This window comes from Neofelis nebulosa, chromosome 8, assembly GCF_028018385.1.
Source record: "Neofelis nebulosa isolate mNeoNeb1 chromosome 8, mNeoNeb1.pri, whole genome shotgun sequence".
Classification (NCBI taxonomy): domain Eukaryota; kingdom Metazoa; phylum Chordata; class Mammalia; order Carnivora; family Felidae; genus Neofelis; species Neofelis nebulosa.
Window position 1 is genome coordinate 117,727,051 of NC_080789.1, and position 72,089 is coordinate 117,799,139.

Sequence of the window (72,089 nt, forward strand, 5' to 3'; positions counted from 1 at the left end):
ATATAAAAAATGCCTTCACTGGAATCCAGCTCCATCACTGATTAAGCTATGTGATCTTTGGGGAGCTACCTAACATATCTAGGTTTCACTATCCTCATTTTTAAAATGGGCATAACAGGTGTACCAACCAATCTCTTAAGGTTGCTGTGAGGCTTAAGGAATTAATCCAGCACTAAGAACAGCACTTTGCACCAAGGAAGCTTTCAGTAAATGTTAACTATTACTCTAAACATAAATTAAATATTTATTTATTTGCTTAGATCTGTGTCAGCACTCCTAGAATCCCAAACACTGTATTCCAACTGTTCTAATTTGCACCATCTGCAAAAGGTACTTCTAAACTACTTCCAATGATGTGAAAATGAAGAACTGACAAAATCCTCAGCTATTTAAGTGGCCAATTTTAGATGCTATAACTACTTCACTTAGAAAATCTCCACCACTGGGGCGCCTAGGTGGCTCAGTCAGTTAAGCATTTGACTCTCGGTTTCAGCTCATGATCTCACAGCTCCTGAGATCAAGCCCTGCATCCGACTCTGCACTGACAGCACAGAGGCTGCTTAGGATTCTTTTTTTCTCCCTCTCCCTCTCTCTCTCTATGCCCCTCCCCACTCACTCACTCTCAAAATAAATAAAACACTGGAAAAAAAGAAAAAGAAAGCCTCCACTATGAAACAATAAACTTGCAACAAAATAGTAAAGTGAAAGCCATATGACAGAATAGAATCTGAGTCAGACTACATTCAGATGTTCCTCAGCCAATGAAAGTAACAGGGAGATGTAGAATACTTCCTTCGCAAATGCATCTAGGGAAAGCAGGCTATATTTATTTCAAAAACTACAAAAGGTTACAATATAATTCTATCAAACAAAATTAGTGTTTAAAAGTAAGTGACTCATATGTATCCAAATTTTGACCAAATCAACAGGACAATCCAATACACAAAAAGATTATTATATAGCTCAAAGAGCAAAAAGCACAAAGAAATAAATGTCTTGTCAATACAAACACTACATAAATACACAAATCTACAGCTGTAATGTGACACAAACAAATCATAAGTATGTGTTAGCTACCTTTCTCCAACAGTAAAGGAGTAAATATTTTATATTTAGTAAATACACATATAACGTATAAAACCTTTAATCACATGTAATGTAGTCTAAGAAGTGTGAACCAAGTAGAATGTAAGATTCTCTTATGTGAAGATGTACATTTTAGAACCCAACTTGAAGTAAATCCACTATCACGAGTATTGCAAAAGTGACCCCCAAAAAGTATCACCTGCAACTCTATACAATTAGTATTTGTACCCAGAAATTAGTATCAGAAATCTTACTGAGGGGGTATCATGGTAACCTGCCTGAAAGGACAAATAACTTATTCAGGGGCATAAAACAGCAGATATCAATGTAAGTTAAATAACATACGAGTGAAAAAAAATATGCAATGTATAATAGCAAGAGGTTAGAAAACTGTATACTGTGGAAAAGATTTATTAGTCTGGACAAGTTGGTTTTGATAAACTATTGGCTACTTGTTACAGTAAATTACCAAGATTTTCATTGCAACAGTATTTTCCCACACACATCAAAATCTGGAAGCAATATGTCTTTCTCAAATGGTCATTTAGTGTTCTTTTTTTCCCAACCCTCAACACACAGAAATACGTTTTTGAATCAACTAGCCATTTAGGGGAGTCGTAAGATACAGATGTTCATAAACATTACACGAGCTACAATTGAGGTACCTGGACAAACACCATCAACGTTTATGGAAAAAGGTGTTGGTTTTAAAAGTGGTTAAGTACTACATGAGTTACATAAACACACTATCCTCATCCTTCTGAAACCAAAATGGGGGAAAACCTTATTGCCATTTTGCCAAACACCACATAACTAAAAATGATGCACAAAGAGTCAGAATCCAATGTACATATCACAGAATTAAAACTCCAGTTAAGCAACTGAGCTACTCATTGAAGAAAATGTAAAAGTAAGACCAAACATATCAATGCTATTTCAGAAGCATCATCAGAACAAACAGAGATTTAATTATAAATTGGCCTGGATTGCATCCTCTAAAGAGAATTTTGCTTAGTACTAAAAGAGAATCTGTCTGCAAACATCCTACAAAAGCTGTGGAATCATGCTCTTTGTTATTCCTGAAAGGAAATTTGCCAGGTTTGATGATACCTGAATGTCTCCTAGTAGTTCTAGGAGTTCTACATACCAATTAATTCAGTAATTGACAGAGGAGTATTTATGCAAAGAGGAGACCAAAAGTAGACCTTGTATCAACATATACTAAATAGGTGGATTTTTTTTATCACATGATAAATGTAAATCATAAAATCAAATGTACTTATAAAAGTACACCTATTTTATGTTACATAAAAAACTGTAGACTGCAAACTGTGCATGCTTACCATAACATTTTACCTGGGAAAGCCGATGAGTGGGATTTCTTGCAAATATTTACTGCCATGATACAAAACAAATATGTGCAAACTGCAAGGTCCCTAAAATAGCAGTTAAAGAGTTTATATACAGAAAGATGTCACTATCTGATCAAATATGCAAGAGATGGGAGTTTCCCAGAGTTTATAACATAGAACAGTAACCACCACAGGCTCCGCCTCCAGGGCCTTCTTCCCTGTGTATCAGTTTGACTCCTTTATTCTGGTTCTCACTTTCCCACAGTCCAGGCGTCTGAATGATCTTTTCAACAAGTTCCTCAAAGGCACACTGTACACCATCACAGGTTTTTGCACTTGCCTCTGAAATCCGAGAAAAAAATGTCATAGTATATTCTTTTCTGGTCATACTCCTATGTTTTTCTGGGAAATTATTATGGCATAATATCAGCCGACAATATATAAAAAGACAAGTCATGAGCAATTTCTCCCCACGGGTTTAATATTCATGAATTTACCAACTCTCAAAGTTGAGCTATTTAAATTCTATCCATAACAACAGTAGTATATAAGGCCAAAATTTTGTGACAGAATTGTACATTGTAAAACCCTACTCATATATGATGCCAAAGTTCCTCCTTAATTTTTCAGTTAGCTCTTAAAATCAGCCCCAAAGCAGAGATTATTCCCATTTCAGAATAAGGAAACTTAGTCTCCAAGTTTAACCATCTGGTTGTTCTGTGCCTGCAACCAAGCAGCTATTGGCGGTTGGATAAATGACATACAACCATGGACGCCAGTCTCCTTAGACATTTATGCCCATGAAACTCATGTGCACAGTTAGCCCTGCTCCCTTAGCCTACCTTTCCCTAGTAATTACCTTTTTTTTTTTTTTACTGTCTGAGAGGACTCTCTTATTCCTTCATCATAAAACTCTTCTATTTCAGCTCATCACATAACTTTATGTTGAGAAAAATAAAAACAACCTGACAGGAGCTACTGATCATCCCACTAAGGGACGAACGAGCCTGCTTACATTTGCAGCCTTGGGCTCTACCTTCAGTCTTGTTACACTGGATGAAATGCTGTGCTGCCATCTAGGAGCAACCCCCTTTCTAGCTCTAGATGGGATGGGATCCCATCCTTTCTCATTCAATGAAAAATCATGTACCCCCACTACTGGATCACATCAGTCAGCTTAAAAGCCTACCAAAATTACTGTCCATCTTACTACCGACCAAGCAACCAGCCACCCTGCCCTGCAGCCCACAAAGCCTTCCGGTAGCCACCCAGTTTCTCTACTCTATTTCAAAGCAAAATCGTCGTCCGGAGTTACCTACATAAGCTGTTACCACTTTCTTACCTCACAATTTTTTTCAAACTACAGTCAACCCTTGAACAACACAAGTTTGAGCTGTGCAGCTCCACTTGTACATGGATTTTGTTTTATAAATACAGTACTGTAAAGGTGTTTTCCCTTATGATTTTCTTAGCAACATTTTCTTTTCTCTAGCTTACTTTATTGTAAGAACATAGTGTGTAATACACATAACAAACTACGTGTTAACTGACTGTCGATCAGGAAGGCTTCATTCAGGTCAACAGCAGGCTATTAGCAGTTCACTTCAGGGGGAGTCAAAAGTTATATGCAGAGTTTCAACGGTGTGGGGGGGTCGGCATCCCTAACCCCACAATGTTCAAGGGTCAACTGTACTCTATGTAGGCTTTTGTTCTCACCACTCCATTGAAACTTTTAAAAAATACCAACACTCTATCTTGTCAGATCGAATACCTTATCTTATTTGACATCTTGCTGCAGTTGATACACCTGATCACTTTCTTCCTGTACTAAATACTTTGTCTGCTTTTGACTTTCAGGATGCTGAACACTCCTCCTCTCAAGGTTACATCATTCACAACCTGTTTGCTGACACTTCCTCTTTCTGCTGACCTCTAACTGCTGGGAGTACCCCAGGCTTCAATTTTCAGCCGTTTTCTATCCAGTTCTTCCTGTGATCACTACAATCCCATGACTTTATTATTTTTTAAGTTTTTAAGTTTATTCATTTATTTTGAGAGAGAGAGGGAGAGAGCACACAAGCAGGGGAGGGGCAGAGAGAAAGGGAGAGAGAATTCCCAAGCAGGCAGAGCCCAACGTAGGGCTCAAACTCACGAACTGTGAGATCATAACCTGAGCTGAATTCAAGAGTTGGATGCTTGGGGTGACTGGGTGGCTCAGTCGGTTAAGCATCTGACTTAGGCTCAGGTCATGATCTCGCGGTTTGTGAGTTCGAGCCCCGCGTAGGGCTCTGCGCTGACAGCTCGGAGCCTGGAGCCTGCTTCGGATTCTGTGTCTCCTCTCTCTGCCCCTCCCCCACTTGTGCTCTGTCTCTATCAAAAATAAATAAACGTTTAAAAAATATATAAATAAAAAAATAAGTATAAATAAACAAAAGAGTCGGATGCTCAACCAACTCAGCCACCCAGGCACTCCAGTTCCATGACTTTAAGCACCAGCTAACTGCCAATGACCAGCATGTCCACTAGTTATCTGAAAAACAAGTCATTCTTACAGGTCATTTCTTGATTCCCTACTCACTTTCCCAAACCTATTCTTATCTCAGTCTTTCACACATGGTTAACGGCAGCACAATCCACCTATCTGCTCATGCCAAAGACTCGACGTTATCCTTCATGGCTCTCTTTCCTTACCCTCCAGACCCAATCTATCTACACAGCCTACCACCTTTACCATCAAAATATCCCCTGGATCTGCCAACTTTCCACGACCCACAACCGCTCCCGTATTCAAAGTCAACAGCATTATTCATCTGGGCCATTGTAAGAGAATGATGAGCCTCTTGCTTCTGCTCTTCATGGAACATTTTCTATACAAACAAGCCTTTTTAAAGAATATCAGATCACAGCACTACTCCCCTGCTTTTCACACTTGGAATAAAATCCACTTCCACACCATATCCTATGATGCCCAAATGACCTCTATCTCATCTCCCTTCACCACCATCCTTTCCCCCAACATATACCATTCCTTCAGCCCACAAGCTTTCTTCCTGCCCCTTACACACCTAAACTGGTTCCTACCTCAGGAAATATGTGCTATTGTCTCAGCCTGAGATGTTCTCCCTCTAGGTCTTCATATGATGGATTCTTGCTCAAATGGGACGATCTCAAAGTTTAACTTTCCCTAATTTCCTCCTACCCCCATCATACTTCCTCCCCTTAGAATGTTTTATTTCCATCATAGTGCTGCTTACTTATTTAAGTCTATTTCCTCTACTAGAATGTAAGCTTCATGAGGGCAGGGAGTTTGTCCATTTTGGTCGTTATATATGCGTTCAATAAATGTTTATTGAACTAATATATCAAAATGAAGGACACCCAGCAAGTAAGCAGAAGAGGTAGTATTCAATTCCTTTCTAAATTTCCCCATTACCTTCCATTTATACCACCCTGCTTCTATCTATATACGATGTTCTTCATTTCCATTTCCTAATTCCTAAAAGGTTCTAACACAGTGGAATAGCTACATCAGTAATTCTTAAAGCTGCCTTCACACAGAATCAACTAGGATGTCTATAAACATCTTCCAGGCCCAGTTTCAGACATGTGACAAGGCCCAGGAAACCTAAAATGTTAAAACCTCCACAGTGATATAGCCAGTCCACTTTTCCAGACAGGCGGTCAACAAACTTTTTGTTGTAAATATTTTAGGCTTTGAATGCCATATGGTTTCTGTTGTAACTATTAAACTCTGCCTTGAAGCATGAACGCAGCGAAAGACAGCATGTAGATAACTGGGTAGGTATGGCTGTGTTCCAATACAAATGGTGGGGCCAGAGTTGGCCCATGCTATAGTTTGTCAGCCCCCATTCTACCAAGCTTCTCAAATATTAATGTGCATACAAATCACATGAAGATCTTGTTAAAATGCAGTCTCTGATACAGAAAAGCTGGGCTGGGCTTGAAATGAAGCATTTCTAACAAATTTCCAGGTGGTGCCACTGCCACCAACACAAGCACCAGCAAGGTACAACCACGGCACTGGGCACCTGGCTTTACCGAATGCCATTATACCCAGAGACAACTGATCTGTGTCCTACATGACTTTACATAATGTGATCCTATCTTTTATACAGAAGGAAAAAAGAAACTGGCTCTGTAGTTACGATTTTATAGCACAAGAAAATGCTGAACTAAGTACATACATTTTACAGTCATAAAGAGAAAAAATGTAGCAGAAACTTCATTTTAAAATTCCTCATTAATAATGAAAGGATAAATGTTCATACACCTACCTATAAATAACATGGAATGCTTTCGGGCAAATTTTAGGCCTTCATTTCTATCGACTTCACGATTTTCCTAAAATATAAATGCAAAGATTAAGACAAGCTACTAAAATATAGTCAAAATGCCAACTGTCTGACTTCTTACCTTATCAATTTTATTTCCAACTAGCATGTTTACTATGTCATTTCTCGTGCAGTAAGTTTCCAATTCATTCAACCAATTATCCAATTTAACAAAGGTGTCTCTTCTTGTGACATCATAAACTGAAATAAAAAGGCTCACTCATTAAATAAGCATTTAAAATAAGAAGCAATGACATTACATTTCTGATATGTGACTAAGAGCAATGTTATTATATAAGCAAGTCTGTTTTTAAGTCTTCAATTCTTAACCATCAGATAGTAGCAACTAACTCAGATGGAAGAAACAAGTGTATTAAACAACAATAATACATTTACATACACACACTTCGATTTTATTAACACACACTGAGAGAAATGAAATTGTATCCTGTGCTGTAACTGAAAATTAATTTCAGCAAAACAACAACTGTTCCCATTCATAACAATAGAAGATGTTTATCCAAAAAACAAAAAGCATTTTAGATTCAAATTTGTGGCAAAATACCAAAACATTTTAGAGGACTTTAAACATCTATGACCCTGTTAATTTATTTATCACAAGGAACAGAATTTGCAATTTTGAAAAAATTTCTAAAGTTAGTAGATAGGATCCTGATTGTTTCCCTGTTATCACTTTCATTTTACATCACACTGCATTACAATATATAAAGAGCTTATTAATTTAAAGTATCTTCTAAACTTAATGATGCTGAACCAAAATAAGAGTTGTTGTTAAATTAACCAAATAAAATAAAATAAAATAAAACAAAATAAAAAAAAATAAAAAAAAAAATAAAACCAAAACCTCACAAGCTATGTTCTCCCTAAAAGTGATCAATATTTATTTTAAAAAGTTTCCCAGGATTATCAATAACAAGTACTTTTTAAGACTTTTTAAAAATTCTGTGTGATTATGAATCAACAGTGTTAAGTGATTTGTGATATTTTTTAGGACTAATAAAACAGACTCCACCAAGAAACTAGCCATCTTCTTTTATAAACTACAGCATATGTCAATACAATGCGGACTGAAGATCAGTTTCTGGTGACACTCTTAAGACAGGCCAATTACGGGGCGCCTGGGTGGCGCAGTCGGTTAAGCGTCCGACTTCAGCCAGGTCACGATCTCGCGGTCCGTGGGTTCGAGCCCCGCGTCAGGCTCTGGGCTGATGGCTCGGAGCCTGGAGCCTGTTTCCGATTCTGTGTCTCCCTCTCTCTCTGCCCCTCCCCCGTTCATGCTCTGTCTCTCTCTGTCCCAAAAATAAATAAAAAAAAAATGTTGAAAAAAAAAAAGACAGGCCAATTACATGTGGATTAATCCTCAATTATGTCCACATCAAAATGCGCTTTAAAACCAAATAGTCTGATCTTTATTTTTTAATTGCTAGACAAAGGACTGAAAAGAAATTCTGAAAGTTTAAATATTCATTAATATTAAATGAAGCTAATATGACTTCAAGTTACATAAAGGTACCCCGAACCTGAAGAAAAATAAAAACTTGCTGACCCTCACAGACAAGGAAAATCAGAAACTGCAATAATAAAACAACAATAGTATCTTAAAGTAAAACCTTACCTAATATAACACCTTGTGCACCTCTGTAATAGCTGGGAGTTAATGTTCTGAACCTCTCTTGACCAGCAGTATCCTAAAAGTGACAATCAGTCATTATTAAATAAAACAAAATATAATAGATCTTCAATGTATTAAGAGTAGAAAGTCAAACAGCATTATTAAAAATAGTATCTATGCACAAGCTCATGTAAAACTTGAAATTTAAAGATGTATTCTCTTACTGACAATTGTTACATACAATAAAACTAATAAATACTGACTCATCTTTAGAAAAAAATGCATCTAAGGAAAGAGGTTCTTTTTAAAGATTTTTATCACACATGAGGGGCATGTGTGACTCAGTCAGTTAAACATCTGACTTCAGCTCAGGTCATGATCTCATGGTCTGTGAGTTCAAGTCCCATGCCAGGCTCTGTGTCGACAGCTCAGAGCCTGGAGCCTGCTTCAGATTCTGTGTCTCCCTTTCTCTCTGCCCCTCCCCCACTCACACTGTGTGTCTCTCTCTCTCTCTCTCTCTCTCTCTCTCTCTCAAAAATAAAAACATTAAAAATTAAAAAAAAAAAAAGATTTTTATCATACATGAAACACATTTCAATGAAAGCCATGGTTCTCTCCACTCGAGATGCACAATGAAATTTCCTGGGAAGTCAAAAATACTGATGCCTGGGTCCAATCCCCAATGGTTCCGATTTAATTGGTCTAAAGTAAGACTGAAGTTTTTAAAATCTTCCCAAGTGATTCTAACATAGAATCAATTAAAAGAGAATTACAGGAGTGTCTTATTTTAGGTAAGCAATTTTTAGGTTGGACTTTTCAAGTGTTTTCTATTTATCTTCTTTTAAGAAAATGTATAAAACCAAACCACTTGTTATCACATGTTTCTGACACATCTCAGGGGTGATAAGATGTACACTAGCTAGGAAGTTTAAGTTTCATGAGGAAGGAGACCTCGTCTGCTTAATCACCAGTTTAACCCCCATGCCTAGAGCAATTCTTGCCACAGGATTGTTGCCCAACTTTTGTTGAAAGAAAAAAACCCAAAAAACTAACAAGTCTGTACTTCTGGGCCTGGTTCCTTCCGTCTTTTTTCTACCACCTTTGTGGCTTCAAGGTACCTAAGATTTTTCAAAACAGCAGTTGACAAATAGCTCCCTCAGCCCACCACCTGTTTATTAAATGAAGTTTTATTGGAACACAGCCAGGCCCATTTGCTTGCGCATTGCCACATGCCTGCTTTAGGATTAGACTAAATATTTACTATCTGGCCTTTAAGAAAAAGTTTCCAGTCTGCTAATATAAAATAACCTGAAGAAAAGTGAAGACATATATTAAACATCACCTTAGCTGCCACTCCCATGGCTGTAAATTGGAGCTTAGCTATGGGGCAAGCAGAAGCTCCTTCAGATATAAAACATGTTAATAACCTCTAAGAGGTTTATAAGATTGGAGAGGAATTTTAAACCAGCAATGACAGGCACCAGCAATTACCTACTTTCTTTGCCTGGTCAAAATGCAGACTGCTTTAAGACAAGAGCAATAGCTAGAGAGTGTATGAGTAATTTTAGCCCCAGAAGAGAAACTTAAGATGAAAATAACTTTCAAAGTAAACCACTTTACATTTCCATTACTCTTCCCTTCCTCCAGATGAGCTTCCGTAAACGTACACTGTCCTCACTTCCAGATTCTTACCACTACAGAAACTGCCCCTAACCCTGCCATGTTGAAGTGAAAAAGATAACAAAATTAAACTTTCTAAACAGATAAATTTGAGATAAAAATGATCTCTCTTTACAAAAACTCCCTTTCCTCCAAAGTTTCTTACAAAACGTCTCTGATATTTAAAATTATTCAATCTGCAGACTGAGTCAACTTTTCAAAAACAATAATATAAACAAGTTAACAAATAATAAAAATAATAATACATAACAAAAAATTATAACACAAAGATTAAAGTGAAGTGCACTTGCTATCTAAAGCAGATTATAATTTGGATAATCTGACATAGGTTAGGGCAAGGACCATGCAAGAAATATTTTAGTCTCAAGACTTTTTGTTATAAGAGAAAAATTCTGTTTGCATAATGAAACCGTATGCATGCTGCAATAAATTAATTTCCAGAACTAGCAGAAAGCATTTGACTATGAATTTTGCCCCCTTGGTCCTCACTGAGATCAAGTTCAATAACTGCCTTGATGAAACACAACATAAAAATCACAACTGCAATTCTAGTTAAAATAAAATCCCAGAGCAAAAAAAAAAAAAAAAAAAAAAGTTTTGATGTTAAAATACTGCACAACTTAATACACAAATATTTAAGTTAGTCCAGCTGTTTAGAGTCTTAATTTTTTTAGATTCACTTATAAAGATGTTTAAGTAGGTATGATAATTTGGGCAAAACCCCTGTGCCATAGTATGGGATCAGGAGTTATAATAACTATAAAATGTGTATGTTTAAATAGTCAAAAGTTAAGATTTTTGCTTGTGTTTGTTTTCAAGACAGGAATCTGCAATAACTGTAATGACATCTCTGTAAGATAAGAAAAACAGACCTTATTATCTGTGGTTTTCTTTTCTGATGTGAGAGGAGAGATTATTAAAGATAGAAATGGATAAAGGGTTAGGGAGGATCTGGAAAGGCAAAGTATTAGAATATGGGAGTGGCAGCGAGAGCAGGATATAAAGAAAAATAGCATCAGAGGTGCCAAGTAGGCCATGATGTGTGTGCAGCACTTTCAGGAGCAATGAGGACAGGGCTATACTTGATTATTCTATTTGACTGATCCTGGGAGGGCCATCCAAATGGGAGGGGAACTGATTTTATGCATATAAATAAAACCACGGAAGAATTAGAGCAAACAATGGATTCATGTATTTCTTTTAATGAGTGAGAAGGCCTTCCTAAATACGACACGACACCCAGATTCATGAAGAAAAATAACTGGTCTGACCATATAAGTACTAACACCTTGGTCTGGCAAGAACATCTCTCCCCTCATCACCCACACCGCCCCCACACACTCATCCTAAACAAGATTTGAAGGTAAACGACAAAGTGGAAAAAAATATTTGTAGCATATTTTTTCTGAACAGAAAGAAGCCAGCATTCTTTTTTTTTTTTTTAATTTTTTTAAATGTTTATTTATTTTTGACAGAGAGTGACAGAGCATGAGTGGGGGAGGGGCAGAGAGAGAGGGAGACACAGAATCCAAAGCAGGCTCCAGGCTCCAAGCTGTTAGCGCAGAGCCCCTCGCGGGCCTTGAACCCATGAACAGCGAGATCATGACCAGAGCCAAATCAGACGCCCAACTGACTGAGCCACCCAGGCACCCTGAAGCCAGGCTTTTTAATTAAACTGTTCAATATATTTCACTATGGCCTAGTCCAACATATGCCAAATTGTTTTCTGTTAGACATTACTATTCTGATTGATATCATAATTATATTTCAGGGAGAGGGGCAAACAGGCTACCAATCGTGTAAAGTACTGTATGTTAGAAAAAAATTAACAAGAAAACATGAAATACACACAGTTAGTTGTTATTTAGGATAAAACTTGTGTTAGAAATAATATGCCATTCAGAGAATGCCAGGAAGATGAATCAGATGATACAATGCATGAAAATTTGTTGTTTCGATCTGTAGTTGATGTCCATTTACTATTTAATCACCATGCTGAAGTACATCTCATGTGATGACTGCTGACCAGTTCTAATATTATCACATGTAATAAAAATGGTTTCTATATTTAATTAGAGTATATGTGGGAATCAGATACACAAGAGTATATTTTTATAAATTATATGTATAATATATTTAGTATATTAAATATGTATTAGCAATCATTTAGATAGAAATAGATAGGTAGGTAAATACATACATAGGTAGGTAGTAGGTGGATAGGAGGAGGGAAAAGACAGGCAGACAGACATAGACACTGAGCATCTTGGATGTTTTTGACAGTTAATGCTACTTTATTCGGTCAGTACTACCACGAAAAGGTCTAGTTAGGAAAGCAATATGTATCAGAATGTTTGGATTCAAGGGCAGATAAAAAGAAGCCAGTAAGTAAAGAAAGACTGGGAATTAGTATTAAAAAATAAATCCAAAGTTGGCAAGCTCAGTTTTTATAAATATTTATACTAACAAACATGAAAATATTATTTTTTCCTAAGTATCACTTCATCCCTTTCTCCCAAATAATTGCCTCAGTGTTAGCTGAGTCTATATTGTCTTCTTAAAACTTTAAAGAAACAGATTCAATAACAATAATTCTCTCTGGCAGACAAGATGATTTTTCTATACTTTATTCTGCTTTTAAATGTTAAGGGATTATATACTGTAAAAATTTAAGTAAAACAAGTATCTATCTCATATCCAATTATAAGCCATACTATTTATTGTTTATCCCTTAATCAATATCAAATTTCCCAAAAGATATTTAATATCAATTGTTCATTTACCTCTAGAACTCTACACACATCAATTTCTGCTTCTTTAAAAAGTAGAATTTGAATACTTATATTAAATACATTTTTAAAACTCTTAACCAAAAAAAAAAAAAAAATTTTTTTTTAAATAAATAAATAAAACTCTTACCCAAATTGCAAGTTTGGCCTTATTTCCATCCACTGAAATTGTTTTCACCTTAAAGTCAACACCTTGAAAAAAATGAAAATACTAGTAAGAATCTCAGTAAAATAATACTTTTAAAATCAACTACCAAGAAAACCAGAAAGCTGAAAATTCTAATTCTTAGAGTTATGGATGTGAAAATTTTTAAAAAAGTATCACTCAAGTTCAGCAGCTTAGGATTTAATCAGGATAAATGAAAAACAAATGCTAAATGCTTGCAGAATTCAAACACTCAACTATTTGTACTTGCTTGAAAAAAATTAAAAGTTTAATGAAAAAATAAAATTCAATGCAGTATGGTGATTAACAATGCACATTAAAAGCCAAGTCCTGGAATCCACGGTACTAATGTAGAGAAGACTACTGGGCTGATTCTGGATCAGGGCAATTTTCTAAGGGGCTCCAAAAGCATCTACACTGCATTATCAAGAGCCAATCCCCTAACTCAGATTCTGACTGTAGGCATCTTGGTAAAAATATAATAAAAAGTCCCCTATTCCTTGTCTTATGAATTCTTTGTTTTGTTTTTATCCGAAAAACCAGTATTCGTTCTATATGACTTTATCGATGATCACTTGCTACTGCATAATTGCAAAAGGAGAGTTTACACTCAAAAACATCTGGGCCCAATCTGCTAAGAAACTTCCTAAGTCAAAGAGGAGTACTCAAAGTGCTATGAAAATCTTCTGTAAGTACTAACTTATGTAAAGAGAAGAGCTCCATAAAAAGACACATAAGGTTTTACCACAGCAGCCGCCCCCCCAAACCCTCCCCCTTTCCAGGAAAAGGAGTTGACACATGCCATCTGGCTTAAATGAACAGTAACTGCCCACATGTCTTTAAAGAGTATCAAAATTAACGTGCAGTCTACCCCACTGGCCAGAGGGAAAGCATTAGCTCAAGAAGCTTGGAAAGAAATTTTCAAAAGATCGTATTAGCTTGTCACAATTAATTCAGAACAGCACAACTAAGATGAACAGCACCCTCACTCATATACTACTTCCTAGAATACCTGTCACCAATATGGAGACATATTAGTAATTCCTGGATGATTTCTGGTGATCCACTACAAACACAAATTAGATAATAAAAATACACTTCAAAATATGCATTACACCAGCTCTTTCTGTATACCAAAGATTAAAAAAAAAAAAAAAAAAGAAGTTTGGTGTTTTGGGCTCAGGTGATAAAGTTGCTGATAAAGCCAAACCTAGAATCATGGGCAATTAAAGGACAGTGACAATTACAGCCCAAGGAAAAACCGAAGTGTGAAGTTTCTTTGCAGTTAAACAAACAAAAAATCTCATATTAAAAAATCTTGTATTCACCATGTTTCTAGATAAAGAAGTATTATACTATGCCATTTATGAAAAAATATATAAAATTATTTCCATTTTATTCATATTGCTTTAAAAACAAAACCTGAGAAAACTCAAATGAGGGAAATGGCTCTAACTTGGTGCAGGTACTAAAATAAATTAAAGGCCACTGGTAGACATTACAGAGAGACAACCTGTCATATATATTCTACAGCTAAATTCTCACAGTTTTTCAGAGAATAAAGAACGTTTTTCTCCCCTAATTACTCCAGACAACATGTCCAAGGGCAGACTGGCCTTTTTGCTAGCTACTGGCTAATTAATCTACCCAAGAAAAGAAACTCGCTGTTGCAGAATGTTTGTTAACTTTCCCTTTCCCAATCTCCTCTTTCTCTTTTACAGTTTCCTGTTTTTCATGTTAACTGACAATCTAATGATAGTCTCTGTCATATGTATAATTTATGTGTTAATAACAGTCTCAAAGTTACTTTTCTGAGATATTAAATGTGAAAGTCACAGATAACATCCTTAGGAAACAATGCCCACACAGGTAGCCTGAAAGGGTACCTCATCTGGACCCAGACCCTTCAAGTCCCCATTTCATCCTTCCTTGGTTCCTCTGTGGAATCTCATACTCAGATACTGAGCTCTTTAGCTTTCATATGCTCAAACTGCTTGCTTCTTCACCAAGTCTGGTGGTTCTGTTTTACAAGTGGCTCTTAATTTGCTTTTACTGGTGGCCATAGTGAGAATCCTTTTAATAAATTTGATTTTGCCAGCTTCTTACTAGATTTGATTAAACTATCTTTTCAACTTCCTCATGTGGATGACAAAAAGCTGATACCAAAAGCAGAATGTCTAGGCAAAAAACACTCTTGTGTTTCTCCTCTACTCTATTACAACAATGACCATGTCTATGACCAGATATTGTGAGGGTTTTTCCTACAAGTAATTCTCTGACTCTGCAGGGACATCAATGTCCTACAATTCAATTCAGTCTGATAGCATCAGATCCCACAGGGTAAGGGCTAACTATAAGTCCTTATAAGTCTTTTAAGTCCTATAAGCCTGCTGCTTCCATTTCAGATGCCATCCCAAATCCAGGTTGTTACCTGTGCTTCCAACTATCTGGCTATAAATCAAAGGTTCCCACAATCCCATAATCCCCTCCCTTGATTGGATTAATCTGTGGCTCACAGAACTCAGGAAAACAGTTTAGTTACTAGACTGTCGTTTTATTATATATATATATTTTTTTTTAAACGTTTTTTATTTATTTTTGGGACAGAGAGAGACAGAGCATGAACGGGGGAGGGGCAGAGAGAGAGGGAGACACAGAATCGGAAACGCTCCAGGCTCCGAGCCATCAGCCCAGAGCCTGACGCGGGGCTCGAACTCACAGACCGCGAGATCGTGACCTGGCTGAAGTCGGACGCTTAACCGACTGCGCCACCCAGGCGCCCCGACTGTCGTTTTATTATAAAAGGATATAACCCACATGGAAGAGATGGAGAGATGAGTAAGGCAAAATAAGGGGGAGTAGCACAAAGCTCCCATGCCCTCTCTAAGTGTGCCATCTTCCCAGAACTCCCATGTGTTTGCCAAAACAAAATTCTCATTAGCATTTTTAGGAAGGCTTTATTATTTAGGCATGATTGATTAAATCAGTATTGCTCTTCAGTGACAATAAAATCTCCAGTCCCCTCTCCCCTCCCCTCAGGTAGGGAAGAACACAGTAGGACTGAAAATCCCAACTCCCTCTCCAGGCAACCAGCCTCCACACTTAAAGGCTTTCCAGAAGTCACAGTATTAACATAAACTCAGCTGTGCTTGCAAGGGGCTTCTTAAAGAAAAACCAAAGACTGCTCCAATCAGTTAAGAAAATCAAAGAGTTATGGGGCACCTGGGTGGCTCAGTCGGTTAAGCGGCCGACTTCGGCTCAGGTCATGATCTCGCAGTCCGTGAGTTCGAGCCCCACGTCGGGCTCTGTGCTGACAGCTCAGAGCCTGGAGCCTGTTTCAGATTCTGTGTCTCCCTCTCTCTGACCCTCCCCCGTTCATGCTCTGTCTCTCTCTGTCTCAAAAATAAAATAAACGTTAAAAAAAATTTTTTTTTTAAAAGAAAATCAAAGAGTTTTAAAAGCTCTGTGCCAGGAACCAAATATATATTTCTTACTATAAATCATAATATTCACAGAAGAACTATCATTTTGGCTTTTTTCTTGTTGTTCATTTAGGCTTGCATTTTTAATTAAATACTTAATTCAGTTTTTTTTAAGGTAATCTTTTTTTTTAGGCACACCTCTGTATCAATGGAATCGCCTGCCTTGTCAAAAGGAGAAAAAGCAAGCAACAGAAACTGACTCAGAAGCAATAAAGTTGTTAGAATTAGCAAACAGGAAACTAAAAACTATTTTAACTGTATAGCACATGTTGAAAAAGTTAAGTAGACATGAGAGATTAAAAAGACCCACCAAATCGGGGTGTCTGGGTGGCTCAGTCAGTTAAGCTGTTCTCACGGTTTTTGAGTTGGAGCCCTGTATCAGGCTCTCTGCTGTCAGCACAGAGCCCACTTCAGATCCTCTGTCCCTCTCTCTCTGTGCCCCTCCCCTGCCCATACCATCTCTCTCTCCTTTTCTCAAAAATAAACATTAAAAAAATAAATAAATAAAAGTAAAATAAAAAGTCTCAAATCAAACATCTAGAGATGAAATGACAATGTCTGAGATGTAAAATACATGGGATAGATTAACAAAAATTCAACACTGTAGAAGAAAACATAAGTGAATATGAAGACACAGCAACAGAAACTATCCAAAAGGATACACAGGGAGAAGACAATTCAAAGAAAATGAGAAGGCATCAGTGATCCGTGAGATAATTTCAATAAGCAGGCAACTATAGTGGACAAGTAAGAAAGTAGAAAGTCAAAAGACAGATCTGAAAAAATAATGGTCCTATATATTTCACAATTAAAAAAAGTATAAACCCACAGATCAAAAAAGCTCAATGAACCCCAAGCACAGAAACATGAAGAAAACTATACTAAGGGACATCATAACAAACTGCTCAAAGGGAAATAGGCATTTCAAATGAACATTTTGAGTGAAAAGAAAAACATACATCAAAATTTTGTGGGATGTCATTAAAGCAACACTTACAGGAAAACTTATTAGCACTAAATCACTATATGAGAAAAGAAAAAATTATTTTACATGAGTGACCTCAGCTTCCAAATTAAGGCAATTTAAAAAGCAAATAAAATAGAAAATAAACAGAAGAGTGGAAATAGTAAAGTTCAAATCAGAAACTGATAAAATCAAACCTGCAAAACAATTTTTTCTTAAAAAAATCAATGAAACAAGGGGCACCTGAGTGGCTCAGTAGGTTAAGCATCCAACTTTGGCTCAAGTCATGAACTCACAGTTTGTCAGTTCAAGCTCCTTGTGGGGCTCTGTGCTGACACCTGGGAGCCTGGAGCCTGCTTCAGATTCTGTCTCCCTCTCTCTCTGCCCCTCCCCTGCTCACAATCAATCAATATCTCTCTCTCTCTCTCTCTCTCTCTCTCTCTCTCTCTCTCTCAAAAATAAAGATTAAAAAAACATTTATTTTTAAATCAATGAAACCAAAAGTTGGTTTTATAAGGAAAAATCAATAAATATAAATTCTAGGCCAAAGTAATCAGGAGAAACAAAGACAAAAATTACCATTAAAAAGAATGTTATCACATGACTATAGATTGTACAGAGGTTAATAGGATACTGAGGGAATGTTATAAACAAGTTCATGCCAATAAACCTGACAATTCAGATGAGATGTCAATTTCCTTGAAAGATTAAAACTACCAGAACTGACTCAAAAAGAAATAGATCATAACAAAATACCTAAAAATATCACTACAAAAAATTAACTAAACCCAAAAGAAGACAGTGCTGGAGGAAATAAAGGACAAAAACTCTATATAAAGACACACAGAGAACAAATAGCAAAATGTCAGTAGTAAATCCTTCCTTATCAGTAATTATGTTAAAGGAAGAGATTATCAAAATTTATATATATAAATATTATCTAAATACACAAATAAATATATTTAAAAGATCTAACTATATGCTGTCTACAAGAAACTCACTTTCAAGCTAGAGACACATTTAAGGTGAAAGTAAAAGGACAGAAAATGATATTCCATGCAAACAGTAACCAAGAAAGAATAGGAGTAGCTTTAATAATATTAGACAAAATAGAATTTAAGTCAAAAACTATTACAAAAGACAAAGGACAAAATATATTGATAAAAAGGTCAACTCATCAAGAAGATGTAACAATTATAAACATATGCACCAAAGAAAAGACCCCAATATATATAAAGCAAACATTCACATAATTGAAGGAAGAAATACAGCATTAGTTGGAGGGTTTTTTTTTTTTTTTTTTTACTATTTTAATGTGATTTATTTTGGAAAGAGAGACAGAGCATGGGTGGGGCAAGGTCAGAGAGAGGGGGAGACAAAGAAGCTGAAGCAGGCTCCAGGCTCGGAGCTGTCAGCACAAAGCCCGACACAGGACTCGAACCCACAAACTGCCAAGATCATGACCTGAGCTAACATCGGATGCTTAACTGACTGAGCCACTCAGGCACCCCTACTTGGAGATTTTAATACACCACTTTCAATAATGGATACAACAATCAGATAGATGACCAATCAGAAATAGAGCATTTGAATGACAATACAAACCAGTAAGAACCAATAGAACATTCTACTCAACAACATGAGAAGAAACAGTTTTGGGGGCACCTGGTTCAGTCGGTTATGAGTCTGATTCTTGATTTCAACTCAGGTCATGATCTCACGGTTTGTCAGATCAAACCCCACATCGGGCCCTCTACAGAGCCTGCTCCAGGATTCTCTGTCTCCTCTCTCTGTCCCTCCCCTATTCTCATCTCTCTCTCTGTCTCAAAATAAATAAACATAAAAAAAATAAAAAATAAAAGAATAAATAGCTTTCTCAAGTGCACATGAAACCCTGTCCAGGACAGACTATATGTTGTCTACAAGTATTATTAATACATTGCAAAGACTAAAATCATATGAAGTATTCTCATCACAATGGAATAAAACTAGAAATTAGTAACAGAAAGAAAACTAGAAAGTTCACACACATGTGCAAATTAAATAACACCCTTTAAACAACAACCAAAAGGTCAAAGAAGAAATCAAAAGGGAAATTAGAGCATACTTTCATACAAATGAAAACACAATATACCAAAACTTATGACATGTAGCAAAAGCAGTGCTAAGAGGGAAATTTATAGCTATAATACATACATTATAAGAAAATAATTATCTCAAATCAATAACCTAATTTTATACTTTGAAGAACTAGAAGAGAAGAGCAAACTACAGAAAGAAGGAACTAATGAAGATCAGAACCAAGATAAAGGATATGGGGAATTGATACACAATAGACACAATCAATGACCAAGGGTTGGTTTTTTTAAAAGATCAACAAAACGGACAAGCTTTTAATTAGACAAAGAAAAAACAAAAGATTCCAATTACAAAACTCAGATATGAAAGTGGGGACATTACTAATTTTACAGGGAAAAAAAGGCTATTAAGAGAATACTATGGACAATTATATACAACCTAGGTGAAATGAACAAATTCCTGAAAACACACAATTGACAAAACTGACTTTAAAGAAAATCTGAAGAGACCCATAACTAATAGAGAGAGAATTAGTAATCAAAAACCTCCCAACAACAACAACAAAAAAGGCCAGGACCAGATGGCTTCACTGATAAATTCCACCAAATATTTAAAGAGTTAACACCAATCCTCCTCACTTTTCCAAAAACTGAAAAGAACCCTTCCAAACTCATTCTATAAGGCTAGCATTATTCTGATACCAAAGTCAGAGAAAGATGCCACAAGTGAAGAAAACTACAGACCAGTATCCCAGAGGAATATTGATGCAAAAATCCTCAACACAATACTAGCAAACTTAATTCAGCAGCCTATTCAAAGCATTACACACCATGATAAAGTGAGTTTATTTCTATAATACAAGATTGGTAGAATATAAGCAAATCAAATTAGTATATCCCATTATAGAATGAAGGGGGGAAAAAACACATGATTATCTCAATTCATGACGAAAATGGATTTTTACAAAACTCAACATCCTTTTATGATAAAAACACTCAACAAACTAGAAACAGAAAAAAATTTCCCTAACATGCTAGAGGCTATATAAACTCATAGCTGGGGTGCCTGGGTGGCTCAATCAATTAAGTGTCTAACTTCAGCTCAGGTCATGATCTTGAGGTTTGTGTGTGAGCCCCTCATCGGGCTCTGTGCTGATTGTGCAGAGTATGCTTGAGATATATTCATATTCTCTCTCTCTAGTCTGCTTGGGATATATTCATATTCTCTCTCTCTAGTCTGCTTGGGATATATTCATATTCTCTCTCTCTCTTTCTTTCCGCCCCCTCCTCCCTCCCGCCCTACTTGTGCACTCTCTCTTTCTCCAAATAAACTTAAAAAACAAAAAAACAAAAAACCTCACAGCTAACATTATACTCACTGGTGAAGGACTGACAGCTTTTCCCCTCAGATCAGAACACCATCTACCCCCACCACTTCTATTATACAGTTTTGGAAATCCTGGTCAGAGCAAATAGGCAAGGAAAGAATATAAAAGGCACCCATATTGGAAGAAGTAAAATTATTTCTGTTCACAAATGATATGTTCTTGTATGTAGAAAATCCTAATCCTATACACACACACACACACACACACACACACACACACCAAACAAAAAAAATCTGTTAGAATAAATGAATTCAGCAAAGTTGCAGGATACTAGATCAACATGCAAAAATTAGTCGCATTTCTATACACTAGCAATGAAGAATCTAGAAAGAAAATTTTTAAAAACCATTTCATTTACAACAGCACCAAAAAGAAAATACTTAGGAATAAATTTAACCCAAGAGTTTTAAGACTCACACACTGAAAACTGCAAAACACTACTGGAAGAAATTAAAGAAACGAGTAAGTAGTCGAATGTAAAATGGTACAGTCACTGTGAAAAACAGTTTGATGTTTCCTCAAAAAGCTAACAATAGAATTACCACATCATGCAGCAATTCCATTCTTTGGGCATAAAGAACTGACAGCAGGAGCTCAGATACTTGCACAACAATATTTACAGCAGTATTATTCACAACAGAAGGCTGTGGCAATTCGAGTGTCCATGAACACATGAACAGATAAACAAAATGTGGTTTATACATACCATGGAACATTATTCAGTCACAAAATAGAATGAAATTCTGATACATTAAGCTATAAGATGGAATGAAATTCTGATATATGCTTCAAAATGGATGAACTTTACATACATTATGCTAAGTGAAATAGGCTACTCACAAAAGGACAGATAGTGTATAATTCTACCTATATGAGGGACCTAGAATAGACAAGTTCATAAGGATAGAAGGCAGAATAAAGGTTACTGCAGACTGAAGGGGAAGTGGAGTGAGAGCTTTAACTGGTAAAGTTTAACTGGCAAAGAGTTCCTAGTGTTCCTAGTGTTCAGAACTAATGAAAAAGTTCTGAAAATGGATAGTCGTGATGGTTGCAAACAATACAAATGTACTTAATGCTACTGAATTGTAAACTTAAAAATGGTTAAAATGGTTAATTTTGTGTTATGTATAGTTTACCACAATGAAAAATAAAATAGATAACTGAAGAGCCCTGAATCTATTTAAGAAATTGAATCTATAGTTACAAACCTTTCCACAAAAAAATATCAGGGCCAGAGTGAATTCTACTGAACATTTAAATAATAATCCATTCTAAACAAACTCCTCCAGGAAACTGAGGAAGAGTGAATACTTTCTTAGTCACTCTATGAGTTGTGCCTTACCCTGATTCCAAAACCAAAGACATTAAAGTTAAAAAACTATAGGGGCACCTAGGTGGCTCAGGAGGTTGAGTATCCAACTCTTGATTTCGACTCAGCTCATGATCCCAGGGTCATGGGATAGAGTCCCATGTTGGGTTCTGTGCGGAGCATGGAGCCTGCTTAAGATTCTCTCTCTCCCTCTGCCCCTCTCCTCCACTCATGGGTTCTCTCTCTCTCTCAAATAAAAATATTTATATATACATATATGTAATTAGAAACTATAGATTAATATCCCTTATGACTAGAGATGAAAATCCTAAATAAAATTTTACCATAACTAATACAAATATGTATAAAAGAACAACACATCACATAACCAAGTGGGGTTATCTTAGGAACAAAAGTTTGATTTAACACTGAAAAAAGCAATGTGGACTTTACTACATTAAACTAAAAAAAGAAACTTCATATGATCATCTCAACAAATGCAGAAAATGTACTTAACAAAATTCAACATGCATTCCTGATAAAACCTCTCAGTAAACTAGAAACAGAAAGGAAATCTCTCAACCTGATAAAGGGCATCTATGAAAAAATACACCTAACATCTCACTTAATAGTAAAAGACTTAATGTTTTCCCCTTTATACCAGGAATAAAAGAAGGATATCAACCCTCATCACTTCTCTCAACTTTTTTTTTTTTTTTTTTTTTAGCCAGGGCAATAAGAAATAAAAAAGTCATCCAGATGGGAAAGAAAAAGATGTAGAAATTCAATGGAATATACGGGATTAAAAAAAAAATGTTCCTAGAACTATTAAGCAAGTTTAGCAAGGTTGGAAGATACAAACTAAACATTTTTAAAAAGTATTGTATTTCTATATATTAGCAATTAGCAAAGGATTTTTTTAATTTTAATACCATCTTTTAATAAAAATCTATTAAATATTTAGGGCTAAATCTGACAAAAGATGTAAAAAACATGTAACCACTCTGAAATTTTAAAAGACCTAAATGAACAGAGACATTTAATTTGTTCTCTGATCATAAGACTCAATATTGTTAAAGGTTAATTCTCCCCAAATTGATCTATATAGATTCAACTGCAATCCCTACAAAAATCCTGGCAAGCTTTTGTTTGCAAATCAACTATCTAATTATAAAAACTAATTGGGAAATGCAAAGAAACCAGAATAACCAAAATAATTTTGAAAAAAGTACAAAATTGGTAGACCAACAATATATGACTTCTAGATCTATTATAAAGCTACAGAAATCAAGATAGTAAGGCACTGACATAAAGACAAATAAATTAATGAGACAGAGTCCAGAAACAGACTCACACATATATAAACAACTGATATTTTTACAAAGGTCCAAAAGCTATGCAGTACAGAAGGGACAGTCTTTTCAACAAATGATTTTAGAACATATACACAATAGGGCAGGTGAGGGGAGGAGGAAAAAGAACTTTGATTCATATATGTTTTATACTGTACCCAAAAATTAAATCAAAATGAAGCACAGACCTAAAGTAGCACATAAAACTGTAAAACATCTAGAGGAAAACATAGGGAGAAAATCATTCCAACCCTCTGTTAAGCAAAAGGGTACAACACTGAAACCATCATTTTTTTTTTGAGGGGGCAGGCAGCTCACAAGTGCACACACCTGGGGCAGAGGGAGAGAGAGGGAGACAGAGAGGGATGGAGGGAGGCTCTATGACCAGTGCAGAGCCAGACACAGGGCTCAATATCATGACCATGAGACCATGACCTTAGCCAAAATCAAGAGTGGGACCCTTAACTGACTGAGCCACCCAGGTGCCCCTGAAACCACTACTGATAAGAAAAAATTGACAAATTGAATTTCATCAAATTACGAATTTCTGCTTTTAGAAATTTGTTAAGAGAATGACAAGAGGAGCCACAGACTAAGAAAATATCTGCAAAGCACATATCATGTAATAAGGGACTTACATGCAGAATAAAGAACTCTCAAAACTCAACAATAAGGAAAAAAAATTTAAAAATGAACAAAAGATTTACACACTTCACACACACACTCAAAATACAGATAGCTAGCTAGCAAATATGAACTTTAAAGACACTCAACATCATTTATCAGTAGGCAATGCAAATTAAACTACAATGAGATTACCAAGACATACATATTGGAATCGTTAAAATTTTTATATCTGATTGTGCTAAGTGTAAAAGGGGAGGATGCAGAGAACAGGAACTTCCATACACTACTAGTGGGAATGTAAAATGATGCAATCACTCTATTAAAAAATGGATGAAAGTTAAACATGCATTTACCATATGATCCAGCAATCCTATTACTGGTCTATTTACTCTAAGGTTATAAAAATTAATATTTATATAAAATCCTGTACCTGTTTATAACAGGTCTATTCATAACCATCAAAAACTGGAAACAATCCAGTGTCCTATAATAAGTGGATGGATAAATCAACTCTGCAACATCCATGCAATGGAATACAACCCAGCAATAAAAAGAAACAAATGACGGGGTGCCTGGGTGGCTCAGTCGGTTAAGCATCCAACTTCAACTCAGGTCATGATCTCATGGTTCGTGAGTTTGAGCCTGCGTTGGGCTCTGTGCTGACAGCTCAGAGCCTGGAGCCTGCTTGGGATTCTGTGTCTCCCTCTCTCCCTGCCCCTCCCCCACTCATGCTCTGTCTTTCTCTCTCTCAAAAATAAACAAACATTAAAAAAAAAAGAAACAAATGACTGATGTGCAACAGCTTGGATATAGTTCAAAGGTACTATGTTAAGTGAAAAAAGTCTAAAAAGTTTGCATAATATATTCCATTTACATGACATTCTCAAAAAGATAAAATTATAGTGATGAAGACTGAGCAGGGGCAGTTTTCAGGGGCTAGAGGCAAGGAAAAAATAAGACTGAAAAGGCAATAGGTAGTTTTTGGGGGGGGATGATGAAACTGCTTAATATCTTGACTGTGGTAATAGTTAAATGACTATACAAATTTGTATAATACACGTTAAAATTCAAAAAACCTGTATCCCCAAAAAAGTCAATATTACTGGGGTATAACTTTTAAAAAACATATGCTAGTAACAGAACATATCAAAAATATTTTCTGAAAGAATAAATTATCAGAGACCATGTATTATTTCTGCTTCTTTCCTATTTAAGATTTACTTTGGTGCTAAGTCTAAGACTGATTTTGTAAAATTTTTCCATGGGCTTTTAAAGTAATGACTTCTTCACTTAAAAGATTTGTCAATTAAGGGGTGCTTGGCTGACTTTCAGTAGAGCATACAACTCTTGATCTTGGGGTTGCAAGTGCAAGCTTCATGTTGGATGTAGAAATTACTTAAAATCTTTAAAAAAAAAGATTTGTTGATTGTGTTATGCTATTTCCCTATGGCCGCATTTGTGTCTTTTGGATTTATTTATGAAAAAGATATAACAAATCTCCTAATATAACTGTATTCTCATCATATTATTCCCTTGTGTTTTGAATTGGTTTTGGTTATATATATATATATATACGTATATGTATATATATACATATACGTATATATACATATATATACATATACATATATACATATATATGTATATATATGTGTGTGTGTATATATATATATCATCTATGTTTCGTGCCTACTTGTTTAAGACTGTTATAACTACACTGTTAATTAATTGGGCCTTTCATTATTGTAACTGTCCTATTTCATTATGCCCAGTGCATTAACCTTAAATTCTACTTTAAATTACCTTATAGTACTGCCTCTGCTTTTGTATTGTTTACATTTGCCTGGCCCATCCCTTTATTTTCAACCTTTCATTATTTAAGTACTCCTCAATTCCATTTGACAATGTAAATTCTTAGGAGGCCTGGATCTATTCACATTTAATTAACTGATATGTTTTAATTCTATTGCTTCCTTCTCATGTTTAACATTTTTGGCATTCTGCTCAAACCTGTGTTTGATCCTTTTTATTTCTGTATTTCTATGCTGTGATTAAAAGATTACCAAGTTAGAAGTTAGGAGGCTGGGTTCAGTCTCAGCTCTCTTACTGAGGTCTAGAAGGGGACGTCTAGATAGGCAGGAGGTTAACCTCTTTAAGTCAATTTCCCCCTTCTCATCAAGGAATATAAAACTTGCTGCTTTACCTGGGTTTTAGTTTTTTGGTGGGAGGGAGGGTGGAGAACATCAGGGGAAGGGGACATCAAGAGGGATACTATAAGAGCTTTAAGGATCCAATGGGGAACAAGATTATAAGGACCTAGATCTCCATATCTGAGTTTACAAACAACTTTAAAAGTATCAACAATGAAACAAGGGAAGTGCTCTGCTACCCAGAGGATAGAGTAAATATGTTTTAAGAGTTAAGAAAGGGTGGAAGCTAGGGGTGAGAAATGAAGATGTACAAAACCTCATGAAGATTAAAGTCTGGGAGATGAAGAATAACCTGGGAGGCCAGGGGTTTTTGTGATGACTACTCAGAGAGGGACAAACAATAATGGTTTTAGGGCAAAAAGCAATAGCAAGTTTAAAAATGTTTGAGAGGAAAGCAGGGGCGGGGGGGGGGGGGGGGTGGAGGAAGGTCTTCTGAGAGAAGTAGGCTGAATTCCAAGACCCCAACTTGACTCCTGCTGATGGACAGGAAGCTGGTAGAGGGTTGGATGGTCTTACTCCAAATGAATATCATTACCCAATAAATAAGAAATAAAGTGACAACAAAATAGCCTGGGAATTAGGAAACACATCCCTAAATCAAATTTCAAATGTTTGGGGCACCTGGGTGGCTCAATCAGTTAAGCATCCGACTCTTGATCTTAGCTCAGGTCCTGATCTCGGGGTAATGAGTTCAAACAATGCAGTAGGCTCTGTACTGGGCGTGAAGCCTACTTAAAAAATAAAAATAAAAATAAAAAAATTCAAATGTTCAAAGAAAGCTAAACTGAAAATTCAGACTATCTAGTGTACAATGAAAAAGTACTAGACACCCTACTAAAACCTATGGGGCACAGCAAACTTGTTCTTCAAGAATATCTTTGTTAAATAAGGACTGAAAAGAAGGCAACTTAATACTCATCATAAGAAACTAACAAAATAAACCAAAAGAAAAGTAGGAAGAAGGAAAAAAATGAAGCAATTTCTCAAACAATTAAATAAATATGTTACTAAGAAAAGACAGACTACAAAAACATCCAAGTTTAGAAATGAAGGAAAAGCATAAACAATTAACTTAAGATAAGTTGGGAGGCTTTCCCAGTTCCACTCCCAAGGCTGTCCTAAGAAATAGAAAACCGGAAGAGGGGGCGCCTGGGTGGCGCAGTCGGTTAAGCGTCCGACTTCAGCCAGGTCACGATCTCACGGTCTGTGAGTTCGAGCCCCGCGTCGGGCTCTGGGCTGATGGCTCGGAGCCTGGAGCCTGCTTCCGATTCTGTGTCTCCCTCTCTCTCTGTCCCTCCCCCGTTCATGCTCTGTCTCTCTCTGTCCCAAAAATAAATAAACGTTGAAAAAAAAAAAAATTTAAAAAAAAAAAAAAAAAAAAAAAAAAAAAAAAAAAGAAAACCGGAAGAGGTTAGAATGGTAAAGAAGGGAGAAGGATCAGAATGACTCACAGGTAAAATGTAACCTCTACAGAACAGATAGTTCCAATATTGAAGCTAATAAAGACAATTTGAAAAGATAGAAAACTCTTTCATTTTATAAACCAGTACAACTTTAATATAAAATCCTGTTTTTAAAAAGATAAAGACTATCTTGTGTACAAAAACAGATGTAAAACTCCTAAACTATTAGTCAACATAATCCAGAAATATCTCAAAAATATGAGCGAAGACCTATCTAGGAAAGCAAGGACCCTTCCGTATTAAAAAGTCTATCAACCATTAATCAGTGCTGACAAGGCATATGAAAAAAGTCATACTCTCTCCCAATAAAACCCTTAGTAAAAGAGGAAAAAAGAAATTATTTACATACGATGAAGACCATTTGTCATTATTCTAAATACAGAAATGCTAGAGCCCTTTTTATTGCTTTACTCCAATTAAAATGTTTAACTGAATGAAATTACATGAAACAAAATAGTTACATTTTTCTTCTAACTATCTAATATTTCCAAATAATTTAACAAGTTTGTGTTATGGCATTAAACAAGATATATAAAGTCACTATTTTAAATAAATTGTCATTTTGTTAAGTCAGCCCAAACCATAAGGTAACTTGTGGATGGAACAGATTTGGCCGCTTGTCCTTAGAAGCCAAACACAGGTAATATGAGGGCACACTCATTAATATTTTTAAAAGCTTAACAAGGGAGTAATAAGAATCACTGACCTAAGTTAACCAATCACAACCAAAATTTGTCTACATTGAAATGTATCAAACCTCAAACCATTTTCATATATTTTAGCAATTATGTCTTACAACCAGATTAAGGAACAGTTTGTGAGCTATCTTAAGTAGAGAACTCGTTTTAAATTTTCTAATTTTTTTATTTGAAAAAAAGTTTTACTTAAAGCACTTTTTCTACTCAAAGGTAAGTTACCTAAAACAGAGTAAATTAAAAAACAAAAACTTAAAAAATATTAAAAATAAAAATAAAAACTTTAACATGAAGCAAATTTTGCCCATGTAATCAAATTATATGAAATTAGTGTAACTAATTTCTACAAGATCTAACTGATCCTTACCATTTCAATTAGTTCTATTTATGCAGCCGATTAAGTACCATCATATGGCCTTGCCACAGCAGAAAAAGAAACTTTATGCCTTTTTCTTTCAAACACCCCTACGTAGCAAACAAAAGACCTGTTCAATATATTCTTACAATTTTGTGTGTGTATTTATTTTTATGTCAGAAATAATTACCTTGGGTTATACCTTTGTATCTGTTGCCTCATTCTATTTCTTCTTCTAAGATTCAAATACACATATGCTGAATCTCCTTTTCTGATTTCCACATCGTTTTCTCTAATGTGTTTTAACATTTTTATTCACTTTCATAAATTCCACCCACTTTTTCCATTTCTAGCTTCCCTGTCCTTTATTTTTTTTTCCAGTCTCTGCTGTCCCTTGTGATCCTTCTAATTTCACCTTCATTGCAGCGATGGTTTTATTTTCTTACCTTAGTTTTCTTTCTGCTCAATCAGCTTACATTGCATTTTCTCATGTGGCTACACTATCTCTTCCCTGACCTCTTCTATCACTGCTTTGTGCTCTCAGTGGTAAATACTTCCAAAAAGTGTTTTATTAATTTTTTTTTAACGTTTTATTTATTTTTGAGACAGAGAGAGACAGAGCATGAACAGGGGAGGGGCAGAGAGAGAGGGAGTCATAGCATCTGAAGCAGGCTCCAGACTCTGAGCCATCAGCCCAGAGCCCAACGCGGGGCTCGAACTCACGGACCGCGAGATCGTGACCTGAGCTGAAGTCGGACGCCCAACCGACTGAGCCACCCAGGCACCCCCAAAAAGTGTTCTAAATTAACAAAATGGTTGGACATGATTTTCAACTCCCTTACAGAAGTATTTTTTCTGTTGAGTATGCTTTATCTGTCCTTGGTTTTTCTGCTACTTTCTTCCTTTTTGATTCTGGAAAGGTAGGAGTGGCCTTCAGCTGAAATCCTTTTGTTCATTCATCTTTAAAGGAGGTTGGGGGTTTTTTGGAAAAGCTATTTGTAAGAGGTTCATGAAGAAGGCCATAGTCACTCCAGTTCCTGACCAGAAAAACTTTGTCTTGATTCAGGGTTTTCCATGAGAATCTTTTTTTTTTTTTTTTTTTTTTTTAATTCTCAACAGCCACTGGAGACAGGCAGCCCTGAGGTTTTCAGGATGCAAAGACATCTCTTCCCCACTGCTACAGAGACAGAAAAATGCCAAAAAAAAAAAAAGCCTGTTTGGCTTCATCTCCCCAACTTCTTAGAATCAAACCAGGTACAGGGAAACTCCTGCCATCAGCTTTAAAAGCCCATGTTGCTTTTGCAAACAAGGGATTTTGGTTTTGCATCTCAGGGTGGGCCTCTAGGTTTCATGAAGCATCTCTTGCTGGTTCCAAGCTCTATAGCTGTGGTATCTCGCTCCACTTCCCACATGCAGCCTGCTTATTCTCGCTGCTTTTGGCAGACATTCCGCCTATTTTGTGGCCTAGGGTTTTTAGCTCTCTTCTAGTTCAGTGGAATACAGCGTATGTGTTTTAGTTTTTCCCTCTCTTTGTTGTTACTCTGGCCGACTGCCAGAAAGGAAAAAAAGAAAACGCCAACTTTATTGTACCATCCTCAGACTCAAAATCTAACAAATATGTTAACAGGATATTTTATACAAGACAAAAACTTGAGTGTCTCACCATGTTACTGAAAGATAAAAGTATGCTTTCCTTACTATTTTATTGGTAAGATACTAATTTTCCACAATGCACTATTTTTTACAAGGTCATTATAGCAAATGGGCTCATTGCTTTTATTTTAAAAACTCATGTGTATGTTAGTTATAACCTAAGGCAGAAAATAATCTGATGCCTAAATGTAAAAGATACTTTTCAAGACCCAGGGCCCATCTGGGGAACAAATTATGTATATACTCATCAGTATGCCGCAACCTCAGTATTTGTTTTTAAAGCAGACAAAGTCTTTTTAATAGTAAGGACAACACATAATTTATCATACTCCCCAGATTCCAATCGGGTTTGAAATGAGGACAGATGGCTTTATATTATATATGGATCATTCCCTGAGTAAAATTTTAACTCTAGGCAAATTTATTTTCCTGCCAGTTACTACCCTTCTCCTCACTATCCATTGTTAGGCATGTTCTGAGTGAAATGAAGTTTACTACCAATTTTTTAAAGGAACAAGTAATATATAAAAGCCAAATTAAAATGGATTTTAAGTTACTAGTGTTTTAAATTTTGTTTAATGTTTTTATTTTATTTTTGAGAGAGAGTGAGAGACAGAGCGTGAGCCAGGGCGGGGCACAGAGAGAGGGAGACACAGAATCTGAAGCAGGCTCCAGGCTCTGAGCTGTCAGCCCAGAGCCCGACGCGGCGCTCGAACTCACAAACCATGAGATCATGACCTGAGCCAAGGTTCAATGCTTAACCGACTAAGCCACCCAGGTGCCCCTAAATTACTAGTGTTTTAAATGACTCCTTTTCACACACATAAAACTAAATCGGTAAATGTTAATATGCCACACAAAAGCTAAGTAATGCTTGGTATAACTGACTAAACATTTAGAGGCACTGTGAGTACATATTGATAGAAAGAAACAAAAAAGAGACCTCCTTCTTACAGAATTGTAAATAAGAAATGTAGATGGAATGATGGGACTTGAAAAATCACCGTTTGATAACCACCACAGTTAGAATGACAGAATGACACTTCATAGTAAAGGAATTTGGCATATGTCACTTTAAGTAACCTAAATCCCATCACAGGAATGGTACAAATATCCACCATGCTCTGAGAAACACTTTGAAGAATTCCTGTCAAAAAGGCATAACCTGAATCTAACCATGAGGATACTTTGAACAAATGCAATTGAAGGATATTCTACGATGTAAGTGACCTGTAAGAACTCCAAAAATGTCAAAGCCATGAAAGACAAAGAAAGACTGGAGAGAAATGACAACTAAATTGTGTGTGATCCTGGACTGGATCCTGGACCAGAAACAAAACATAGTTTTTTCTTTTTTTTTCTAAATAAGACATTAGGGAGACAATTAATGAAATCTGTCTATATAGAGTAGAATTGTATCCATCTTCATTTAGGAAAGACACACCAAAGTATTTAGAGGTTAATCATATCTCCAGTTTTATTCTCAATTAAAAAAAAAAAAAAACAAGAATACTGGTATGTGTATGTAAAGGAAGAATGATAAAGCATATGTTTAAAGCATAAATATTAATGTTCGGGGCTATGCAAAAATTCTTGTACTATTTTTATAACCTTTCTCTAAGTATGAAATTATTTAACATTTGAAAAAAAAGGAAACAAAAATAAATCTACACACACAATAAATGAAAACAAATCAAGCCAGTTAAGAGAAACTCATTTTCCCTAATAATAATGCTAGGATCGTATTTACTACATTCTGCTCATCAGATCATGAAATTTTAGAGCTGTAAGAAAAATGTATTATCGCTCTGAAAACAGTGAAGATAAAGGACTTGCTCAACATCTAGACAACTGGTTCAAGGCAGAGCCAAGACTACTATCCTGCTCTGACTCAGCTCTTTCACATCCTGCACGCTGTCTCTTGATACTTTTCTATTGTCATCTACTCCCTAAACATGTGACATATTTTGGTAAATATTTAGCTCTATTTTCTCATGTATTCTAGTAAGCTAGTGTAGCAAACCACTTTCAGGCAATCTAAATTTCATTTTAAAAAGCCACTTAGGTATTACTGCTTCTAACAATCTTTAACAACTAATATCAATAAACCTGTTGAGTTCAGAACATATGCAAGATACTGTAGCAAACGCTAAAAAGGCAACACAGTCTGCTAGTAGGTGATACTGTTAGGTCCATGATGATAGACACCAAGTCTGCATTATTCATCATTATAACCTGACCTCTCAGGACAATGCCTGGCATACAATAAATATTCAGATAATTATATGCTGCTAAATAAAAGACAATGCATAGTACAAGAAAGAAATGTGTGTACAGATAATCATAATATCCACAGTGATAAAACAAAGTGCCATGAACCAACAAATAAAGTTAGTTTTGCTTGGTGAGATCTACAAAGGCTCCAGAAGTTTAATGAAACCAAGTTGAGCCTTGAAAGATAAAGAAGACATGAAAGCAACAGACATGGAAGCAATGGGGTGGTGAGATGAAGGATAGAAGGAATCAGATAAAACAGACTGAAGGCAAGAAAATATGTGGCATTTCTATTGAATTTTAATTTAATTTAATTTAATTTTTTTAAATTTTTTACATTTATTTATTTTTGAGAGACAGAGAGAGAGAGAGAGCGTGAGCAGGGGAAGGGCAGAGAGAGAGAGACACAGAATCAGAAGCAGGCTCCAGGCTCTGAGCTGTCAGCAGAGCCTGACGCAGGGCTCGAACCCACAAACCGTGAGATCATGACCTGAGCCCAAGTCAGATGCTTAATCGACTGAGCCACCCAGGCGCCCCTCTATTGAATTTTTAAATACAGGCTTACCTATCGTTGCTGCAAGTTCTGGATCAAAAGTATCATCTGTGAACCTCAAGAGCAGGCTAAAAGAGATGTTAAAAAGACAGATTAGAAATTTCTCTTTTTTCTTAACCATGTATTACATTTTGTTACAAATTAGACACAAATAAGAATAGCTGATGTTGGTCTGCTCCCACAAATACTGCCTCAGTGCAGGTATATAAATACTGCTTCAATACAGGTATATTAAATTATTGAAAATAATTTAATTATTTATTATAATAATTTAATTCCAATAATTAAATTATTGAAAAGGCAATAAAAGAATCCCAAGAGCAAAATAGTTTACTTAATATAGTCCCCATGCTCCCCTACATAACTCCCAAGTGTGAAAAGATTTGGGCTGTGTTTTGGTTTTGGTTTTGAACTGTACTGGTACGTCCTTGTGAGAAAATAGTATCGGCAAAAACATTATACTGTGACATGGACAAAAGGGGGGAAAATAAGTCTCTTGGAATACAACAAATTAATGTTTTGTTTAAGTCTGATGTGTAATCCACTCTGAATTCAAGTAAAAGCATACAGGTGAGAAAATCTATCATTTTGTAACAAGTAGTAGGACTACTACCTAAGTGGGAAGAAAAGATCTAGCAAAAAGTGAGGCTAGACAGATCATACCAGAGACAGAATAACTATATTCTGGCAAATGCTAAGTAGGGTGTATGAAATCAAGTAGGCCACAGGGAGCTACTGAAAGCTTAAAAAAAAAAATGGCAAGAAATGCTCTTACATTTTGAAAATGTAGAGAAAAGTTAATGACAGGAAAAAAAAAAAGCAAGAAAATTAACAGAAGACAACTGCCATGGTTATGGTGAGAGATAAGGACTAAATCCAGGAAACAGTAAAGAAACTAGAAGGGAAGAGATGAAATAAAAGCAAAAGACACCATTATGAGTACTCTAAGATTATATATCTCCCAGAATTACTTATTTAATGTAAGGTAAAGTGCCAGTTATTAAAAGCTCTTCAAAAATAAAATCTAAGCTTTTCTTAAAGCCCTGGATTTATAAAATTAATCAATCCTCCCTCACATCATCTCCAACAATAGGACTAGATTGTTCTATTCACCTGTATGCATTAGTAAGATCAAGGAAAGAGCTATCAGATGTTTGAACTGAAAAAAAAAATATGTATATATATATATGTATATATATATATATATATATACACACACACACACACACATATATATATTTCTACAGGTTGTAATTATTGCTGCTAGAGGTTTTTTTGTTTGTTTGGTTTTTTTTGTTTTTTTTTTTTGTTTTTGTCCAGAGTATATTGCAACACATAATGGCCTTTTGGTATTCAAAATCTGGTGTTAAGGGATTAACTCTCCTTTTCCTGGTTTTGCCTTCTTGTGTTTACCACAAAACCAGCACCACAAAAGTGAAACAAATTGTAGATTTTTCTACTTAACACTGAACCCTCTTGACTGTACTGTTTTTACTTCCAACATGAGTTAGGTGACAGCACTAACAAGGACCTTAAAAGGCTGCACTTGTAAAAATCTTCCCTCCCCAACATTAAATTTTAAGTTAATAAAAGTGAAGATTTCACTAAAAATGTAGTTACTCATAATTTTAGAATGGAAAAGGTATGTATCCATACTCAGTCACCAAAGAGATATTATTACAAAAACATAAGAACCTCATAGAGTAGTAGTAGCAATCATAACACCAGAACAATACAATAATAACAACAGTATTGGCTATGATTTATTGAACATCAACAATATGCCACACACTTGAGCCAGCGGTTCTTCTTACACAATTGCTAATCCTTACAATAACACTTGTCATTAATGGTACTTTGTCAGGAAGGACAGGGAACTGATATGGTACAAAGCAACACATTTTAACATAAGCAGAACTTAGCCAGGGGTACACTGTTAGCTGGAAATGTATTCTAAACTCTATGCTCTGCTTTCTTCTAGGCAGAGAGTCTATTTCTCCATTAGATTTTTTAAAGAATCCACAACCAGAAAATGATTAAAAACCAAAGCTCTAAAGGATGTATATTTAAGCTTTCATATTTTCAAAGTTAAAGGAGCAAAGTTAAAGGAGCAAAAGTTAAAGGAGCAGAGAGAGAGATGGAAGGAGTAACTACCACTGTATCACTGAGAGGAGACCAAGTTTCCAATAAACAGTGTGATCATAATTAGTCTGCCTTTCCTAATTTACAAATGAAATTGGCCAAAAAGGATGGGGATACAAGAGGGATAGGAGAGACAGCAATTTAGATAATACAAAATCTCTATAATCCATTCCAGTCTCTGAAACACTTCGCTACTTCTTTACTTCCCCACTGTGAGCCACAGAAGAATCTCATACATTTAACATCAGTTAAGGTTTGAGGGATTTCCATTCGAACCTCATTTTTCAAATGAAGAAAGGAAGGCCTAGAGTGTTCAAGTATCACACACAAGGTCACACAAGTGGCAGCACCAGTTTCATAATCCTGATCTGACTGCTATCACCCATGCTCATTATACTCCAACAGTCTGAAATAAACTGGAAAAATCACCCACTAATTTGAATTAGTTAAGATATTCTGTGTAGTGACAAAACAGATGAACATAAGGGAAAGGAAGCAAAAATAATATTAAAAAACAGAGAGGGAGACAAACCATAAGAGACTCTTAAATACAGAGAACAAGATGAGGGTTGCTTGGAGGGATGCAGGCTGGGGGGATGGGCTAAATGGGCAAGGGGCATTAAGGAGGACACTTGTTGGGATGAGCACTGGGTGTTCCAAGTAAGTGACGAATCATTAAATTCTTTTCCTGAAATCATTATTACACCGTATGTTAACTAACTTGGATTTTAATTAATTAATTAATTAATTAATTTAAATTTAAAAAAAAAGATGTCCTTTGTCATGCAACAATACAAGTGATGTTGCACTTCTACTAGTTCTAGATCATAGAAACTTACTGGTCAGAACAACCCTTGAAGATTGTATCCATGACAAATGTTTTTGCACTAACTCACCTTAAAAAGCATAGGCTTCTATTTTAGCAGAGTCATTTACTCTCATCCACAAAGTGTTCAAGGGTGTTTTCCATAGTATATCACATACACCAATAGTGCTTGTCTAGTGTATCTACATCTAGATAGGTATATAGACAGATGCCACATCTCTCCCTAAACACAATCCTTTCTTGAAAGAGGCAGTTAAAGGTGTTAAAATTTTGCAGTAAGCAGCTGAAAATTCACCATGAGGTACTTAGAAAAGCTTGGAGATTAGATCCAAACACGTTTGTTTGTCTGAGGGGAGAGAAGTAAGGAAACCAGTAAATCCATTTCACAGATTTTATGCTAGAGGAAGAACCTCAATTATGTAAACGCTCCAATTAACCTTCCAGAAAATTTCAACAGGACCTAAATAGTCATCCCTCCAATACATTTAAAAAAAGGGCCAACCAAACTTGTATTGGGTTGAACTGCAGAAAATGACATTTAACCATTCTTGAGTTCAAAATCAGCAATTTCATATGCCTTAACCTAAATGAGAGTCACATCTTATGAAAAAAAGAAAGGTCGTGAGGCTATAGAATTCCTTTTGACAATGTTCAATATATTAACTTTTTTTTATATTAACTAACTTTTTAACCCTCAAATAATAGATGGTGATCATGAAAAATATTGAAACCCTTAAATAACACACACACCGTACTATTTTGCTAGCCCATAGATTCATAAATTTATTCCCTGTTATGTGCCAATCCCCCACTCCAATATACACTGAGAACATTAAATGAGGAAAATTTGAAACTACATTGCCATACTTCAGAAATATATACAATTGCAGAACATATTACAGAATAAAATTTCAAACCCGTAAGCATCTAAACAAAAGGAAAACTTTATGAAGTGATTTGAACGATACGGTTAGCAGGAGGCACAGCCAAACCATGGAATTATTTATAGCTCCCGAAATTTGAATATTGTTTAAAAATCAAGACAGCCTAGAATATAAGCCAGTGATGATGATAATCATCAGATGGCAAGGATAACATTACTTGGAGAACTCTGTTCCAAGGCTTGAATGAAATCACACCCCGCTTCCAACACCCACCGAGCCTTCCCTGACATTTAACTCGAACTTACCGTCCGTTACCACCGTCCCTCAAGAAAAGTCACGAAAGAAAACACAAAATACTACTTTGTTCTTTTACCTCCAGATGATGTGGCAGAACGCGAGGTGACAATAACACGTTACTCTCAAAGGTGGTCCCCCGCTTCAACTAGTATCTTAGGCTAAGGTGAATTACTCAAGGGGTCAGAAGACCAAGGAGTTCTTTCACAGCTGACTCATAAAGAAACAGAGAAGCGGCAACGGGGTGCACCAAAATAGGCCAGGAATGTGACCTAAGGCGTCGCGAAACTTCCCGTGCAGAGCCCTGCGTGTTCAGAGAAAGCTTGACAAAAACCAAAGCGCTGAAGTTCCAACTCAACTCGCGGGGTGAATGACAGTGAGCCTGGACCCCGGGGGCCGAGACCCGGCTTCGCGCTCGGCCTCACTCGGGCCAAACCCGCCCGCCACGCCCTAGGCTGGTCGGCAGCAAACCTGCCGGCCGAGCGGCGGCCCTCGGAATTGTTTATTCGGCGCGACGGGAGGAGAAGCGATCCAGACAAGTCGGGCCTGGCACAGGCCGAGAACCGGGCGGGCGCCGGGAGGACAGGGGCCGCAGGACCGCGCGGCCCAGAGGCCGGGAAGAACCCGCGGAGCCCGCCCCCAGCCTGGCCCGCCGCCTTTACCGTTCCCGTCGCGGCCCAGCAGACAGAGGCCACGGAGGCAACAAGAGCCCCGCTGCCCTCCTCACGGCCCGCAGGCTCGCCTCACCTGGACTTGCCCACGCCACTCTCGCCGATGATGAGGATCTTCAGGGTGGTCAGCACGTCCTCGTCCATCCTGACCCTACTCCGCTCTCAGCCCAGCTGGCCGCCCGGTCCGGCTCTCAACCCTTCACCCGAGAGAAGTGCCCGCGCATGCGCACCGCTGCACGTCTGCCACCTTCCTTTCTCCCCGGGTGTTTAGGTTGCAGGAGCCCGGGTCGCCCCAGTTCCGCCTTGAGGAAGCTCTGCGTCTGCGCAAACTCAGAGTCCCAGGCGTCTTTCCGGGGAATTTAATTCCTCCTTTGCGCAAGCGCAGAGTGGAAGAGCCGTGGGTGATTTCGCCCTGCTTTGTAGGCTGTTAGTACTCCCCGGTCCTAACCTAACCCTCCTTCAGTGGTGTACTTGGGCAAGGACTGAGTTGCAGAGCACAACGCTCTTTTATTTCAGCAGCTGCTCATAACAGCTGCATTGCAGTAGGAAAAGTTTTGTGTTTGAAGGCAGATTATCTTAAGTCCCAACTCCACCTGATGAGGGATAGAAGCAAAAATTTGTTCAACTTTAGCCCACAAGGCTGACCTATAGCCTGCATAGTTTTGATAAGGTTCAATTGTGTGCTGGTTGCTACATTCTTAAAGGGTTTCATGCCTGCCTGTCTTACCAATTATTAATATAGAACGGAGTGAGAGGCGCCTGGGTGGTTCAGTCGGTTAAGCGTCAGACTTCAGCTCAGGTCATGATCTCAAGGTCAGTGGGTTTGAGCCCCTCGGGGCTCTGCGCTGACAGCTGGGAACCTGGAGCCTGCTTCAGATTCTGTGTCTCCCTCTCTGCCCCTCCCCCGCTCACGCTCTGTCTCTTGAAAATAAATAAATGTTAAATTTTTTTTTAATATGGAACTGAATGATAATCACCAGAGAAATCTTGTGAAAGTGGTTTTATGAGTAGAAATTCAAAGAAAAACGTTTATGATCCAATACTCCCTGCGCATTTCCTCCACCCTGAGCACTAAGGATATAACCACCAGGTTTGTACAGCAAAAGTACAGCCCTTTCTGCCCACAGGTCCGTCCCAGTGCTACTTTAAATAAACTTACTAAGTTGTACCACAGAGCTTCCATTGCGCTCAAAGACCCCGCAATATACCGTAGTATAACCACTTTATCTAGCCTTCCGAGCCTGTTTCCCATCGCACAAAGGCAATAACACTAAGAATACCCACTTCTGAAAATGGTTATGAAGATTAAATGGATTAATTAGCGAACACGCTTTGTAAACTCAAGTGCTCTGTAAAAGGTGCGATTAGGTGTTATTAACTTCCTGGCTTACTTACTGCTACATTAAAGAGTAGTACCCTTCACACATCAGTTCAGTGTAAGAAATGTAAACTTCAGGTAGATCAGGTGCATAGAAGCCTCTGCTGGTGCAACTTCAAACCGACTACTGTTCCTCGTAAGAACTGCTACACCGCAACTGCAGGAATTGTACGTGCATGCTTTGTCTTCTTCACTAAACTGTAAACATTAATGAAGGTACCAAACTTCATATATAATACCTATAATACCTAGCAGAATACCTGATCCATGACAGACACTGAATGAACATTAGTTCTCAGATCTTATTTTCTATGCTTGCAGCTACTGCCAGATACAATCGATACCAGATTAAAGAATACATATTAATTAAAGTTAGACTAAATTTTAAAAACTAATTTTTCAAATACCTAGAAAAGCTCTTCCGCCAGATAACCAAATGGCTCTCTCGCCTCCTTCAGGTCTTTGCTCAAATGCTGCCTTTGCTCAGATGAGTCCTTCTCTGTCCCTGCTACTGAAATTTGCAAATCCTTCCAACAATCCCTATATCTCTTTGCATTATTCTTCTGCATAGTACTTACCATGCTCCTGTATACTATATATTTTATTGTTTTGTTTATTGTGTAATCTTCTCCAGCAGAAGGGAGGCTTCATGAAGGCAAGGCTTTTGTCTGTTTTGTTTATTGGTATATCTTCTCCTTCTAAAACAGTTCCTGGCATAGAATATGTGCTAAATAAATACATGTTGAATGAATCAGTTGAATGAACATTCTAAAGTCCATTCCTAACTTTGGAAGGTAGTATCAACCAGGCCACCTCGACCTCTCATAAAATAACCCTTGAAGCCTTAGTTGACTCTACCCAGCATACTTTTGAGTATAGTATCAACAGTTTGTGAGGCTCACAGCATGGTCAAGCTCTCCCACTCTGGGGCATTAATTCTACAAGTGTAGTCCCCAGATCTCTAGAGTTCCCTCTGAGGAAGTCTGCAAAACAAACTATTTTCATCATTATTTAAGATGTTATCTACTTTTTTCACTCTTGTTCTTTCATGATAATACAGTGGAATTTTCCAGAGGCTACTCATAATGCGTGACAGCAAAACAGATTGAAGGCAGAACCAGAAATGAGAATCCAGCTGTTTTCCAGAAAGCCTGACATTAGATTTGCCAAAATGTAAAATAATGCCACTCTCCTCACTAAGCTTTTTGTCTTAAAATAGTTACTTTTATGAACATATTAACTAATAATAAATAGGTTTATTATTTGTTAATGAATTAATACATTTAAAGTTTTCTATTTTAATTTCTATTAATATCAGTAGATGTAGCCATAATCTACATAATCAGCTGCCATAATCAGCTCTTTTGAGTCCTCAGTAATTTATAAGAGTATACAATAATTTGTTCAACCAAACGTTTGAGAATTGCTGCACTGTCGTATTCACACCAAGATAAAAAAAAAACCTTTCTCATAAATAATAGGCCCGGATTTATTGATATTGTATGTAACATTGTTGACCTACTTAGGCAACACCATAGTTTCTTAGATATCCTCCTACCTCTAGACCACTTTTCAGTTTGTGTGTGTGTGTGTGTGTGTGTGTGTGTGTGCGTGTGTGTGTGTGAGATCCTCTTGCTCATCTTTTAAACACTTTTGTTCTTTGGGGTTTAGGATTTTAGTCTGGCTTTATCTTCTTACTTCACACACACTTCTTATTCTACACTTAACTCTACACACACATTGTCTTCTTGGACTTACATGGCTTCCTTATCACATTTACTTGGAGTAATTTACTTTGGAGCCCCAAAGTTACATCTCTGACCAAGATTTCTCTCCTGAGGTTTAGGCCAACATACACGGCTGCCGTGACATCTCCACATGGGTATTCCCAGGTGGAGGATCCCAAGCTAAACATGGCTGACACTTAACACATTATCTTCTCCTCCCTACCAGATTTTTCTCCTGATTTTCTTCTTATGGAATGGCATGAACACCTATTTAACTCTCTTTCTCTCTCCCCATGCCCACACTTAGTCCTCACAGTTCTACCTTTAGCATCCCTGAAATTTATCCAGTTTTTTCATCCCTACCACCACTGCTATGGCTAGCTCATCATCAGTTTTATGCTGGATTACCTACCACAGCAGCAACCCAACTGGCCTTCCTGCCTCCACTCCCCTCCCCACTCAGACTATTCCCTACACTGCAGGCAAAGTGGCCTCCCTAAAATGCATCTCATTTAGTCATCCTGCCTCCCACATGCTGCTCACTGCCCTGCCAAGTGTTTCCTATCTTATCATAAGCCCTGATTACCCCTCCAACCTCATCTCTTGCTTTCCCATGCCTTGCACTCTGTGTTCCAGCCAAATTAAACTCCTTTCACATGTTCAACGAACCATGTTTTGCTTGTCTTCAGGACCTTGCATGTGACGTTCCTTTTGCCTGGAGTAGTCTTCTGTTCCCTACCCCCACCCCACCCCTGCATATACTCACACACACTTTTGCCTGAACAACTTCTACTCATCCTCTGTGTTCCAGTTTTTGGGATCCCTTTCTCTGGGATGACTGCCATGGCTTCCCACATCAGTATTACGTGTTTTTATGTGTTCTGATATTCCCTATGCATCTACTGTGATGTATACTCCACAGTATTGCCATTGTGTTTATTTGTTCCCGTCAGAATATGTGCTTCTTGAAGGCAGAACTGACTGTTGTCCTGTTTTGTTCTGTCTCCAACATCTAGTATAATGTCTAGCATAGAGACAAAGAGTAGTTGCTCCAAAAAAGATATTAATATAAAAACCCCAAGCCAACCTCAGGAAACTGGAACAATGTATTCTACTTGTTTGTTTGTTTGTTTGTTTGTTTATATACATATAAGTTGAGATGTCTCTTGAATCTCTATCTTGAATATTAGAGGGGAAAAGAATCTTCAATACCTCTTAATGCATAACCATTACAGGCACTGCTAGAAAGGAAGCAAGCATTTGTGCATAGATACAGCAAAGTAGTATTTTGTGTGCTAAATAAGTGATACAGACAATAAATGCTCCAGAAATTCAGACAAGAGTGGTTGAAGCTTAAGACAACCAGAAAGGGAGTCACAAGGAAAACAGGACTCAACAAAAGGTACAGTTTAGACCAGTACAAGAAAGGTAACAACACTTCAGGCAGAATGAATTCAGTATAAACAAAGGCATTAGGATGATATGTAAAATACAGTCCTTTAGATGGATAAATTTGGCTTTGCGTAGGAATTATTCAGGAAAGGGCAAGAATATGGTGGTGGCAGGGGGCCTAGAAATGGAAGGATGTATCCAAAAGAAGTAAGGAATAATTGCATTGGGCAATTGGTGAAGGACAAGGAGAAGAAAAGGGAGTGAAAAATATCAAACATTTTTCTAATATTTTAGGCCTAGGTGCCACTGATAAGAAGGAAAAGTCCTGACAGGGAAGGGGGAGGAAAATGAATTAGATTTCATCCATGTTGAATTTTATACAAAGATGGGCCTTGGACACAAACTTTTTCCGAACTCTTTCAGAGCTGTGGTTCTGAAACTCATGGATCCAAGTTCTGTGCTATTCAAATATTTGCATTAGGCTCATTTTCACTACCGACTAAAATGTGTTAGATATTTCATATTGATGATGATATTTCATATTTCAATTTCAGTTCAAAATTCCAAGTGAGCATTCTGATATTTGAACATGGGGCGGAGTGGGTAGAACAACAATTCAGGGTAGGCTGTAGATTTTCTTGAAGACATATTAAGTGGATAGCTAATATTTAGAGTGTTGTCCATAGCCAACAACTTAAATTAGCAAAAACCAGGAAGAGATAAGCTAACAATGGACCTCAAAAGAAAATATAGTGTTAGAGGTAAGTATTTTTTTTTTTTTTATTATAAAGTTGGTTGTGAGTTGTTAATCAACGAGAATCTAAAACTGAGATAAGCCTGGTACGGATATACCTGGAATAGTTTTCTTTGTACTGTCTTTGTTAAATTTGAATTTGCTGGCTTCATAAAATGAGTTAGAGTATGGTCTGTTTTCTGTTCTGTTACCTGGAAGAGATTGTGGAGAACTGACCCAAATTCAATTTAAACTTAAGTCTTCCTGGGGTGCCTGGGTGGCTCCTTTGGTTAAGCGTCCAACTTCAGCTCAGGTCATGATCTCACAGTTCATGGGTTCAAGCCCCACATCGGGCTCTGTGCTGACAGTTCAGAGCCTGGAGCCTGCTTCAGATTCTGTGTCTCCCTCTCTCTCTGCCCCTCCCCCATTTACACTCTGTCTCACTCTTTCTCTCAAAAATGAATAAGCATTAAAACAATTTTTTTAAACTTAACTCTTCCCTAAATATTTGTTAGAATTCACCAGTGAAACCATCTAGGCCTGGTGTTTTATTTGGGGGAAGGTTATTTATTATTGATTTAATTTGTTTAGAAATTGGGTAGTATTAGTGTTATTTTGTCTTTACTTATTTGGTAGAATTTACCAGTAAAACTATTTGAGGTTGGAGATTTTCAAAACAATTTTAACTAAGAATTAATTATTTTAAATGATTATATTATAGTTACATATTTTTGTATATATAAATAGTTATATATTCAGATTATTTTTTTTTAAGTAGGCTCCACACCCAGTAGACTTGAACTCAGGGCTTGAACTCACCACCCTGAGATCAAGACCCAAGCTGAGATCAAGAGTTGGATGTTTAACCAACTGAGCCATCCCAGTGCCCCTCAGGTTATCTATTTCATCTTGAGCCAGTTCAGGTAGTTTGTGTTTTTTGAAGACTTAAATGAGTCAGTTTCACCTAAGCTGTTGAATTTACGTGAGTAGGGTTATTATCCTTTTAATGTATCCAGTGTATGTCATGTTTCCCCCTCTTTTTTTTCCTCCCTGAAAAGAGGAAAAGGGAGATAGATTTCCACACTCTCTCTGAGCTTCGAAGCTGTGTTTTCCACTGCTCTTGTCCACCAGAGGATGTCTCCTAAAACTCTCTTTCTGTGCCTCATTGCCCAATTCCAGTGCATTGAGCTAAGGCCAGGAGATATTAGAAAAAGAATGGTAAAAAATGCTGGTTTAATGATATTTCAAACTCCAATCTTCTTTCCCAAGCCATATGCTATTTACTTTTCAGATTCCTTAAATAGCTACTCCACACATTTTTTTTTTCCCTCCAGGTTTTATAGCTTCATTCAGTGGGAGAGGAGAGGCAGAGTATACTTATTACCTCTTACCTGAAAACAGACCCTTTGACCAAATGCCTTCTGAGTTTTGGAATTTCTGGCCCTCTAGTCTACTCAGAGGGCTAGATCTGTTGAGTAACAAAGGATAATCTACCACGTCAAAAGCTCAAACTTCCACGGATGTCTTTCATTAGTGTATTTACAACACAATGATTTATTTTATGATATACCATTCATAATCCTTGATACACATGGAGAGGACTGTCAGGGCTTGTCCCATAGTATTCTCAGCCCAGTTATATCATCTGTAGAAGGAGTCTCCATTTAGGAATAGGTTGCCTGCCCTCGCGCACCAATGATGAGCCAGCCCAGCACCAACTCAAAATCTCTTGCCCTGCTGCTCTCACCTAAGTGTGCTTATGCTAAGTGTGTCTATAGTTCCTGAAAAAAAGAAATGTTGACAGATATACAACATGGCAAGTCTGGGCCCCTATGTGACTCTCTTCTACCTGGAGGACTTGGGGCTTCCCTGTTCTAGGTGCTACAGTGTCAGTGCTCTATGGGTATCAAGCCAGCTGGTGGGAACCTGTTTCTGGCTTCATTCCCACCAGCCTCATTTCCTGGGGCCTGGAACTTGTTCTTCCTTTTTCTCTAGTTCTGAGATAATTCCCAGAATGACCTGGCTCCCTATCTAATACTCCCACTGTCCCCATTCCAAAGCAAGCTTGTGCCCTTGTCCTTTAGATCAGGTTCTTTGTTGATAAACTGGACTGAATCTGTCCACTTTTGTTAGTTTTGGTCTTTCATGCATAGAACATTTCTCCTGCTTTCTATTTATGGTACTTTTTGTATCTACTTTCTTCCTTAATACACTATTATTTCATTAAAAAAAATTAAATCATGCTGAGCGCCATTTTCTTGTTCCTAGTTTTAATGAGAATATCTATCGTTTCACCTATTGCTTGTTATTTCTCATAACTTATTAATGCAATGTATTATATTAAAGACTTTTGTTATATTATTCTATGCTAGGATAAATCTTAATTTATTTTGGCAAAATATTCCTTTCTATACTGTTCAAGTATGCTTTCTGACATTTTATTTATGAGTTTGCATATATAAATATACTCCTCAGTGAGACTGAGATATATTTTCCTGTAAGTCACTTTCACTTAGAGACAGGTGAGCACAGCCGGCATTGGACTAAGATAATCATTCTTTGTGGAAGGGTTTATCGTGGCATATGTTTCTTTTTACCCCAAACCTACTTCCCCTTCTGCTTGTTTAGACACTCTCCTAATTTCCTTGGGAAACTCCTCCTTCAATGTCATTTGAGAGAGGTTGATCTCCTCTCTCACTAGTTCTAGCAGTTGGCCCATAACTGAGTCCTGGCTACCCAGCTCACTCCCCTAATCAAAATGATTTAATTCATGGGTGGGCACATGATTCAATGGAATGAAATTCTAGGACTCTTACTGAAACTGTCAGGAGAGAGAAGTCCATTTTATAAGAGATGCTAAAAGTTTAGGGCATGGACCTGAAGCCGCCTCTAGCATGAATAAGAACCTGAACGGAACCCAGAGAAAAGAAGGGAGAGCCCCGATATGAGGACAGAGAGCTCCTAACACCACCACTTGATCCTCAAGATCGAGCCAAACCCATAGCCAGATGCTCACAGATCTTTCTCTTATATGAGTCAGCAGATTCCCTTTTCAAAGATAATTATGAATTATTTTAAATACGCTGATCAGAGTAGAGAACAATATGATGAACATCCAGTTTTATCAAATATGTTAAGCATAATTTAGGTGTTTTCCACGTAAAGCATTAAATATTGCAGATTTGAGACAACCTGTGTACTCCTACCTGATTCTAACTCCAACCCCAGAGATAAATTCAGTATTTATCACACCCATGCATGACATTATATTTTTACTTCCTAGTCATGGATCCTTTAACCCGTTTTATAGATTTTTAAACTTTATACTTTTAGCAAATTACACAGGTGCTTGGTGCAACTTGACATTTTCATTCAGGGTTGTTTTAGAGATTTAACTTTGTTGGGAGATGTAGCTTTTCATTTAAAGTGCTGTATTCTAGAGAAAGACAGATAACATATGTTTTCACTCTTATGTGGATCCTGAGAAACTTAACAGAAGACCATGGGGGAGGGGAAGAGAAAAAAAAGAGAGGGAGGGAAGCAAACCATAAGAGATTCTTAAACACTTTGAATAAACTGAGGGTTGATGGGGAGTGGGAGGGAGGGGAAAGTGGATGATGGGCATTGAGGAGGGCACCTGTTGGGATGAGCACTGGGAACCAATTTGACAATAAATTTCATATAAAAAAATAAAGTGGTGTACTCTAAATTGCATACAACTATGTATTCTCACCATTCTCTCCCCCCCCCCTCTCTAATGTTGCCAATATTTGGCTAGTACACCTTCTTTTCCCTTAAGCCAGGTTGAGTTTGCATTTCCCTTATTTGTCCAACCAGAGAGTCCTAACTGACCCATTCAAGAAACCTCTACAAGTACCCCATATATAGCTCTCTCTCTGCAAGGTGTCTAATATCCCAACTATCAGCAGCAATCTTGGTTAAGGCATTGCTCTTGGAAGGCTCTCATACACTAAATGTATTTTCCAGGAAGAACCAAAGATGAACTCATGACATTTTACATAGCACATGAACTGTTGCTGCTTTGGGAGCAATCTCTTAAAAAAAAAAAAAAAAAAAAAAAAGAGAGAGCTTTAGGTGGAGAAAAGTACACAGCTCTCTTCGTGTGGGACTTTGAAGGAAGAGAATAGGCCTGAACTGGCCTGTAATTGCCGGAAACTCTGAATTCAGTTTTGGCATTAGAGCACCAGGAACCTGAGAAGGTTTAGTGGCTTTGCCTTACAGGGGAAATGTGGAAGATCAATGTTGTCTATGAAAGGCTGCAGGGTCTGGTCAGACAGACCTGGTTTCAAAGCTTCATTCAGTCACTGACCGTCTGTGTGACCAGAGGCAAGCCGTTCACGTTTTCAAGCCCCAATTTCTTCATTTAAGCCCTGATTTCTTCTAAAGTGACATGAGGTATACCTACCTTAGGGGTTAGTCATATAGGGGTGTCTGGGTGGCTCAGTTGGTTAAGCATATGACTCTTGATTTTAACTCAGGTCATGATCTATCTCATGGTTCGTGAGTTCAAGCCCCATGTCAGGCTCTGCACTGATGTGTAGAACCTGCTTGGGATTCTCTTTCTCCCTCTCTGTCTGCCCCTCCCCTCTGCTCTCTATCTCTCTCTCTCTCTCTCAAAATAAATACATAAACTTTTTTAAATATGTATTTATTTTTAAGAGAGAGAGAGAGAGAGAGAGCAAGCATGAGTGGGGGAGGGGCAGAGAGAGAGGGGGAGACACAGAATCCAAAGCAGGCTCCAGGCTCTGAGCTATCAGCACAGAGCCCCATGTGGGGCTTGAACTCACAAACTGTGAGATCATGACCTGAGCTGAAGTCAGATGCTCAACCTACTAAGCCACCCATGTGCCCCTAAATAAACATTTTTTAAAAGGATTAATCATACAGCACAATGAGTATACAGTGGCTGGTGAATAGCAGATCCTCAATAATGATGGCTATTCTTATTATTAATTCAGCCAGTCCCATTAGTCAGGAATGCCATCAGAGGTGGTGACTCCCCAGGGGTTTTACTATAAAAGGACAAGTTAAGGACTCTTTTCCTGGGGCCCAGTTTCAAAGCTGGGGCTTCAAGTTTATCAGGGAGTACCCTTTGTTCTCCAGCAAAGACACCTCTTGGAAGTCTGGAGCAAATTATCCAGTATAACATCCATTCGTTTAGCCTTTAATACAGAAAATATTAGGTTAGAAGGGACATGAAAAACAACTGAAAGGAGAGATACATTTAAAATTTTTTTAAGTTTATTTATTTATTTATTTTGAAAGAGAGAGAGAGAGAGAGAGAGAGAGAGCGTGAGCAGGGAAGGGGCAGAGAGAGAGAGGATCCCAGGCAGGCTCTGCACTGTCAGCACAGAGCAAGACTCCGGGCTGGAACTCACCAACCGAACCGTGAGATTGCGACCTGAGTCGAAACCAAGAGTCAGATGCTTAACTGACTGAGCCACCCAGGCACCCCTGAAAGGAGGGATACATTTAAAAACAAAAATTTTTTTAGGTCAGTATGAAGAGAAGGGGGCAGAAAGAAAAGGTGGGATTTCCAATTACTTGAAACTTGTGGAGAAGGGTGTAAGAGGAGTCAGAGATGTTTGGGGCTAACTTCATATCTGTGTATGACCCCCAGGCCCAGTGACAGGTCACCTGTGGGATGCCTTCTCAAGTCAGTGCCCACCCTTTAGGTACTACATCTTTCAGGTGGTGGAGGCAGGATGCAGTTCCAAGGAAGATCGTCTGGACACAATACATCCTAGGGATAGAGAAAGAGCCAGAAAAAGCAGGCACATGATGACATGAAAGGAAACAAGGACTGATTTTTTTCTATAAAAAAGGCCTTTATGTGGGTGCCTGGGTGGCTCAGTCGGTTAAACGTCTGACTTCAGCTCAGGTCATGATCTTGCGTTCCGTGGGTTCGAGCCCCGCATCGGGCTCTGTGCTGACAGCTCAGAGCCTAGAGCCTGCCTCGGATTCTGTGTCTCCCTCTCTCTCTTCCCTTCCCCCCACTCATGTTCTCTCTCTTTCTCAAAAGTAAATAAATATTTTTTTTTAAATGTCAAGAAAAGAAAAGTCCTCCACAGCCGGGTCAACGCCTACTCCTCTCTCTCTCTAGACCTCTTCTGAGCTAAACCTCTGGGATACGCTCTACCAGATTGTCTTCTCAACTCACTGCCCCCCTCACATCACCAGTGCAGCTCACAGGCCATCAAAAGGTAGCTGGTGAGTGACCGATGACAGTTGACAGTGAAACTTTCAGAGACATGGAAGCCACTTGTTTGCATGGCTCTGTTAAAGGAGACCTTGTGTCCTGAACTGAAAGCAACCAGAAAAAGGCTCGCTTCCACGCTGGAGTAGTGTCCTCTTCCCCTGGCAGGGCATTCTGGTGGTCAGACCTTCCTCACAGCGATCCCAGGGGATCTGGCCATTCCTGCCCTGTGCCCAGTGGAAGGAAACTGGGATATAATGGAGATGTTTTGCCAGTTTCTGATAACTTAAGGATAGTCCCTTGGCTGGAAAAAAAAATAAAATTGCCCTACCCTATGTTTGAAAGGTAGTTAGGGAATCAAGTCTGGAGTAAATTTTCAATCACCTTGAGAATGTAATTAGAGTTACTGATATGCCTAAAATTACAATAGAGGGGAGCTGCAAGGAGAGGCTGAGAAGTTGCAATGCTCTTGGGTCCTTCAGAAACACCTAGAACTTTACAAGTATCCGTGCTGGACCCTACCCCTCAACAGGTTCTCATGTAATTGGTGGATATGAGTTGGGGGGAGGGGGCGGGGGGGTGGTTTTGGCTGGTTGGTGGGGTTACTTTTTGTTTGTTTGGGTTTTGTGGGGTTTTTGTAATTCTTCAAATAATTCTAATGTGCTGCCGGGGCTGAGATCCACTGGGGGTAGAGAATTCTACCCTTTCAGGGTCTCCTATACAGTACAGTATGAAGTGATGCCGTTGGTGATTCTGGGAGCAATAATTCCACGTGCAGTAGTGTGACGTCTGCTGGGAGAGCAGTAATCACTCATCAGAGAAGGTAACACGTGTAGAACCCAAAGAAAAAGGGGCTTCATGGGTGACTAAGAGACGACACCTCTGAGAAATCCCAGGAACAGAAAGCAGATTTCTCCCCCTTCTTGAGGCCCTAAACCACAGTGTTAAAACAATCACTACCTGTTCAATGACTTGGGTACAAATAACATAAGTAGTTGTGCCTCATGTGGTGAATTTCTGATTGTAGGCCAACACAGTAATAAAACTCAGTTACTCACTGCAGTGCTCTTGGTTAGAGAGCATATGCTGGCATGCTCAGACTCTTTGTCACTAGAAAAGACCATACTGGTTGGTAGAGGGAACAAAGAGGCTTCTGGAATGCTTGTAATGTTCTGCGTCTTGTTCGAGACGCTGGTTACACACGTATGTTCAGTTTATAAAAATTAATAGAAGGTACACTTAGGAACTGTGTACTTTTCAGTATGTATTTGATTCAATAGAAAACGTTTTTAAAAATCAAAAACTGACTACTGCATCTTTTTAAGATGTGTAGGGGGCTGTCTAGACAGTTCTTATCAATTGGAAAATAAATGTTATGTTGAACTCTACCATTTATAGAGCTTGGGAGGAGGGAAAAGGAGGTGAGGTGGGGACTAAGGAAAGGCAGAAATTGTAAAGCCTACCAGTTCTTCAGTGCTGCACAGGGTGAGCATCCAAGGAGATGACCTTTTTTTTTTTTAATTTATTTTTTTTAATGTTTATTTATTTTTGAGACAGAGAGAGACAGAGCATGAACGGGGGAGGGTCAGAGAGAGAGGGAGACACAGAATCCGAAGCAGGCTCCAGGCTCTGAGCTGTCAGCACAGAGCCTGACGCGGGGCTCGAACTCACGGACTGTGAGATCATGACCTGAGCCGAGGTCGGACGCTTAACTGCTTAACCGACTGAGCCACCCAGGCGCCCCGAGATGGCCTTTTGTTTAGCAAAGTGATGAATGCATCTTTCAATGTGCGGAGGTGGACCCCGACCTGAGGAGGGGGTGGAGAGCTAATGGCTCTTCCCTGTAAATGCGAGGAATTTAATTTAGAGGAGAGATAAAGATGAAAGTATTAGAAAGTCCAGGAATAGGAGGGGAAACTTGAAGGAAAAGACTGATTAATCTGTGTGATGGATTATTGGTGCCAGGGGAAAAAAGTAGCCAGAAAGAATGGGGTGCATTCCGGAAATGCAGTGGCTGAAGGACTTTTAAGAAAAGGGGTATCTAGGGGCTCCTGGGTGGCTCAATTCGTTGGGTGACTGACTTCGGCTCAGGTCATGATCTCACGGCTGGTGAGTTCGAGCCCTGTGTTGGGCTCTGTACTGACAGCTCAGAGCCTGGATTCTGTGTCTCTGCCCCTCCCCCACTCGTTCTCTCTTTCTCTCTCTCTCTCTCTCAAAAATAAACATTTTTTTCTCTTTAAAGAGTTTATTTATTTTTCTTAATTTACATCCAAGTTAGTTGGCATATAGTGCAACAATGATTTCAGGAGTAGATTCCTCAATGCGCTTTACCCATTTAGTCCATCCCCCCTCCCTCAACCCCTCCAGTAACCCTCTGTTTGTTCACCATATTTAAGAGTCTGTTATGTTTTGTCCCCCTACCTGTTTTTGTATTATTTTTGCTTCCCTTCCCTCATGTTCATCTGTTTTGTATCTTAAAGTCCTCATATGAGTGAAGTCACATGGTATTGGTCTTTCTCTAATTTCTCTTAGCATAATACCCTCTAGCTCCATCCACATAGTTACAAATGGTAATATTTCATTCTTTTTTATTGTTGGGTAATACTCTATTGTGTGTGTGTGTGTGTGTGTGTGTGTGTGTGTGTGTGTGTGTGTGTATAACACATCTTCTTTATCCATTCATCCATCGATGGACATTTGGGCTCTTCCCATACTTTGGCTATTGTTGATAGTGTTGCTATAAACATTGGGGTGCGTGTGCCCCTTCAAAAAGCATAACTGTATCCCTTGGATAAATGCCTAGTAGTGCAATTGCTGGGTAGTTCTATTTTTAATTTTTTGAGGAACCTTCATACTGTTTTCCAGAGTGGCTGCACCAGTTTGCATTCCCACCAGCAGTGCAAAAGAGATCTTCCCTCTCTGCACATCTGTTGTTCCCTGAGTTGTTAATGTTAGTAATTCTGACATTGTGGTTTTGGTTTGTATTTCCCTGATGATGAGTGATGTTGAGCATTTTAATACTTAATTTCAAATTGTTCATCAGCTGCAAGGAAATTGTCCTTCACTGCTCTGAATCCCCAGTAACATGTTACCCTACCTCTCCTGCTACCCATCCAGCCTATAATAATCCAAACCAGCCAGATGGATGGGTAATGTAAGTTAATTGGCCCAGAGACAGTGTGAGTTATTTGGTTATTGCAAAACACAGAACTGAGTTTTCTTTTCATAGTGATACATGGTGGACTTGGGCCTTCAAACTCAAAACAGAAAGATGTAACACTCCTATAAAAAATGACTTGGGCCCCTTATGAGATAGCTAATTCTGACACACAGATTATAATTGCTATTTCACTTTCAAGTGTAAGAGATCAGTGCCTCCCTAGCACCTGTGATGTGGGATACAGAGTAGTAAAACTTGAAGTCATAAGATTGGCTACATTTCTTGGGAAAGCCACTTACCACCTCTAAGCTTGTTTGATCATCTATAAAATGGAGGAAATAACTCGCATGCAGAAATACTCCAAGATCTAAACAGAAGAATGTATTTGAAGTAAGTCCTTTGGTGGACAGCATATAGTAAATAATATTGACTCCTGTCCTTCTTTCACTTCCCTACTATTGCATATAAGAATTTTTGTAGGGACATCTGGGTGGCTCAGTTGGTTAAGCACCCGACTTCAGCTCAGGTCATATCTCACGGCTTGTCAGTTCAAGCCCCGTGTCAGGCTCTGTGCTGAGAGCTCAGAGCCTGGAGCCTGTTTTTGATTCTGTGTCTCCCTCTCTCCCTGCCCCTCCCTCATTCATGCTCTGTCTCTCTGTCTCTCAAAAATATATAAACATTAAAAAAAAATTTTTTAATAAATGTTTGTAAATTGTAAAGCCATAAAAATTATTAGTAAAATTAGTGAGAACTAAAATTTGTTGATAAGTTGAAAAGTGTGTTCCTTCATAAGAGCAAATTTCCAAAAGCAAAAATAAGATTTTTGTGCAGTAAATTAAATCAATGGTTTCAGTGTAGTGATTTTCACCTGGGGTGATTTTGCGCCCCCTCCACAGGTCATTTGGCAATGTCTGGAGAGTGCTATCAACATCTAGTAAGTAGAGGCCAAGTATCTTGCAAAATATCCTACCATCACAAGACAGCTTCCTACAACAAAGAACTATCCAGCTCAAAATGTCAATAGCACCATTGTTGAGAAATCCCATTTTGATGGTAAGGCAAGTTATTCTGGTTGGTCTTGGTTTTGACTTTGCTGACGCCTACGCACATATTAACATTCTTTAACCTTAGAGTATTCCTTCCTTAGCCTGTGAGTACTCATAAAGAATGAGAAAATTCCCTTCTAAAGTGACCCCTATGATTATATGTTCAGGCATATAACCCACTTATTTGTAGTATTAAAGCAAATCTTATGATTTGCTGTCATTACACATTATTCCCCATACCCCATTAAAAGATGTATATATTTTGTTTTTTGGGTTTTCGTTTGTTTGCTTGTTTGTTTTCTGAGAGAAAAAGCACATGCATGAGCAGGGGGAGGGGCAGAGAGGGAGGAAGAGAAAATCCCAAGCAGGCTTCCTGCCACCAGCACAGAGCCCGATGCAGGGCTTGAACTCACAAACTGTGAAATCATGACCTGAGCCAAAATCAGGAGTCAGAGGCTTAACTGACAGAGCCACCCAGACACCCCAGACATACCACATTTTGTAAAGTGTCACCATTTTGAAAGCTGTACAGTCCCACCTCTCCCAAGCAATACGTAGTAAATCAAATTCCACCATACTCAACTTATTTCATGATTCAATAACGCGGAGGGAGCTCTTTCTGCTGGAGAAGGTGATTGCCTCAGAGTAAGAGCCCTCCTCCATTCCAATCCTAAATCTTAATTTTAGGGATCAGATTGAAAGAACTAGGAAAAGCAATGGTTCAGAAACCTTTCTGATATTGTGTTATAGTTTTCAGGGGTGTTCTTCCTGTCTATGACTCTCACAAACAGTGTAGCTGATAACCCCGGGGCGCCACCTACGTGGCTCAGCCGGTTGAACGTCCCACTTCAGGGCAGGTCATGATCTCAAGGTTCACCAGTTTGAGCCCCACATCAGACTCTGTGCTGGCAGCTCAGAGCATGAAGCCTGCTTCAGATTTTGTCTCTCTCTCTCTCTCTCTGCCCCACCCTGCTCACACTCTGTCTCTGTCTCTCAAAAATAAACATTAAAAATTTTAAAAATAAATAAATAAATAAATTAATTAATTAATTAAAAGAGTGTAGCTAATAACCTTGAGCAACTGAGCTGTCACTCCTGCTCTGTTCAGTTTCCTCATCTCCCCTTGTCTGTGCCACTCCACCTGCCATCCTATCCCTGACCCCATGATAGGATCTGGAAGTTCAACAGCAAGGTCAGAGCCGGGGCAAGGGCAAAGGATACTGGGACAGAGGGGTGAAGCAAGCAGCACAGAATTGTTCTAGAGTGCAGTAACAATGATTCTATAATTCACTTGTATTTTTCACAATGTGTTATTTGATCTTTTTAACAACCCAGTAATGTAGGCAAGGTAAGTAATTTTATCCCTAACCAAAAAAATCCCAGACTGATAAAGTTTGCGTGCCTTGCTCTCAACTATTAAGTGTCTGGGACCCAGGATCTTCCAGCTCTTAATTCAGTGTTCTGTATGCCATAGTACACAAAAAACATAAACCCTACCTTATGGTCCTTTCCTTCCAGTTACCTTGATTTGATTCTCGAATCTAGTTGCAGAAGTACAAAGGAGAACTGGGGATACAACCTAGCGTAGCAGGGCCTGAAGACTGCAGAAAAAGGGCAGAAATCTTTCAGCAGAATGAGATCTGAGCTTGCTGGTATTCCCCATACCAAATAGGAGCAGCCCTACAAAAAATGTTTGGCGAAATCATTTGTTTCCTAAAAAGTCATTTCCATACCACAATCAATCATCCTGGGAGGATTTTTCAAAACGAGTCTTTAAATAAAATAATAGGGGCGCCTGGGTGGCGCAGTCGGTTGGGCGTCCGACTTCAGCCAGGTCACGATCGATCTCGCGGTCCGTGAGTTCGAGCCCCGCGTCAGGCTCTGGGCTGATGGCTCGGAGCCTGGAGCCTGTTTCCGATTCTGTGTCTCCCTCTCTCTCTGCCCCTCCCCCGTTCATGCTCTGTCTTTCTCTGTCCCAAAAATAAATTAAAAACGTTGAAAAATAAATAAATAAATAAATAAATAAATAAAATAATAAACAATGTTTGTTCTTGCCTAATTTTGCTCCCACACTCTAATTTAAACCATATTACTATGATTAAATGGGCTTTTCTTCCGGATGATTATTTTAAAACAGCTTGTTCCAAATGAGCGATGTCATGACCTAAATGCATATACTAATTCCCTGCATTAATTCTCTTAACAATTTATTCTCCCTTGAAAGGATCTTTTAGTTCCCTTAACTTCCTGTTACTTGAATGCTCAATGTAATTGTTTTCATACAGAACATACAGACCGTTTTTTCTTTCTGAGAATGTGGCGCCCCACTTATTCCAGTTATAGGAAGCAATTTCGGTGAGGGTTGTCTGTGTGTATGTGTACAGAGGTAATTCTAGTTTCATTTTTGTTTGTTTTCAGAGAAGCTGAAAGTTTCACAACTAACTCTTAGTACTATTTAAAGTTAGAAATTTTTTTTATATATAGCTACAAAATTATGGCTTGTCTTTATAACTATGAAGGATAAAATCAAGAATGTAGTGTTCCTGCAGCAGTATGTAGGCCCCGAACTAAGAATATATACCTTTTTGGGACACCTGGGTGGCTCAGTCAGTTAAGCATCAGACTCTTGACTTCATTCAGCTCAGGTCATGATCTTACGGTTCATGGGTTCGAGCCCCGTGTCAGGCTCTGTGCTGATGGCACGAAGCCTGCTTGGGATTCTCCCTCTCTCCCTCTTTCTCTGCCCCTCCCCTGCTGGCTCTCTCTCTCTCTCTCTCTCTCTCTCTCTCTCTCTCTCTCAAAAATAAATAAATAAACTTAAAAAAAAAAAGAATATATACCTTTTAGGGACACCTGAGTGGCTCAGTCGGTTGAGTGTCCGACTCTAGATTTCAGCTAAGGTCATTATCCCAGGGTCTTGGGATCAAACCCCTCATTGGGTTCCACACTGAGCAGGGAGCCTACTTAAGATTCTCTCCTTTTCTCTCTTTCTCTCTCTGCTCCCCTAAACTGCTCTCTCTCTCTCTCTCTCTCTCTGTCTCTAAAATAAAAACAAAGGGGGAAGCCTGAGTGGCTCAGTTGATTAAAGTGTCCAACTTGGGCTCAGATCAAGATCTCATGGTTTGTGAGTTCAAGCCCTGCATCAGGCTCTGTGCTGACAGCTCAGAGCCTGGAACTTGCTTTGGATTCTCTCTCTCTCTCTCTCTCTCTCTCTCTCTCTCCCCTGCTCACACGTGCATGCGTGCTCTCTCTCTCTCTCTCAAAAATAAATAAACATTAAAAAAAATTTAAAAATAAATAAATTAAAAAAAGAAATACATCTTTTAACCTCTACAAACACAATTAAGTTATACTGTTATTGTTGTTTGCTAGTATACTTGAAAATGCATAACTTCAAAGACATAGCAAAACTCTGAATGAGTAGATGTGATTCACTCACTTCCTCCAAATGAAGGAGGCTTCTGCCAGAGAAAACAAAACTACTCTGTCCTGATATCATTTACTTCTAGGACAAAACAGAGACATGGCTATTCCAGGAGTCACTATGAACTTACAGTTCAGTGCAGATCAAGACTGGCAAAAATGTCACTGGATGAAACCAATTTGCTTTAGCTCACCAGCTCCATAACATGTCAATCCTCCCTATCTTTGAACTATACAATAATGACTACTTTTCTTGTAACTGAATGGTTATTTTCTCATCCTCAATCCATTTCTTTAAGATAGCAAAAATGATATTGTTGTTGGCAAATGCCTGCTTCATTGAACAGTAAGTTTATTGGGACCACATAAATCAAACCAAGAATCAATCAGTATCTCCCTCCCTCTCCCTCTCTCTCTATCTCTCTCTCTCTCTCATACACACACACACACACACACACATGCACATTTTATTGTGAAATATTACCCACATGTCAAAGTACGTGTATAGTTTAACAAGTAGTTAAAAAACCGTATGCCACCATAGCCATCACATAGTCACAAAACAGAAATTTCCTAGCACAGCAACAGCCTAAGGAGCAGTCCTTCCTACTCCCAAAACCCTGCTCCCCCTGAGAGCACTGTTTATCCCAATTGTTATGCTAATCATTTCCTACTAGACTTTTATGCTAATCATTTCCTGTTCTCCTTTATACTTTTACCATATATGCATGCATCCATAAATAATATGTTTAGTGTTGCCCGTTTTTTAATTTCTCAAGTGGAATGCTCTGTTTTGCCCTGCTTATTTTCTTAATCTGTTGATAACCTGCATCTATTTTGTATGAAGCTGTAATTCATCCAATTCCATTGCTACATAAGATTCTACTTTATAAAAATACCACAATTTATTTATTCTTTCTGCCAATGATGACTCTTTGGGTGTTTCCAGTTTGGGGCAATATTATCAACAACACTGCTGTGAATATTCTTATACATATATCCCGGGTATAACTAAGAATCTCTGAGTTGTGTATCAGGAACATCATCCTATAGTGTCACCATCTGCCAATGCAGTTCTACCAATTTAGACATGCATTTATTCTACATGTGAGTTCTTATAGTCCCACATCTTTGCCTACTCTTGGTATTGTGAGGCCATAAAAGCTTTTCAATCATGTAGCAACTTACATGTTGCAACCACACGGCTCAAGGAAAAAAACAAAGTTTTAGGGGGTACCATTCATGCAACTTTTCTGTAAATACAAAATGACTTACCAAAAAGTCCGCATCACTTAATCTCAGCTAACATTTCCAACAAGTGGAGCTCCACATATTGCAGGTCTAGATATTTAAAAGAGTCAAGCTAATAAACAGTGAAATCAAAAAGTCACCAGTTTGGCCACGCTGAAGTTGTATGTTGTGATTTTAATTTACATTTCCTTGATCACTAATGAGATTGAGCACCTTTCCATGTCCATGCATATTTGGATTTCCCCTTTTGTGAAGTGCCTGTTTGGAGTCTCTTGCCTGTTTTTAGGAGTCTCTACCTTTTTCAAATGGTGGAAGTTCTCAAAGTGCTCTGAATACTAGTCCTCTGTCAGTGATATAGTTGAAATATGTCTTCTCCCACGCGAGGGCTTGGGCTTTCACTTATTTTACGGTGTTTTTATTTAGAAAAAAAAATTTTTATTACATTTTATTTATTTTTGACAGAGAAAGACAGAGCAGGAGTGGGGGAGGGGCAGAGAGAGAGGGGGAGACACAGAATCCGAAGCAGGCTCCAGGCTCGCAGCTGTCAGCACAGAGCCCAACGCAGGGCTCGAACTCACAAACCGCGAGATCATGACCTGGGCCGAAGTTGGACGCTTAACCAACTGAGCCACCCACGCTCCCTTATTTTATGGGGTTTTTAAATAAAATTCTTAATTGCAATGAAATGCAGTTATAAATGTTTTCTTTTCTGTGCTTTTTAAGGGTCATGTTTAAGAAATTCTCCCCTTTGGTGAAACAGTGAAGACAGTCTCCTTCATTGTCTTCTAAAACTTTACGGTTTTGCCTTTCCATTTCGCCCTTAATCTGACTGGATTCAATTTTTGTATATGATATGAGGTTAGAGATTCAGTTTCATTTTATTCCATATGGAAATCCAATTCTCTGAGCACCTTTATTATAAGAACTTTCCCGGTAGCCTGTCAACCACTTCTTTGGTATAGCAAAGTCGATGTACGTGCACAATCATATATGAGCTCTCTATTCTGATCCATTTGTCCATTGCCTCACTAATATCAGGCTGTATTCACTGCTACAGCTTTAGAAATTATGTTCATATCTAGGAGAGGAAATCCTGCCATCTTGTACTTCTTCAGAATACCTTGGCTACTTTTGGTCCTTTAAAATTTCATATAAATTTCAAATTTAGGATTTTTTTCTTTTTTGAATAAATTTTAGAATTAATTTGTCAAGTTTCACAGACACAGATACACAAAGCTGTAGAAACTTTTCTGGGGATTTCACTCAAAAAAAAAGTTACTGATTTTTTTAAATCTGTAAATCAATTCGTGAAAATTTTCATTTTCATACTATTGAGTCTTTATGAATGTAGTTTCTGCTCATTTAAATCTGTAATTATCTCTTAAGTTTGCTATTTTTCCTATAAATATATCCTTTCTGTGTCCTTAGTCAGATTTGCTGCTAGATAATTGGCTTTGTCTGATGCTATTATAAATCATGTGTGCTTCAGAATTTGCTGGTTTCAGACTGCCTGGATGGCTCAGTCAATTGGGTGTCCAGCTCTTGGCTTTGGCTCAGGTTATGATCTTGCAGTTCGTGGGTTCCAGCCCCATGTCGGGCTCCATGCTGACAGCATGGAGTCTGCTTGGAATTCTCTCTCTCTCCCTCTCCCTATGCCCTCCCCTACCTCTCACTCTCTCCTCTCAAAATAGACCAAAAAAAAATTTTTTTAAGAATTTGCTGGTTTATGGAAACACAATTGAAATTTGTATATTGATTTTATATAGACCTACCTCATTAAACTTTGTTAACTCTAATATTTTACCTGTATATTATATTGTTTTACCGAAAACACAACTGTGTCATATGTGATTTATACCTATTTCATTTCTTCCTTTCCAATCATCGTAACTTTATGTCTCTCGTTTGCTTTATTGATCTGCCTAGGAGCACTAGTAAAATGCTTAATTGGAGATGGGATAATGAACATTCTTGTCTCTTCTGGAACTCCAAGGGAAATTTCACCATTACATACGAAGTTTATGGAAGGATTTTTGGTAATCTACAAATAATTTTGTTTTTATTCCATAATAACTAGGAGTTTTCAATCATAAATGGTCATGAATTTTATCAAGTACTTTTTCTGAATCCATTTAGATTAGAGGACTCATTTCCTTTGTCAATCAATTGCATTTATTGATTTTCCTTTTTTAAAAATTGAAGTGTAAATGACATAACATAAGGTATAGTTTCAGGTATACAAAATAATGATGCAATAGCCATATAACTTGTGAAATGATCACTAAAATAAATCTTCTTAACATCTGTCACCATATATAGTTAAAAATTATTGATTTTTCTAATGTTAAGTGTACATTTTTCCTATAAACTCTACTTGGCAGTAATGGTTATCTTTTTTTAATATATATTACCCGATTTAGTTTGCTTGTCATTGTCTTTCCTGTGTTGTCCCTGTTAGACTTAGTGTCAAGGTTATGCTAGTCTCCAAAATAAGTCTTCCCCTTTCTTACTCTTATTATCTGAAAGACTTTATGTGAGAGCAGTGTTATTCTTTCCTTTAATGCTTGGTAGATCTTACCAGTGAAGTCACATGGGTCTGAAGTTTTGGTTTTTATAGCTTTTTGGCTACTGATAAAATTTCTTTAATTTTGTTTATTATTTATTTGATAATTATTAAAGCTTTTTTTTTTTTAATTTTTAGTTTAAGATTTTGATTGGTTTTTTTTTTTTTTAAAGAATTCGTCCCCTTGGCACATCTGGGTGGTTCAAGGCAGTTGAGGGTCCAACTCTTGCTTTGGGCTCAAGATCTTGTGATCGTGGGACTGAGTCCCACATCAGACTCTGCACTGAGTGTGGAACCTGCTTAAAATTCTCTCTCCCTACACCTCTCTCCACTGCTTGTGATCTCTCTCAAAAAAAAAAAAAAAAAAAAAAAAAAGAGGAAAAGAAAAAGAAAAAGAAAAAGAAAAAGAATTCGTCCTCTTCAAGTTTTCCCATTTTTTTTGGTGTGAAGTATTTTGTTTTGTTTTATAATATTCTTTTATCTATTTCATATCTGTAACATCTGAGGTGTGTCTTATTTCCATTTTGGAGTATTGAAGCCTTTCCTTTTTTTCTTCTATTGTGTTCCTCCAAATTTATTAAATTTATAACTCTTTTTAAAGACTCAACTTTGGTCTTTTTCGATCCTCTCTATGATCTGCTGATTATACATTTAATTTTTTTATTTCCTTATTTCTCCTTGTTTGGGTTTATTTTTATGTTCTTTTTCTATCTTCTTTAGATGGAGACTTATCTCATTGATTTTCTTTTCTTTCTTTCTTTCTTTCTTTCTTTCTTTCTTTCTTTCTTTTATTTTTAATTGATTTTCAAGTTAGTTAACAGTATAATCTTGGCTTCAGGAGTAGAACCCAGTGATTCATCTCTTACATATGACAGTGCTCATCCTGAAAAGTGCCCTCCTCAAGGCCTGTCACCCATTTAACCCACCCACCAACTATCCCCCATCAACCCTCAGTTTGTTCTCTGTATTTAAGAGTCTCTTATGGTTTGCCTCCCTCTCTGTTTTTATCTTACTGATTTTCAACATTTCTTCTTCTCTGTTATATTCTTTAAGGCTCTGTATTTCCTTATAAGATGACTTTAGTTGAGTCCCATAATCCCAATGCCCCATGTGAATTATTGCGACAGTTTAGAATCCCAAGGAGTCTTATCCACAGATCAGTTCTGCACCCACCTGTCAACTCTATCCCATGGGCTTCCACTGAATAGAGAGAAGTGGTAAGCCAAAGCCTTGGAGCAGGTAAGGAGGACTGAGAGAAAGCTCTCTGAGTATTTCATTCAGTACAAGGCACTGACTGGCAGCTTCCTATAGCTAGGGGAGGGCAGAATGCTGAGACAAAGACCCCATGGGTCTTCTCTGAGTGTGCTGCATAGGCTGGGGTAAGATACTGAGAGATCTCCTGAGGCCCTCAAAGTAGGGATCATAAATGACAATCAAAAAGAACTTCCCACTGACCCAAAGAGTTGGTAGCTAGCCTGTAAAGCAGAAAGGGCTCTTCCATGGTTTAGAAAGCCAGTGACTTGATTACAAAGCAAAGAGACACCTACAGGGTCCCAAGCCCTGCTAAAGGGAAAGTGCTGGTCCTGCCCTCAAAACATCTGAAGCTAGTGATGACCTGAATCTACCAATTCGGCAATGAAGTCCACACTCAGCTCAACTAAAGATTAGATCAAGAGCGCCTGGGTGACTCAGTTGGTTGAGCATTTGACTTTGGATCAGGTCATGATCTCACCATTCATGAGTTTGAGCCCCAAATGGGGCTCTGTGCTAACAGCTCAGAGCCTGAAGTCTGCTTCGGATTCTGTGTCTTCCTCTCTCTCCGCTTCTCCCCTGCTCATGCTCTGTCTCTATCCTCAAAAAATAAACATAAAAAAATTTGTTTAAGATTAGATCAACTCAGGCCCCTACATTTACTTTCTGGGAGAAAATATTATTTTCCTCTTCATTGTTCTTTCACACATAATTGCCTGATCTAATATTAAAAATTATGATACATTCAAAGAAGCAAGAAAATGTGAGCTACGGTTGAAAAAAGAAGCAATCAATAAAAATGAACCTAGAGACAGCCCAGATGGTGGGCTTATCAGACAGAGACTTTAAAATAACTATAATAGGGGTGCCTGGGTGGCTGAGTCGGTTAAGCATCCAGCTCTTGATTTCAGCTCAGGTCATGATCTCATGGTTCATGGTTTTGAGTCCCACATCGGGCTCTGCCCTGACAGCACAGAGCATGCTTGGGATTCTGTCTCTCTCCCAATTTCTCTGCCCCTCCTCCACCTCATACACATTCTCTCTCTCTCTCTCTCAAAATTAAAATAAAATAACTATAAAAATATGTGAAAGGATCTAGTGATTAAAAATTGGGCAATGCATAAATACATGGGCAATAGCCACAGAGAGCAGGAAATTATAAGAAACAAATAGAAATGTTAGAAAGAAAAACATAACAGATATGAGACTCAGCAGACTAGACAAAGCAGAGAAAAAGAAATCAGTGAGCTTGTAGTCAAGTCAATTAAAATTATTAAAGTTAAACTAAATGGAGGTGAGGAGGGGTGGAAGGGGTTAAAAACAAGAATCTGAGTTCTGTGGGGCAATAACAATAATGACTGAATGTTGTGCATGTAACTCAGTCCCAGAGGGAGAAGAGAGAGAGTAGAACATGGGGAAAATCTGAAGAAATAATGGTTGAGAAATTTCTTGGTTTGATGATACCAGCCCACAGATCCAAGAATCTCAGGGGACTCCAAGCAAGATAAACACAAAGAAAATTGCTCCTGGACACATCAAGTCAAACTGTTAAAAAACAAAGACAAAGAGCAGATCTTATGAGTGTTCACGGAGCGGGGCGGGGGGGAGGGATGGGGGGGATGGGGGGCGGGAGTTACTTTAGGAGAAATAATGATGAAAATGATGGCTGAATTCTCCCAGAAACAATGAAAAGCAGAAAACACCAGAACCACATCTTGAAAGTCCTGAAAGGGGAAAACTAACAAACTAAAATTCTATATCCAGCGAAAATTTCCTTTAAAAATGAAGACAAGGTAAAGACAGTTTCAAACACTGAAACTAAGAGAATTCATTGCCAATAGACTGTCACCACAAGAAATGCTAACACAACATTTTTAGGCCGAAAGGAAATTATACTGAATGGAAGAAAATCTGCAGACAAAATGAAGAGCACTCAAAAGGGTAAATATGTGGGTTTAGACCAACCCAGCATAAAAGCGTGGCTTTGATACCCAAGCCGTGGTCACCAATACTTTGCCCTAATGGAAGTGATACGGTAGTGGGGACCTGTCCCCCTACAGTGTGAGCTCTCCAACGGTGGTCAAAAGTTGGCCACCAGCTCTATCCCTTTGTGACATTTCTGATAGCTTCCCCGACAGACACTGTTCTTGGGGCTCTTCCGTTCTTTCCTCTTGACTATAGTTATTTTGTAAAAATCATTTTATACTGAAACTCATCACTCTACTTGCCAGCAGTATGGCAGGAGTTTTAGAGTCTGAGTAGATATAGGAAAAAAAAAAAAAAAAAGGCTTGCGGTGGGGCTGGAGGTGGGTAAGTCAAGAAAGGCTATAACTGACCAGCTTAGAGCAGAGCTAATGTACAGCAGGGAGACGGCTGAATGCCTCTTTGGTGTTTTAGTCCAAGAGACCTCCTTGTTCTGGGCAGGCACTGGAGGTAAATCAAAGCCTTTTTCTTTCTTTATTGATGTTACCCCTGCTGCTTTAGTTTAGAATTCACAGCACACAGAGCCCCAGAATTTGTTGCTTAGCCCACCCCCAGTGATATAATAGCACAATTGTGTTTCAACTTTGCAAACAGTCTTTTTTTTTTCCCCTTACTTTCTCGTACTGTTCCCAGTTTTTGTCCTTTTGGGTATCTTCTTGAGTATTTTAATGGGAAAGTTACAGAGGTCCCACCAGGTAAGTATAGTCTGTTTTTGTTTTTACTTTTAGTATTTGAATTTTTATATTTACAGGAAAGCTGAAATAATTTTACAGGGAAAATTCTACCTACAGTATTGCTTTTCCTTATTATTGATAAATTCCCAGTTTTAGACACATATTACAATAGATTTTACTTTAAACAGATTGTTGTTCTGCATATTCTCAGAACCTATGAGCATTAGGTATGCTTTAAAATATTCATAATAAAAAACAATTAACCAGAGAAATAAAAACTGGAGTGTAAATAATTAGGCTATAAATAATATGTCTGCATTACATTAATAAATGCAGAAATAAAGCAATCATTTCAACTACCAATGTTTTAAAACTTTTTTGTGAGAGTTATTTGCATAATTTTTTGTAATAATCCACCTCATTCCATAGATAAAAAATTAGCTGGATCAGGGGAAAGAAGAAATAAGTGACTTTGATGTCAACCTTGGGCCTATGTTGTTCCAAGTAAAAATTTACCTAAAATACAAATCAGTCTTAGAATTCAAGAGATCTCCTTTTGCAGATGATTTTTAAAGGTTATTATACAGTCATAGGGTCTCATGCCAGGTGATGAGGACAAGAATGAGAAGCTTCTTCCTGGCCTTTGTGATTCATCACCTTCCAACACTTTCAAGATTGGGAGAAAACACCAGCAGCAGCCAATGGGGTGACTTTTAAAGTCCTTTAAAAAGAGCACTTAAACTCCAATTTTTTTAAAAAGGGTATATTTTATACCAAAACTTTGGTTGCAATATTCTTCCACTTTACGTTTCCACCCCTGCAATATGGCATTTTAAACATCCCAGCCAAGGGACCATAAAGCATTCTTACTCTTATATAACAATTCCCCACATAGTATTTTTTTTTTTAATTACATTCCCCTGGCACACATTACAAAGAAGTTTTCCTACAGATCAAAACCAAAAGCTTGGACGGAGCCAACGTTCCTTTCAACTTGAATCACCACCCACCTGGGCCTGACTCGGGCTGGCAGTCCAAAGGGAAAATACTGCCTAAGTGCATTACAACTTCTGGATCTGTCCCCTGCTCAGGTGCACAGGACCAGATTAACCTGGAGAGGCGACAAGGCAAATGTGACTGGAGATGAATTCTGGGAGGCATTCATCTCAGGGCTTAGGGTAGCCCAACCATTTGGCAAGGAGTAAGCAGAAATGACTTTTGAGTCGCACAATTTGAGAAAGAACAAGGTTGTTCTTGATTCCAAACTCTTGCCAGAACTTGCTGAAGCTTTTCAGCTAGAAATGCTTTCAAGACAAGACTTTTCCTTCTGGAGAAGCTTAAGACCTGAAAACCAGCCATCTTTTGATATTATGAAACTTCACAATATATAAAATTTTAAAACAAAGACTCATGTTCAAGAATTATATTAAAATTAAAAGAAGCTAGAATTGAGCTGCTCTTTGCCTTTAGAGATCCCTTTCGACTCTAGGTTTTTATATACCACAAGTAGAATCTTTGTTCAAATTAACTTGCAGGAAAAGGAAGGGGAGTTTTATTAGATAATTATTGTTCTTTCCTTTCTCCCATCGACCGGATTTTGCCAGGTGAGTAAACAGTGTCTGTTGGCTGAGTCTTTCTAGCTTTAAATATCATTAGCACTCTTAAGCCTCCAGGATATTGCTTATTTAGGACAGGTATTAATTACTCTCTACCCAAGGGCTTAGCGACGTGGTGGGTCTCCTGACAAGTTGGTGAGGAGTAGGTGGTATATGCCTTATGTGGGGTTAGTCAAGAGCCCAGAAGCCTAGAAGACCATGTTGGTTGCTCTTGGAGATTTCCTCCATGTGACTGTTTGGAGAACTATGATAGTGTTTCCAGCTGCTCCCTTTGGTGGCTGGATAGATGAAGACAAGTTACTTAATCTCTAAGGCCCATTTCCTCATCTGTAAAATGGGGCTAATAGTAATGCCTACATCATAGCACTGTTTTCAGGATTAATGATGTATGGAGAGCACGAAGTAAATGTTAAACATATGTTAGCATTACTATCAGAGGTCTGTGTGTGTGTGACTCATGGAAGTGCATGAAGACCAATTTTTACTTTGTGCCAGTAGGATTTCACGGTCAGCTTTTGTCAGATATATGATGTTTCCAAATTTTTTTCACGACTGTGAAAAGATCACAAAAACAGAAGCAGTGAGTGATATCTGAGGCAGAGGGAGAATAGGGATCGCCTGGAATTGCTGCTCCCAACATCCCTTCCGGTTTCCATCACCACTGAAAGCTACCTTTTGGGACCAAGAGAAAGCACTCTTGGGAGCCTCTATGAAGCAGGCTTTGCGTGTGCATGTGTTTTTATTCTTCAACAAATACACAAAGCTCTGCTTTGGGGATACATGTCATAGATCCACAGAAAGAAATCAGTAGAAACATTATGGCCCTAAAAATCTCCATAGGGACTTCACTAATGCTAGGTTATTTATGCTGCATATATTTATGAAGAGACCCTTAAAACCCGAGAAAGTGACCCAAATAGGCACAACATGAACATGTTTTTAATGTCACTAGTGTCCAGATGGCTACAGTTTAGTTTCAAATAAATTCATGATAAATGAAATTACAGAATGCAGTTTCTGTCCCCATGAGATGGTTTTATTGTTTTTGTATCAATTTTTCTAAGTACATTTTCAATGTAGAGGCTCGTATACTAGTGATAAAAATCACTGGATATTAGGAAATGAACTACATTGAAAGATACTCAGATTCTTGGGAATTTTAGCTTTTTCTTTCATAGTTTATTTTTTCTAAAAGAAAAATGTAATTAGTTTTTCCTTTTCGTTGCCAGAGAAACACGGAAGGACTCTATTTTATTCACATTTGAATGATGTTGTAATCTCACACTCTGGATGCTGACTCGTATTCAGACATTCTGAGCCACAAGGGAACTCTGCTCACAAACACTCAAATTTATAATGTGGTTCTGACATCACAGGGTATTATTTTATTGTTCCATTGGCCAAATAGCAGGGAAAAGAGTCAGATATTCAAGATGACTCTACTAAATATTAACAACATCTCTTAGCATTTATAACACATTCTATTCTGGTATCACCCATGGTGCTGGAAGAAAAGATTTTTTTCTAGTTTACATAAGTTCTTGATTTTCATCTTCTGAGATGCTACAATGTATACAGAGATCCCAGAAAAGCACAGGTGTCTTATTTTTACGCACAGACAGGGCATGAAATTTAAAGGCTTTAGTCCAGCCACTGTTGTGAATATATTTCTATATAAATCTCCCAATCTAACATTAGATTAATGCTTTAATTTTGCCATAATGCAGATACTTCAGAGAAATGATAAAACCAGGAGGAATTTCAACAGTCTAATTAGTAAAAGATTGCTAATTTCTTAAAACTGGAAGTCTTCCGATTTATTTCAGACATATTTTACCAGGAGATATTTATAAACAGGAACACAATTCCTAATCGTGCTCTACAACAGGAATACACTAGCTTAAAATATTGATGGAATAGTATAACTTTTGAAATTCAAGGACCGATGTTACCAACTGTCTGTCAACTGAGAATATTAACAAGTAAACCCCTACCATTTATTACCCCAACATCATCTCATCTCAAATGTAACATGTCCAAAAACAAAACTCTTGATCCCTTCCTGCCAACACAAATCTGTTTCTCCAGTGTCATCCAGCTTTGCAAATGGCATCACCAATCACCCAAAAATGTTTGCTTAAGCCAAAGGCTTAGAGGTTATTCCTGACTCCTTTTTTAATCTCTCTGATACCCAACATCCAATTTAGCAGCAAATTCCTTTCACTCTACCTTTCCCAATTATCCCCAATCCAAACACTTCTTTGCTCCTTGATCTCCTAACACTCTGAGGCTAAGCCATCATTATTTCTAGCCTGATCTACAGCAGTAGGTTCCTAACTGGTCCCCTACTTCCCTTCTTGCACCTAATATTTAGCACCTGATATTCTCCACACAGCTGCCAGAGTAATCCTTTTCAAAAATGAATTCGACTATTTCACTTCCCTGCCCAAATCCTCCTCTGGCTTCCCATCACATTAGACTAGCCCCAAGTTCCTTCTGTGGCCTACAGGGCTCTACATGATCTGGCTCCTGCTTACCCCTCCAGCCTAATGCTCACTCTCCCCCTGCCTCACTCACTCCACCCAAACATACAACCTTCCCATCCTGAGAGCACACCCAGCACACACTCACTCCAGGACTTGACCTGTGTGGTCCATCTACTTGGACTGCACTTCGGATATGCTCTTGGCTCACAATCTGTTTTCAGGTCTCTTCTCGCGTGACTATGTCAGAGAGGCAGTCTCTCATCACCTCCCTAAAGTAGCATCTATGCCACTCTCCAACCTAGTGGTTCTCAAGTCTGGCTGTACATTAGACCTACCTGAGGAGTTTAAAATCCAGATGACCAAACTGCACTCCAGGGCAACCAAAATAGAATCCCTTCAGCTGGGACCAAGGCATCAGCATTTTTTAAAGCTGCCAGGTGTTTCCAGTGTTGAGCCAAGGTTGAGCGCCACTGCTTAAACTCCTGACCCTGCTTCATTTTTCTTCATAGCCTTTATTACTATCAACAGAACATGTATTTGTTTGCTTTCTGGAATTCACTCTTGTGTTAAGAGACTTCCTGTGTTTCCTTCATTGCTAACACCTTAAGACCTAGAACAGTTTCTTGAAAATTATAAGAACTCTTAATTAATTTCATAAAATTTCTCAAAACTTTCATAAAAGGGCATTCCCCTCCACCAAAACAGAAAGAAGGTAATCTCAGAAAGAAAAAGATAGTCCTTTCCAACAAAGAAAGTTTGAGTTTATACTAATTTTTTTAACTCTGAATTCAAAAACAATGTGATGTTACATTGTGTGTCATGTAATTATTTTCCTTTAAATGTTTCTAATATGCGAGTCTGTATTCAACATTGCAAGAGAAGTAGAACTGAAATGTACAGCTTGTTCGGTTACTTTTTTTTTTTAAGTTCATTTCTTTATTTGGAGAGAGAGAGAAAGAGTGCATACATGAGCACGGGAGGGGCAGAGAGAGAGAGGGAGAGAGAATCCCAAGCAGGCTCTGTGCTGACAGCACAGAGCCTGACTTGGTGCTCAAGCCCACGAACCGTGAGATCATGACCTGAGCTGAAACCACCAAGTCAGACGCTTAATGAATGACTGAATGACCCAGGCGTCCTCGGTTTACTTCATTTTTATTGCTGTATCTAAAATGGAAGCAACACTCACTACTAGTTTACTAAGCTTGATACTGTCTCCCAAGATATGAAGAGGAGCTCAAAAGATAGATCCCACTCTTCACTGTCCAAAGTTTAGGGCTTAGAGCCAGGTATGAGTGATGACGGGGTGTTGGAGGGCTCTGTCATATCTTTCAAGCCTTGAGTAGTCAAACAGCTGGGACTATTCTTTCTCTTGGTCCTGGGGGAGGAGGGGGTGAATTTTGGGGAGTGGAGGAGGCAAGAGAAATGGATGTAATCCTTCTGAGTACACAGTTATTGAGGAAGAAAAGCACACTCCTCGCCATCTTAAAGGGGAAGTAAGTATCACATATGAGCAAAGCCTAGTACTGGTTTCCATTAATGTCTTCAGCAAGGAAGAAACTTTCTCTTCTACTCCCACCAGCAGAAAGTGGAACAGGTAAAGCTGTTTGCATGGAGCTTCGTCCTCTAACAGCTGTGAATATCTTATGTCATGAGAAAGCCCAGATAGAAGACATGAACAGACATTTCTCCAAAGAGGACACACACATGGCCAACACATACATGAAAAGATGCTTAACATCACTCATCATCAAGGAAAGGCAAATCAGAACCACAATGAAATGTCACTTCACACCTATGAGAATGGCTGAAATCAAGAACACAAAAAACAAATGTTGGTAAGGATGTGGAGAAAAAGGAATCCTAGTGCACTGATGGTGAGAATGCAAACTGGTGCAGCCACTGTGGAAAACAGTATGGAGATTCTTCAAAAAATTAAAAATAGAACTACCATATGATCCAGGAATCACACCACTGGGTATTTACCCAAAGAGTATGAAAACACTAATTCAAAAAGATATATACACCTTTATGTTTACTGCAGCATTATTTACAATAGCCAAACTATAGAAGCAGCCCAAGTGTCCATCAACAGATGAGACAATAAAGAAGATGTGTCACACACACACACACACACTGGCATATTACTCAGCCATAAAAAAGAATGAAACCCTGACATTTGCAACGAAGAGGATGGAGTATTATACTAAGTGAAACAAGTCAGTTATAAAAAGACAAATACCACACGATTTCACTTATATGCGGAATTTAAGAAACAAAACAAATGAACAAAGAGAAAAAAAGACAGAGACAAACCAAAAAATAGATTATTTTCTTTAATCCTTTTTTTTTTTTTTTATTAAGTAAACTTTACACCCAAGATCAAGAGTCATGTGCTCTACCGACTGAGACAGCCAGGTGCCCCCCGCCCAGAAAACAAACTCTTAAACTGTAGAGAACAAACTGATCATTACCTGAAGGCAGGTGGGTAGGTAGATGGGTGAAATCGGTGAAGGGGATTAAGATGAACACTTAATCATGATGAGCACTGAGTAACGTGTAGAATTGTTGAATCACTATATTTAATACCTGAAATTAATATCACACTGGATGTTAACTATACTGAATTTAAAATAAAATAAAATAGGAAGCCCAGTGCCATTGTGTAGCTCTGAAAGGAAGAAAGGGTGTCCTCAACTCCTGATTAAATTGGGCATATCCCAATTAGAGGAGCAGGGCATTTTTTGGTCCTTGGATAATCTGTCTTCCATCTAGGCTGTATCCTGGGGAAATGAATTTTTAAACAATTTGTTTCTTCTCAGTATCTAAGATAATCACAGGAGACAAGCTAATTTACCTCACCAAAGGAAAAACCAGTTCAGAGGGTTCTTTCAACCATATTCTATAGGGTTTG

General features: G+C 38.0%; 1 protein-coding gene across 1 annotated transcript; it reads right to left on the reverse strand.

Annotated features, from left to right (window-relative positions):
* Positions 1 to 805: 805 nt before the first annotated feature.
* On the reverse strand, positions 806 to 38,573 carry RAB18 (RAB18, member RAS oncogene family). The gene is made up of 7 exons (XM_058681620.1): positions 38,355 to 38,573; positions 33,474 to 33,529; positions 13,023 to 13,084; positions 8,427 to 8,499; positions 6,873 to 6,991; positions 6,734 to 6,800; positions 806 to 2,780 (listed from the first exon to the last, which is right to left on the reverse strand). Exons 1-7 carry the CDS (start codon positions 38,420 to 38,422, stop codon positions 2,605 to 2,607), a joined length of 621 nt encoding a protein of 206 aa, XP_058537603.1. The 5' UTR covers positions 38,423 to 38,573; the 3' UTR covers positions 806 to 2,604.
* Positions 38,574 to 72,089: the final 33,516 nt, after the last annotated feature.

What these genes read in the sequence shown, in the direction of transcription:
- RAB18 (XM_058681620.1), bottom strand. Translation starts at nt 38,422, where the DNA reads ATGGACGAGGACGTGCTGACCACCCTGAAGATCCTCATCATCGGCGAG. An exon ending in TGCACAAGGTGTTATATTAG is followed by an intron (nt 6,992 to 8,426) that starts GTAAGGTTTTAC and finishes TTTTTATTTCAG; the next exon opens with TTTATGATGTCACAAGAAGA. An exon ending in GCATTCCATGTTATTTATAG is followed by an intron (nt 2,781 to 6,733) that starts GTAGGTGTATGA and finishes CTCGGATTTCAG; the next exon opens with AGGCAAGTGCAAAAACCTGT.